Source organism: Corythoichthys intestinalis, chromosome 18, assembly GCF_030265065.1.
Source record: "Corythoichthys intestinalis isolate RoL2023-P3 chromosome 18, ASM3026506v1, whole genome shotgun sequence".
In the NCBI taxonomy this organism is placed as follows: domain Eukaryota; kingdom Metazoa; phylum Chordata; class Actinopteri; order Syngnathiformes; family Syngnathidae; genus Corythoichthys; species Corythoichthys intestinalis.
This window is the reverse complement of record NC_080412.1, coordinates 6,886,883-6,956,016: the sequence shown is the minus strand read 5'-3', so window position 1 is coordinate 6,956,016 and position 69,134 is coordinate 6,886,883. Positions and strand designations below refer to the sequence as shown.

General features: G+C 41.7%; 34 non-coding genes across 34 annotated transcripts; all 34 read left to right on the top strand.

Moving 5' to 3' along the window:
- Nucleotides 1-32,801: 32,801 nt before the first annotated feature.
- On the top strand, nucleotides 32,802-32,874 carry trnav-cac (transfer RNA valine (anticodon CAC)). The gene has a single exon. It is a non-coding gene; the product is annotated as a tRNA-Val (tRNA).
- Nucleotides 32,875-35,142: 2,268 nt separating this feature from the next.
- On the top strand, nucleotides 35,143-35,215 carry trnav-aac (transfer RNA valine (anticodon AAC)). The gene has a single exon. It is a non-coding gene; the product is annotated as a tRNA-Val (tRNA).
- A 508-nt stretch (nucleotides 35,216-35,723) lies between these two features.
- Nucleotides 35,724-35,796, top strand: trnav-aac (transfer RNA valine (anticodon AAC)). The gene has a single exon. It is a non-coding gene; the product is annotated as a tRNA-Val (tRNA).
- A 96-nt stretch (nucleotides 35,797-35,892) lies between these two features.
- Nucleotides 35,893-35,965, top strand: trnav-cac (transfer RNA valine (anticodon CAC)). The gene has a single exon. It is a non-coding gene; the product is annotated as a tRNA-Val (tRNA).
- Nucleotides 35,966-37,046: 1,081 nt separating this feature from the next.
- trnav-cac (transfer RNA valine (anticodon CAC)) lies at nucleotides 37,047-37,119 on the top strand. The gene has a single exon. It is a non-coding gene; the product is annotated as a tRNA-Val (tRNA).
- Nucleotides 37,120-37,627: 508 nt separating this feature from the next.
- Nucleotides 37,628-37,700, top strand: trnav-aac (transfer RNA valine (anticodon AAC)). The gene has a single exon. It is a non-coding gene; the product is annotated as a tRNA-Val (tRNA).
- A 96-nt stretch (nucleotides 37,701-37,796) lies between these two features.
- Nucleotides 37,797-37,869, top strand: trnav-cac (transfer RNA valine (anticodon CAC)). The gene has a single exon. It is a non-coding gene; the product is annotated as a tRNA-Val (tRNA).
- Nucleotides 37,870-38,950: 1,081 nt separating this feature from the next.
- trnav-cac (transfer RNA valine (anticodon CAC)) lies at nucleotides 38,951-39,023 on the top strand. Its single transcript has one exon. It is a non-coding gene; the product is annotated as a tRNA-Val (tRNA).
- Nucleotides 39,024-39,522: 499 nt separating this feature from the next.
- On the top strand, nucleotides 39,523-39,595 carry trnav-cac (transfer RNA valine (anticodon CAC)). Its single transcript has one exon. It is a non-coding gene; the product is annotated as a tRNA-Val (tRNA).
- A 96-nt stretch (nucleotides 39,596-39,691) lies between these two features.
- Nucleotides 39,692-39,764, top strand: trnav-cac (transfer RNA valine (anticodon CAC)). Its single transcript has one exon. It is a non-coding gene; the product is annotated as a tRNA-Val (tRNA).
- Nucleotides 39,765-40,272: 508 nt separating this feature from the next.
- trnav-aac (transfer RNA valine (anticodon AAC)) lies at nucleotides 40,273-40,345 on the top strand. The gene has a single exon. It is a non-coding gene; the product is annotated as a tRNA-Val (tRNA).
- A 96-nt stretch (nucleotides 40,346-40,441) lies between these two features.
- On the top strand, nucleotides 40,442-40,514 carry trnav-cac (transfer RNA valine (anticodon CAC)). Its single transcript has one exon. It is a non-coding gene; the product is annotated as a tRNA-Val (tRNA).
- Nucleotides 40,515-41,426: 912 nt separating this feature from the next.
- On the top strand, nucleotides 41,427-41,499 carry trnav-aac (transfer RNA valine (anticodon AAC)). Its single transcript has one exon. It is a non-coding gene; the product is annotated as a tRNA-Val (tRNA).
- Nucleotides 41,500-42,176: 677 nt separating this feature from the next.
- trnav-cac (transfer RNA valine (anticodon CAC)) lies at nucleotides 42,177-42,249 on the top strand. Its single transcript has one exon. It is a non-coding gene; the product is annotated as a tRNA-Val (tRNA).
- Nucleotides 42,250-48,438: 6,189 nt separating this feature from the next.
- trnav-aac (transfer RNA valine (anticodon AAC)) lies at nucleotides 48,439-48,511 on the top strand. The gene has a single exon. It is a non-coding gene; the product is annotated as a tRNA-Val (tRNA).
- A 96-nt stretch (nucleotides 48,512-48,607) lies between these two features.
- trnav-cac (transfer RNA valine (anticodon CAC)) lies at nucleotides 48,608-48,680 on the top strand. The gene has a single exon. It is a non-coding gene; the product is annotated as a tRNA-Val (tRNA).
- Nucleotides 48,681-49,188: 508 nt separating this feature from the next.
- On the top strand, nucleotides 49,189-49,261 carry trnav-aac (transfer RNA valine (anticodon AAC)). The gene has a single exon. It is a non-coding gene; the product is annotated as a tRNA-Val (tRNA).
- Nucleotides 49,262-49,769: 508 nt separating this feature from the next.
- trnav-cac (transfer RNA valine (anticodon CAC)) lies at nucleotides 49,770-49,842 on the top strand. The gene has a single exon. It is a non-coding gene; the product is annotated as a tRNA-Val (tRNA).
- A 912-nt stretch (nucleotides 49,843-50,754) lies between these two features.
- On the top strand, nucleotides 50,755-50,827 carry trnav-aac (transfer RNA valine (anticodon AAC)). The gene has a single exon. It is a non-coding gene; the product is annotated as a tRNA-Val (tRNA).
- A 96-nt stretch (nucleotides 50,828-50,923) lies between these two features.
- On the top strand, nucleotides 50,924-50,996 carry trnav-cac (transfer RNA valine (anticodon CAC)). Its single transcript has one exon. It is a non-coding gene; the product is annotated as a tRNA-Val (tRNA).
- A 912-nt stretch (nucleotides 50,997-51,908) lies between these two features.
- On the top strand, nucleotides 51,909-51,981 carry trnav-aac (transfer RNA valine (anticodon AAC)). Its single transcript has one exon. It is a non-coding gene; the product is annotated as a tRNA-Val (tRNA).
- Nucleotides 51,982-52,077: 96 nt separating this feature from the next.
- trnav-cac (transfer RNA valine (anticodon CAC)) lies at nucleotides 52,078-52,150 on the top strand. The gene has a single exon. It is a non-coding gene; the product is annotated as a tRNA-Val (tRNA).
- Nucleotides 52,151-52,658: 508 nt separating this feature from the next.
- On the top strand, nucleotides 52,659-52,731 carry trnav-aac (transfer RNA valine (anticodon AAC)). The gene has a single exon. It is a non-coding gene; the product is annotated as a tRNA-Val (tRNA).
- Nucleotides 52,732-53,239: 508 nt separating this feature from the next.
- On the top strand, nucleotides 53,240-53,312 carry trnav-aac (transfer RNA valine (anticodon AAC)). The gene has a single exon. It is a non-coding gene; the product is annotated as a tRNA-Val (tRNA).
- Nucleotides 53,313-53,408: 96 nt separating this feature from the next.
- trnag-ccc (transfer RNA glycine (anticodon CCC)) lies at nucleotides 53,409-53,481 on the top strand. Its single transcript has one exon. It is a non-coding gene; the product is annotated as a tRNA-Gly (tRNA).
- A 912-nt stretch (nucleotides 53,482-54,393) lies between these two features.
- Nucleotides 54,394-54,466, top strand: trnav-aac (transfer RNA valine (anticodon AAC)). Its single transcript has one exon. It is a non-coding gene; the product is annotated as a tRNA-Val (tRNA).
- A 96-nt stretch (nucleotides 54,467-54,562) lies between these two features.
- On the top strand, nucleotides 54,563-54,635 carry trnav-cac (transfer RNA valine (anticodon CAC)). The gene has a single exon. It is a non-coding gene; the product is annotated as a tRNA-Val (tRNA).
- Nucleotides 54,636-59,980: 5,345 nt separating this feature from the next.
- Nucleotides 59,981-60,053, top strand: trnav-aac (transfer RNA valine (anticodon AAC)). Its single transcript has one exon. It is a non-coding gene; the product is annotated as a tRNA-Val (tRNA).
- A 96-nt stretch (nucleotides 60,054-60,149) lies between these two features.
- trnav-cac (transfer RNA valine (anticodon CAC)) lies at nucleotides 60,150-60,222 on the top strand. Its single transcript has one exon. It is a non-coding gene; the product is annotated as a tRNA-Val (tRNA).
- A 912-nt stretch (nucleotides 60,223-61,134) lies between these two features.
- Nucleotides 61,135-61,207, top strand: trnav-aac (transfer RNA valine (anticodon AAC)). The gene has a single exon. It is a non-coding gene; the product is annotated as a tRNA-Val (tRNA).
- A 96-nt stretch (nucleotides 61,208-61,303) lies between these two features.
- On the top strand, nucleotides 61,304-61,376 carry trnav-cac (transfer RNA valine (anticodon CAC)). The gene has a single exon. It is a non-coding gene; the product is annotated as a tRNA-Val (tRNA).
- Nucleotides 61,377-61,799: 423 nt separating this feature from the next.
- Nucleotides 61,800-61,872, top strand: trnav-aac (transfer RNA valine (anticodon AAC)). The gene has a single exon. It is a non-coding gene; the product is annotated as a tRNA-Val (tRNA).
- Nucleotides 61,873-61,968: 96 nt separating this feature from the next.
- On the top strand, nucleotides 61,969-62,041 carry trnav-cac (transfer RNA valine (anticodon CAC)). Its single transcript has one exon. It is a non-coding gene; the product is annotated as a tRNA-Val (tRNA).
- Nucleotides 62,042-66,044: 4,003 nt separating this feature from the next.
- Nucleotides 66,045-66,117, top strand: trnav-gac (transfer RNA valine (anticodon GAC)). The gene has a single exon. It is a non-coding gene; the product is annotated as a tRNA-Val (tRNA).
- The last annotated feature ends 3,017 nt before the right edge of the window (nucleotides 66,118-69,134 follow it).

Below are 69,134 nucleotides of genomic sequence, written 5' to 3'. Positions count from 1 at the left end.
GTTACAGTTACAAATTACTTCTCCCAAAAAGTAACTGAGTTAGTAACTCAGTTACCTCTTTGTAAAAGTAATTAGCTACTCAGCAAAGTAACTGACGTTTGTGCGATGGAGGGGCTGCAGTAGCGTACTACCCGAATGCTATTTGTAGACCGTACGTCACCATCTTAACCTGGGGTGGGTCAACATAGACACTCGCGTACAACTCATGTAATTACTGCTTTTTTCTGCTGGTAATCTTTCAAAAAAGAACATGCAGAATAAACACTGCTGCTATGGAACTTGTAGAAACTACTCTAGACATTACGATATATGAAGGATGTTTTCTTCATACGTTTCCCGAAGCTAAAAACTCGGAGGAAAAATGTGAAGAATGGATCAACTTGTGCGGACGTCAAAACACCAGTTTAACCTTCATATGCAGTAAACATTTTGTGAGAGGCCATGGTCCTACAGAGGATGAAGAGGTATGCCATTTTGATATTTTTGCTTATCTTTCAGCGTGAAGTTTTGCCGTGCGGCTTCAGCCTGACAATGAATGACCTGAAGGAAATTAAAATGCTGTCCAGCTGACACTGTTGTTACCTTTTCTGTTGTTAAAAAAAAAAAAACTTTAGTAAGAGGGAAGTTTAAATAAATTATAGAATTCAGATTTGTTATTAATGAAAAAATTAAAAGTGTTCGTTGGCTGTCACTGAGTAGCATTTGCTACGCAAAAATAGCTACAGTATGTAAATGACCCCCAAGAACAATCAGAGACCAGAGGATATGATATATAATAAGGACAGGGCATATGGTGGTTAAGGATAAATTGTTGAAACAGTACATTGTCAGTGGCGTAAGGCAATGCACACAAGAAAAAGGTGTCGATAAAAAAGCTACCTCTGGAGAAGGTTGGCTCTTTTTCCCATCTTTTTCAGCCCTCCACACTCAAGCCATCTCTTTAATTGAACATTTGTAAGTTCTTCCATATCTTTAGCAGTGAATTTGGCACTAGGGATATTACTTTCGGGCAGAATTGGTAGGTTTAGCTCAGTAAACATCTCGTTAGTACACTACTTCCATGCATTTTAGTATTAGGGACAAATGGGAGGTTAACCCGCCTAGCAACAATTGCTAACGTCATGAATATTAATGAATATTGCTTGCGGTACGCCATTGACATCATCACTTGAAATTAATATCTCAGCATCTATAAAACAATAACAAATAACAAATTTTTACAGGACAAACGTAGCATAAACGGATGGCACCATATTGGGTTCATTGAAATTATTATATCAATATCTTCAAAATGATAGCAGAAACTAAACTTTACAGCATATAGCAGCACAATCAAGCATGAAGGATTGACAGCATTTTAACCATTTTTAATGAGATTGGGGGGCTGGTTGACTTCAGATTGACCTATAAAAGGATTGTAAATTTCTTAAAAACGATTCGTAGCACAAACAAACCTTTTTACAGCAGAAACAAGCACAAACCATTGACATTGTTTTTATATTAATTTACGTCTGATGGAGGGCCAACTTCACGGAAGTTTAGTTATTTACTGTACATTTTAGTTTGTGAACTGTTGTTGCACTGGACGCCTCCCTGGTGAAGTGTTGATGGTATGCCCCATTGGGGAAAGGCCCCGCGGATGAGCTGGTACATGCTGAGAAGACAATGTGTCACGGTTGGCCAGGTAGTGTTTCGAAATTCTCCTTAGACAGAGTTGTTGGGGAGATGGAAGTCTGGGCTTCCCTGCGGTAGTTGCCAATCCCGCAACTTTTGAACTCAGATAAAGTGATGGATGGATGCAACCAATGGATAGTACGGAATTGTTGAGATTGGGATTTTAATACTGTATTGAAAGAAGCATTTTAACCGCTTTGGTCACTGCCTACTTTGATATTGTAATTGTTAAAAAGTGATGTAAGCCCTCTTCCTGTCACTCTCGCTTCAGCCACTGTCCCCCTTTTCACTGTTATTGTGTACATTAAAGCTATCTGCTTCACTTCACTTCCAATTCCCCTTGACTTATTGCTATAGCAACAAGACGTGGAGCCATCATGTATAATAGAGAAAAAAAAAAGGGGCATTTGAGTGACTTTGAATTTCAATGCATATTTTCCCCCTTTTTCCTCCTCTCAATCTATTCAGTTATCCTTCACCTTTTCCCCGAAACCTGCCCCACCCATGTTTCTCATTAAGAAAGCTTCTCAGCTACAATACAATAACAACCCAGCATCACGAGGTGCTCAGCAGCTCAACCCCAACTCAGCAGTCAAGCTAGGCTCCTAATTACCATCAAAGGGTCTTGATGTATTTTCCAAGCTTGAGCCTACTCATCACGGTCTCCATGGTCTCGCTGTTTGAAAGAACAGCTTTTCGTTGACCATATCTATTTCAAACCCCTATCTGTCCAGAGAGAGCCCATTTGCATGTTAAAACACTGGTGCTCATCTGGATATTTTTTTTTTAACTGTCACTAAACAGTGTGATTATCAGTGTTGTTACAGTTACAAATTACTTCTCCCAAAAAGTAATTGACTTAGTAAATCAGTTACTTCATTGTAAGAGTAATTAGTTAACCAGCAAAGTAGCTGACGTTACTTTTTATGTTCTACACGTTACATTATCCATACTATTACATCTTTCACAAGAATTAAGTTTTATATTAACTGATTGAATTTAAAAAATTACGCTATATAACTGTAACGGTACATAAACTTTAATAACTCTCAAATGATGTGAGGAAAAAACAGCCTTTTTGTTTTTCCTGTTGTACTGAACCCGCACCGAACCGTGACCCCCGTACTGATGTAAATACTGAACCATGACTTATGTGTATTGTCACACCCTTAATATATATACAGACGTATGAAAAAGTATGAGTACACACCTGAATTAAAATATTTGGTAAAAAAATGGTTTCAATTGCTCTTTAAGTCTCCTTAGGCAGACTTAGCATTCTTTGCATGCTGTCCTCATTAAAATATGAAAACCTATAAATGTTTGGATGGTTTTGGTTAAAACAGACACTTTATTTTCATCTGTGTGATTTTGACAAAGATCAGATCACATTTGATGGTGATTTTATGCAGAAATGTGAGAAATTCCAAAAGTTTTAGGTACTTTTTCAAACCACTGTAGATACATTTTTCAATATACAGCTGAGCCTCTAAATCTCCTGCCTCTCCTATATTTCTTGTTGTTGTTTTGATTAAAGGTTCATGGATATGTCATACAAGAAAAGTTTAGGGAAATTGACTATTTTTGGTAATTAGAAAAAAATATAGTAGCATCTACAAGGACAACACCAACTTGGTGATGATAATGCACACTCAGCAAGAAAACATTATATTATTTTCAATGAAAAGTTGCCTGAGAATTTAAGATGACACTCGCCACGTTAAATTCTAAGGCTAATGAGAATGCGAATGCCATGGTAACGCTCCGAGCCACCTGGCCAATCATCATCGCATTTGCAACGGTGTCACCACTCCCTTCCCTCCTTATCCCTCCTGCTCTGCTCCATCCAGGCAGCTGTGATATAAACCAATTGTGGTAACACGCACCTTCAAAACCTCAGTAGCGATTACGGCGTTGCAAATATGGGAAAAATAGTTAAATTACATTACTCACTACTGAAAAAAATATTGCTGTTAGAAACCCCGTTATACTCTAATGCTGCTATAAACAACACTGGTGATGATACAGTGGACCCTCGTGATATGAGCACAATCAAACGAGATCAACAATTCCAAGACCGAGCTCGTAATTTTTCTCGTAATTTCCTCCATTGAAAATAATTTACATCCAGTTAATTCATGCAACACTTCCCGTTGCCCACCAATGTTGCCTCTAAATAAATGATTTCAAGGCATTATTTTTAAGGCTAGATAATCTGAAAAACAAATTGAAAGTATTGTTGGCTTGAGACCTCGTAGTCAAATGCCACGTGTTCATGTTTTGGTGCCCATTATCTGACTCCAAGAAAACTAATTTAGATAATCTGAAGAAAAGCTCTAACAACGAGTTTCCACAAAGGAGACAATTTAATAGTTAAATTAATTTAATTAAATTAATTTTAAATTAATTTAATTGTTTTGTTAGTTTTGTTACTTGTTATGTAAACCAGTTGAAAGCTGATGAACTGTACTTGCAAAAATGAATTAAAGTGCCTGAAATGAAATTAATTTTAAAAAAAAAATGTTTATTTATATCCAAGCACTTACTATGAAGGCTGAAGTCTTGCAATGTTAAGAAAGTGCAAGCCAGCCAAGCAAGAGGAGAGAGAAAGGGCAGCCAGATATACGCCATAACATTGACGGACACAATAGCATAGCATGAACAAAACTAAATTTAGGGTGTAAATAAACTAGGGGGATATGGGTAACGTTCACTTGTAAGCACAAATGATTCGGATGCACTTCGAGACAAAATTCTATCACCGTACCCAACGAGGATGAGAGGCAGTTGGGCTAGATCCTTGTATGTCCCCTAGCAAGACGCTGAGACACTTGGGGAATCAAAGCGAAAGACAGCAAGCACAATAGAGGCCTTTTTGGATTTCGTTCGTCACTGTTATGGTGAAAATTTGCTCACATGAGACTTATTTTCTCTCGTGACAACGCTCGTATCGTGAAAAACTCATAAGGTGAGGTTCTTGTACCATGAACGTCCACTTAACATTGATGTATTAAGTTTTGGAAACAATTATGTAATATGCATGCAGGAACGTGTGTACTGTACTTATCTCGCAAAAATCCCAGCATTTTAAAAGTATTCTGGAGGGGGAATGGCTGCTGGAATCTGAGTGTCAGGCAAGTGCGTCATCATGGAGTCTTGTCACTTTAGGATATATTTTAACGTGATTTTAGGCCAGCATTGCCTGCAAATGTATACTAATCATATGGTGTTAATATAAAATATATAAAGAAGAACTTTCTGATAGTTGTATATGCTCATCAAAATGAAATATTATCCCTTCTCTTAACCTTTATTTTCACTAAACAGTACATAAATGAGCCTTACATTACTTAATTGAATGAATTTCCACAAGTAATAATATAAATTAACTTAAAAAAAAAAAAAAAAAAAAAAAAAAAAAACAAGCAACAAAAATGTTTATTGTCTCTCACATCATAAACGATATATGACTGTTTGACTGGTTATTTAAAACAAAATACAGACAAATAGTGTAGTATTTCTTTTTCTTTTTTTTAATGCTTAAAGCTGAAACAATAGATCAGGTCAAATTTGAAAAAGTACGGTTGGAAATGTGTCTCACTTAACATCTAACACATACTAGTACATGCAGAATGATGTACATAGTGAGCAGGAAGGGAAATTAGGTTGCAAGGGCAAGGTTACTATATAAAACAGTGCTTACATCTACTGATAAGCTTAGAATAGGGACAGAAATTGGAGCCTTGTACAAAGAAGAGAAAAGCACACATCAGAAGAGATACGTAGTACTGCTATGAATTTTAATTTTTAATTTGACATACTGTACTGAAACCAATATCCATGCTATTGTCAAAGATGGATTATCATAATCCAGGTTTATCCTCAAGACAGCTGTATAAAATGCTAAAATTGATTAGATTGAATGTCTTTCTGACCGCCACCATTCGAGTCGGTTTTTACTCTACATGCAGTATGTATAAAGAAGAAAGCTGAATTGCTTGAAAGGCAAACCCAGGACTCATTGGTCAGTAAAACAACTGGAAATTCATTAAAATAATATTTAAAGTCAATGAAAAGCAATTATTAAAAAAAAATAAAAATAAAAAAAATCTTGTGTCAGTGTTTAAAAAATAAATAAATAAAGGGACCTACAAGTTGCTACCAAAATCTTCTACCATAAAAGTGTCTCAGGCGACTTTAAGGCTGCCATTGCCGGTGCTCGACGCCCAATCCATTTAGACTGGGAACGTTCGTTCATTCGAAATAGGGCTGCAGCTATCGATTATTTTAGTAGCCGATTAATCGCTGAACTATTTATTTCGAATAATAAAAATATATTAACATAACAAAAATAACAAAAATATTAAAATACCTGAGCTGAGCCTCAAACGTTATGTATAAAAAAAGAAGATCTATGTACAACAAAAGAACAATTGGCTAACTTACATAGCAAAAGTCCGCTAGCTTAAATGCTATAAAATGCTAATGCTTTTTACAATGCTCTTAACAAATGGCTCAGACACATATTCCCACAAAAAATGGCTAAATATACCTTTAAACCAAATAATGAATGCATTTTAAAAAATCATTAGCTCAAACAAAAACTTAGCTTATGTTGGTCTTAACAGGGAGCAGATGGATTCAGCCATGTGAAATGAGGTAGACTGGAGGGCCGTGTGTCCACCCAAATCAATGAAAATAAATGCAAACACTTTCAAAACAAACCATTACAACGCCCCTTTAATTAAACGAATACTCGAAGCAGCACAATTTAATTTGAAAGATTTTTTTCTAATCAAATACTCGAGTTTATCAATTAATCGTGCAGCACTAATTCGACACCAGAGCATTCGCAGTCATTCCGTCCTATTTTTCGGGGCATTTACAGGTCACTTGCTGTTCATTTACAAGTAATTTCCTGTTGAGTTTGAGTCACTACCTAATCTTTTGGGTGATTCCCAGGTCACTTGCTGTTCTGTAACTCAAAATAAACAGACAGTGACACAAAAAATACCCCAAAATCAACGGAAAGTAACTGAACATGAACAGGTAAATGACCTTAAATGGCCCAAAATTACCTCATTGCCTGGCATTGGCTGCCAATGACGGCCAAAGACGTTCAATCTGTTTGAATTGGGAGGGGTGGGAACGAATGTTCATTCGAAGCCACCCTCCCAGTTCAAATGGATTGGACGTCTACTAGTGATAAACTTATTCCAATTTACAGCAGAAGCTTGTTTTTTCTGTTCATTAGTTGTTTGTAGAAGATCCTAGAATGATTTCCTGACCAATGTCTCGATAATCGCTGTATCACCATATCGTCAGATCATCGTTATCGTGAGCTTTGTATCGCAAATCGTATCGTATCGTATCGTGAGGTAGCAAGAGGTTTCCACTCCTAACCTTATTGTACCTCACAGTATCTTTTTTTTTTTATTTAGTTTTTTTACATTCTTCAATTTTGACAATTTGTAAAGCTGTAACACACATATGTGCACTTATGTTCTAAACGACATGCATTTTAACAATAAAACACTTGACTCAAAATAGTTGGTGTTCAAACATCTATCGTGTCTGATCAATATGTAAATTAAGTACATTAAATTACCTTAATTTGCCTAACAAAAGTTCACTAGCTTAAACGGTATGAATGCTATCGTACTTACAATACTTGTAGCAAATCGCTTACACATAACTCCACAAACTGTAGCTCTAAACTTAATTACAAATGCATACACAAACTCATATTAGCTGAAACAACTTACAGCCAAACCAGAGCGCAGCTGTTCTTTATCCATGTTAGACGAGTCTGCTCCTCAGTCGTACAAGGTGACAGTCCAGCCAGACCCAATGCTGCCACCAGAGGGCAGTGTATCCTCCATCATTAAACAAAATACAATAATTTGGGATTTTTTGGATAGTTATTTTGAGATTTAGGGGTATTTAAAGGTTTAATTCCGATTGACATGGAAATTCGGGTTTGGTCACCAGCGTAGGAACGGAACTTGTTCGTAACCTGGGAATTACCTGTATATGAATTACATATTTTAATTCATGCTTTTTAATAACAGCATTCAAATCAGTTATGGGGTTCGTGTACTGTCATTTATATTACCATGAACCTTTTACTATAACCTAGAGCAGCATGTGGTACCTTTGGAAAATGAACTAAAGAAAAGACCTATTTGGAAAAAAAAAAAAAAAAAAAAATATTTATGAATTATCACTAAACCTAAACCAAGCAAAGTTGATAATTGTTGGCTGAAGATAGATGAAAAAGAACAAATCCCAATGAATTACATGCAACGAGCATATGAAAACAAATTCCTTGGAATCTTGATTAAAAAAAAAAAAAAAATTTAAAAAGTAGAAATCTCATAGAGACAATGGGAAACCCTAGATAGCTTGTTAACATGAATTAAGGATGCCTTAAATAGGGAGTTCTTATAAACTCTTTCGTGTTGAATGTTACGAACATGTATTGTATGAAAATACGGGACAGCACAAAAATAAACCGACAATTTTTCTATCTTTAAATTACCAAAATTTCAATCACAATTATTAATAATTTATTAATCAAGTTGGCTACATGAGCTAACAAATCCTCTCTTTATCATCTTTAACACGCATTTTTCAACAAGTTTCAATTCAAAATTGCAAATTTATTCACAATATACCCAACATTTTAATTAAAGTATTCAGAATCGGTTTGAAACTAGACAACACTGTTATAATTTAAGGGGAACAGGTGTAGAAAAATATTTAAACAACAAACAAATATAAAACAGACGTGTGTCGAATGATAAAGATGTTGCCCTAAAAACATGCGAGACTGTTGATAAATTCAAAAACATGTTTAAAACAAGAGTAATAAAAAAATATATAAGATTAAAAATAAAAATGGAACAAAGGAGTCGGTCTTGTTAGCTAGATTGTTAAAATTATTACACATTAATCTGTTTTTTTTTAGTTGTTCAATAAAGATTCTAAACAAAAAAGGCACAAAGTAGTTGATATCGTTAGCATTATTAGCTGGATTGTTAAGATTATTACAAATGAATCTGATTTTATTTCGTTTGCAGGGTCTATTTCTTTTTATTTTGTTGAATGTGTTATTTTATTGTTTATATTTGTTCAAAAAAGATTAAAAACAAAAAAGGAACAAAGGAGTTGGCATTGTTAGCTAGATAAATAAGATTGTTACACATGAATCTGATTTCATTCAGTTTGTACTTCCTTTTATTTAGTTACTTGTGTTGTTGTTTTGTTTATGTTTGTTCAATAAAGATTAAAAACATAAAAGGAAGAAAGGAGTCGGCATTGTTAGCTAAATAGATAAGATTACTACACATGAATCTGATTTCTGATTCTGATTTCTGATCGGATTTTAGTTTTTGCTTTTTTTTTTGTTACTTGTGTTGTTGTATGTTCATAGTTGTTCAATAATGATTTTTTTTTAAAGGCACATAGTAGTTGGCATTGTTAGCATTGTTAGCTAGATTGTTAAGATTTCGTTTGTAGGCCTACTTCCTTTTATTTTGTTTGTGTTATTATATTTTTTATATTGCTCAATAAAGATTAAAAACTAAAAAAGGAACCAAGGAGTTGGCATTGTTAGATATATTGTTATTATTACGACAAATGAATCTAATTTTAGTTTGTGCTTCCATTTATTTTGTTGAATGTGTTCAGTAAAGATTATAAACAAAAAGAAAAACAAGAGTTGGCATTGTTAGCTAAATTTTTAAGATTACTACACATGAATCCGATTTTATTTAGCTTGTACTTCCTTTAGTGTTTTATTGTTTTGTTTGTATTTGTTCAATAAAGATTAAAAATAAAAAAGGAACGAAGGAGTTGGCAGTGTTAGCATTAAGATTACTTCACATTAATCTGATTTTATTTAGATTTTGCTTATTTTATTTTGTTCCTTGTGTTATTGTTTTGTTTGCAGTTGTTCAATAAAGATTAAAAACAAAAAAGGCACGAAGTAGTTGGCATTGTTAGCATTGTTAGCTAGATTGTTAAGACTACTACACATGAATTTGATTTTATTTCGCTTGTAAGCCTACTTCTTTTTATTTTGTTGTTTGTGTTATTATATTTTTTATATTTATTGCGTAAAAATTAAAAACAAAAACGGAACAAATGAGTTGGCATTGTTAGCTAGAGTGTTAAAGATTACTACACATGAATCTGATTTCATTTAGCTTGTACTTCCTTTTACTGTTTTATTTTTTGTTTGTTTGTATTTGTTCAATAAATATTAAAATCAAAAAAATAACTAAGGAGTTGGCAGTGTTAGGATTAAGATTACTACACACAAATTTGATTTTATTTAGTTTATACTAATTCCTTTTATTTTGTTACTTGTGTTATTGTTTTGTTCATATTTGTTCAATAAAGATTAAAAACAAAAACAAAAGGAATGAAGGAGTTGGCATTGTTCGCATTGTTAGCTAGATTGCTGCACATGAATCTAATTTTATTTAGTTTGTATAAAGACTAAAAACAAAAAAACAAGAGGCCATTTTCCACAATAGAATTGCCATTTCTCTGTTCAGAGTTAAAAAAAAAAAAAAAAAAGTATAAAAATTTAAGGGGAACCATTGTAAAACAGTGGTGACTTGCTGCTTTCCTTTGTAAAATTCATGTTAGCGCTGCTAATGTCACACTAAATTCAAAATCAAATTTGATTTATTCAAACCTGACAAATTCAATTAGTAACTGTAGCTGTTGCATTGCCTTTTGGCATAAAATTGTTATTAGTTAAAGTTAGTGTCATTCAAGTAAAAATGAAACACATATTTGAAAAGAAATACATAATTATGAGATGCTTTTTTTTTCCTAGTGATTGATTCGTGTCGATGTGGATTATATCAAGTGAACTTTCAAAGTGCATAATTATTTCTACGAGCTATTCATATGGAAAACATTTCTAGCTAATTAATAAAATATATCTTTGATTTATAGTTTAATACTGGACACCAAAATCAATGAAACTCAATATACAGTAAATACTCTGTCTAGCATTTTTATAAAGATAAATAAAAATATGGCAAAAGTACCAGAACATATCCTCATTTTAAAGTTTTTATTCTGCCACATTTTAGAATATCTCTATAATATAATGTAAATACAGTATTCAGTGTTTCATATATGTGCTCTAAAAATCCATTTGCTGCAGCATTCCTACTAGAGACTTAATAAAATGATTAAATTCGGTGCATAAGAATGAGTAAATTGAATTAAACAACCCAATATTTGCTGAGAGTTCATCAACAGTGATTGATTTTCCCATCCATCAGTTTACTTGGAAACTGCTCTTCTTACCTTATTAAAAGAAGAGGAAGAAGAAAAGCTAGCTATTGTTATGGGACTTCATGCAAAAGTGGGTAATGGTGCATGGGGTCAATCAAAACGTGGGGTTAAGTGTACTGATGACTCTGGGGTCACAGCAGAGGTCGCAACCCTTCACCCATCTTCAAATCCCTTCTAACCCTCCTGACATCATTACTCATGTGACCCCCTGCTACTCACACCTGCCCCTTGCCACTTTACGCTAAATTCAGATGTGTGACTCATGGATTTACAGGTATTTAGTTGCCAAGCTCACATGCTATGAATTTAACATTCACATTGCTGAGCCCTATATATACAGTATATACAGCGGTATGAAAACGTACCGGAACCTTTTGGAATATCTCACATTTCTGCATAAAATCTCCATCAAATGTGATCTGATCTTTGTCAAAATCACACAGATGAAAAAACAGTGTCTGCTTTACCTAAAACCACCCAAACATTTATAGGTTTTCATATTTTAATGAGGATAGTATGCAAACAGTGACAGAAGGGGGAAATTAAGTAAGTGAACCATCAAATTTAATATTTTGTGCCCCCCCCCCCCACCCCCACCCCTTGGCAGAAATAGCAGTCAGGTTCCTGGGATGTCTGGCATGAATCACTGTCTTTAGGTCATGCCAGAGCATCTCAATGGGGTTCAAGTCTGGACTTTGACTTGGCCAATCCAGAACGTGTATTTTATTCTCCTGAAACCATTCTGAAGTTTATTTACTTCTGTGTTTTGGATCGTTGTCTTGTTGCAGCATCCACCCTTTTTTTAGCCTCAACTGTCTGACAAACGGCTTCGGGTTATCCTGCAAAACATTCTGCTAAACTTTGGTATTCATTCTTCCATTAATAATTGCTTTGTCCAGGGACAGAGGTAGCAAAACAGCCCCAAATCATGATTCTCCCTCCCCGATGCTTCACGGTGGGGATGAGGTGTTGATGTTAGTGAGCTGTTCCATTTTTCGGCCACACATGATGTTGTGTGTTACTCCCAGTTGATTCAACTTTGGTTTCATCGGTCCACAAAACATTTTGCCAAAACTTCTGTGGAGTGTCTTTTTAAGAACATTAAACGAGCAACAATGATTTTTTAGACAGCAGTGTCTTCCTCTGTGGAGTCCTCCCATGAACACCCTTCTTGGCCACAGTTTTATATGTAGTTGATGTGTTTACAGAGATATTGGACTGTGCCAGTGAGTTCTGTAAGTCTTAAAGCAGACAATCTAGTATTCTGCGCTGAACTCTTGGGGTCATCTTCGGTGGACGGCCACTCCTTGACAGAGAAGCAACAAACTCTCTCCATTTGTAGACAACTTCTCTGACTGTCGATTGATGAACATCCAGACTTTTAGAGATGGTTTTGTATCCTTTCCCAGCTTTATACAAATCAACAATCCTTGATCGCAGGTCTTCGATCAGCTCTTTTGAACGAGCCATAATGCACATCAGACAATGCTTCTTACCAAGCCATTTCTTACCAGGTGTGTGTTTTATAGTGAGCAGGGCAGCTTTAAACCACTCATCAGTGATTGGGCACACACCTGACTTAAAATGTTTGGTTAAAATTGGTTTCAATTGCTCTTTAAGTCTCCTTAGGCAGAGGGTTCACCTACTCATTTTTCCTTCTTGTGTCATTATTTACATGCTATCCTCATTAAAATATGAAAACCTATAAATGTTTGGGTGGTTTTAGTTAAAGCAGACACTGTATTTTCATCTGTGTGATTATGATAAAGATCCAATCACATTTGATGGTGATTTTATGCAGAAATGTGAGAAATTCCAAATGGCGGAAAACACAGACAAGACTGAAAAAGCAGTTTCTGCTCTTGCACTCTTCTTTAAAAGAAACTGCTGTATTTTAACTGTTGTGTTTGATAGAGCAATATGTCTATATGCAGCCATAGCAGTTTCACACTGAAAACCCCCGTTTACAGACGTCGCGTGACTGCTTTTGTTTCGACCTAGCCATAAAAAGAGGTTAAGTAATTATATTTATTCTTTAAAATGTCTGTCATTTTTAAGCTTAGAATCATTAATTGATGTCTAAATTTTAGTTAAAGAAACGACTTTAAAAAGTTATTCACTCGCATATTTTAAACTTTTAAACGAATTACATCACAATGAAAAATTTGGCCCCCGTAAAAAAGTCAAGGACCTCATAACTATCGCTTTATTGTATTTTTTTGTTACTGTCGCATATGTTAGATGATAAATAATTGATCCAAACAAAAAAAAAAAAGAAAAATAATTTTTAAAAGGGTAACTATATGAAAAAGAAAATCTCAATCAAGTTCTGCATCGCGCCCCTTGTTATATCACCATGTTTCACCCATAAAATAAAATTAAAAAATCCGCCTTTGGCCATTCACAGCTCTGTCTTGACACTCGTTGATACATGGTATGTGGAGTTTTTGGATCGAAACAAGGTAAGTATGCGATAATATCTTGTTAAAATCATGGCATCTTTAATTCTGCTCTCGCGCGCTCTCGCCTCCAATTAGGGTTTTGCTGTTTAAATTTTTTTTTTTCCCAATTGCGCTATATAAGTATAACACCATTTACCATTTACACCATATTATTTTTCCCATATTTATTTTTGATCTTTGAATCTCATTATTTATATTCATTTATATTCGGTTTTATTTTCACTGTTACTTATTTATTATACATTTGGGAGCGTTGGTGCTCCGTACATAAAGGCCACTCCTTTCAAAATTCTTTTCACATCCAAATCTTATTGTCAGAAATCCCTTGAATCTCTTGTTGGGAAAGAAACGAGTGATTTATAACCTTGGAGAGTAGGCACCATTGGTCACACATGCCCATCAGAACTAAGAAATTGTATAAAACCGTTTTCTAAATCCTAATCTTAAAGAGGCAACAGGGCACACTGACATTTTCAGGAATTCCAATACGTTTATTAAGATTGGCGACGGTACCCGGTGCTCACCGACTCGATTTCCATAAAGCTATTTATTAGGCTGATTTCCCAGGCTTAGAGCAACAGGGGCCAGGGGGAAGGAAGCGAGGGGGCTTACTCCATGAAGTCGGGTGGAAGGTTAAGGCCAAGTCGCTATGGAAACAGCAGTGGAATCGAAAACATCCAATTACAGGTGAAGAAACACAGAAAGAAGAAGCTATTGGTCAGAGGTAACTCTCAAAGCCCAATTCTGAGGTTTGCTCATAGCCATGCGGAGTTGCATTTAACGTTGAATATGACTCTCACAGGTGGGTAGCAAAGACCCCTGCACCCCTCCATTGCCCTGTATTTGCATCACATTTCACATGCAATTAGTCCCATCATAGCAGTGAAACACATGCGCCATCACAACTCTAATATGTGTACACCCCCTCTTACGCTTAGTGTGGTTGCACTAATTAGACCCTGCTGCTGCCCACAGCAGAGGCCACTCACTCATCTTCAAACAGCAGCCTTGATGAATGAAGGCTGAGGATGTTTCATCATTCTGAGAATTGATTCTTTTACTGACTTAATTAACAACTGAAAGAGATGATTTACTGATACAATCATTTCTTTACGAACTGTTAACTGATATCACATTGCATTTGTTTTCATTACAAAACCAATTTCTTTGTATTTTATTGTGACCAAATGTTTTTCTCAAATTATCTGTATTTTATTCTCGCTTTATTGCAACTAATTCAGGTGTCATATGAGTTCTGGCTATGCATTGTTGTCATAATGAATTAAGTACTGTAGATAATGTCCTTTATATTTTACTGTATGTGCCATGGTTGTTATGTGCAGTGTTGTTATTCTTATTCTAAAACAGAAATTACTTACAGTTACAAATTACTTCTCCCAAGAAGTAATTGAGTTAGCAACTCAGTTACTTCCATGTAAGAGTATGTAGTTACTCAATCAAATAACTGATGTTACGCTTTATGTTTTACGCATCATTATATTATACATTCTATAACATCTTTCACATCAAAGAAGTTTATGTTAACTGATTCAAGAATAAAAACACTACAGTATATACAGTATGTTAGAACATTTGGTATTTATCTGGTTCAAATATATCAGTCTGTTAAGAAAACACAAATGTAAACTGACCAATAACCAGTGCAAATCTCTGACACTTTATGTTATTCTGTAAAGTCACCATATTAAATGTTAAAAATACGTCGAGGTTGAAAACGCTACCTTTGAAATTCCCTGGCCTATCGCTATTACAGCTGTCTTGCTGTGTTTGCCAGAGCGTGCAGTAAGACAGCGTGAACGAGCAGGTCATGAGCCAATCATCATCGCATTTGCAACGGTGTCACGACCCTCTCCCGCTCTGCTCTCTCCCAGGCAGCTGACTCGCGCTTCATTCAACTAAATTGTAGTAACATGCCCCTTCACGTCCTCAGTAACAGTAACAGTGTTGCAAAGAGGGAAAAAGTAATTAATTAGATTACTCACTACTGAAAAAAATAATGCCGTTAGAAATTGTGTTATGCTCCAATGCCGTTATTAACAACACTGGTCAAATTCCACATTACGGATAATTATGTTTTCTCTTCAAGCCTTGCCATATTATACAGTATATGTACACTATCAATTGTCAGTTATCAAATTGGCAGATGAAATCTATATGTATAGCTATACTTGTATAAATGGAAGCTTGTATTTGTGTGTATGCGTGTGTGTATGTTCGTTCCCTATGGACTCCGAAACGACATTTAATGGCGGAAATTAATTCGAAGCTCCAAAGCTCTATTGGTTATTTGGTTGTCCCGATCACATATATTTTGCATGCGAGTCCGAGTCACCTGATCACGATCCGATAACTTGTAATGTATTTAGAAGGGGGAAAAGAAAAGCCCATTCAAATGTCTTTGTTTTTCCAATTTTGTATACTGCATATATACAGTGAAGAAAATAAGCATTTGAGCACCCTTCTATTTTGCAAGTTCTCCCAATTAAAAATCATGGAGGTGTTCGAAATTTTCATTGTAGGTGCATGTCCACCGTGAGAGAGATAATCTAAAAAGAAAAATCCAGAAATCACAATGCACCATTTTTTTAACGATTTATTTTGTGTGGTACAGCTGCAAATAAATATTTGAACGCCTGAGAAAATGAATGTTAATATTTTGTGCAATAGCTTTTGTTTGCAATTACAGAGTCCAAATGATTCCTGTAAATTTTCACCAGGTTTGCACACACTGCAGGAGGCAGCTTGGCCTACCCATCAGTCAGGTTTCTGGGCTGCCGCTGAGAAACATGGAGCTAGAGCTCCCTCCAAAGGTTTTCTATTGGGTTAAGGTCTGGAGACCGGGTGGCCATGCTAGAACCTTGTTATGCTTCTTACGGAGCCACTCCTTGGTTTTCGTTGCTGTGTGCTTGGGGTCATTGTCATGTTGGAAGACCCAGGCACGACCCATCTTCAATGCTCTGACTGAAGGAAGGAGGTTGCTCCCCAAAATCTCACAATACAGGGCCCCAGTTATTCTCTCTTTAATACAGTGCACTCGTCCTGTCCAATGCGCAGAAAAACACCCTCAAAGCACAATCTACCCCCCATGCTTCACAGTAGGGATGGTGTTCTTGAGATAGTACTCATCATTCTTCATCTTCCAAATACGGTGAGTGGAATTATAACCAAAAAGTTCTATTTCACTCTCATCTGTCCACAAAACTTGCTCCCATGACTCCTCTGTATCCCCCCAACTGTCATAGGTAAACTTAAGACGGACCTTGACATGTGCTGGGGAACCTTCCGTGCCATGCATGATTTCGAACTATGACGTCTGGTGTATTGCCAACAGTAACCTTGGAAACGGTGGTCCCAGCTCTTTTCAGGTTATTGACCAACTCCTGTCGTGCAGTTCTGGGCCGATTCCTCACTTTTCTTAGGATCATTGAGACCTCACGATAGCTTCTTCCATCTCATAATGATAGCTCCAACAGTGGACCTTTTTTCACCAAGCTGCTTGGCAATTGCTCCGTAGCCCTTTCCAGCTTTGTGGAGGTGAACAATTTTGTTTCTGGTGTCTATGGACAGCTCTTTGGTCTTGACCATGTTACATGTTTGTGTCTTACTGATTGTATGGGGTGGACAGGTGTCATTATGCTGCCATCGACCTCAAACAAGTGCATCTGATTCAGGATAATCCAAGGAGCTGAGGTGGACTTTTAATAGGCAGACCAACAGGTCTTTCAGGGTCAGAATTCTAGCTGATAGAGAGGTGTTCCAATAATTATTTTCAGCTGTATCACACAAAAACAATGTTAAAAAAAATCATGCATTGTGATTTCTGGACTTTTCTTTTTAGATCTCTCTCACACTGGTATCTCTCACAGTGGACATGCACCTACGATGAAAATTTCGGACTCCTCCATGATTTCCAAGTGGGAAAACTTAAAAATAGCAGGGTATTCAAATATTTATTTTCTTCACTGTATGTATGCATGTATACAAAGTGAAAAAAAGGTATATCCTTATCTTTATCCTTATATCCTTATCCTTATTTCTTTTGCAATTCAGTTGCGCAGCACAAAATAAGGTTGTAAACAGTTGTGTTTAAATATTTTGTTTTACACAAACTAAAACAAATAAAAGTAAAATAAAAATAATCCAATGTGATTAATTGAGTCACTTTTTTGATGTATATTCTATGTATACTGTATCTACAATATAAGTGCATTTCAACCCGTACATACAGCATGGCAGTTGCTGCAGTTAAAAAGCTTGTATTTGGATCTCAGGATCGAGCTGACAGACCCGAGCTACTGTCTGTCATAGCCCCTGCCTCTTGGCCACCCCCTGGGGTGCTCTAAGCTGAGTGTCCCGCCCAGGGCCTGAAGCATTTACTTTGAAAAAATTAGTGTTCAAAGCCGGTCGCCTGGATATACCGCAGCTAGGAATAATGGAATTGGATCCCCGGTTCTATTTTGTGGGCTTTCCCTCTTGAATAATTGAGACAGAGACATTCGCCTTGTGCCGCTAGAGTTGAAATTTTTGGACTGGCACAAGACGGACGACAAAAGCATTTTCCAAGAATGCTTTCATTAATTAAGAACGACAGTCGAAGGTTCGAAGACGATCAGATACCATCGTAGTTCCGACCATAAACGACACCGAGTGAGGATCCGGCGGCATTATTCACAAATCTTAGATCTATTTTACTCGAAAATGAAGTGATCGGGCCCAAAGTCCAATCAAGCGATAATCGAGGACATCCATAGCTATTATTATAGTTTTTGTTTTATATTAAAATGTTGAATTATTTATATCACAATATAAACTACTACTAAAGATAGATCAATAGAATATCAATTTAGGTATTTATTAAAATATAGGCTATTTCTAAATTTCAAAATATCAATTCATCATTTTTATAATGTAAATTCTCCTGTATACTTTCCTACAATATTTGTGTAGGGGAATACTGCATGGTGTTCCTCCTCTTTTAATCTGGCCTTAAACCTTTGCCTAAAATTTGATCATGTGTACTTGTTGTTTTTAATACAGTGTTCAGTTCTTTTTTAAATTTGAATGTATTGTATAGTTATTGTTTTTTTTAAATTGATATTTGATCCTTTTTTAAAATTTGTATTCATTTTATTGCTATTTGTGTGACTATTCCTTCTCTCATTTTAGACCTTTGTACATAGGTTCATTTGAAATCAATAACACATCTTCAAACTACTTGTTAGTAAAAAAAAAAAAACACAACAAATAAAGCTGGGAACATTTTTTAAAATCCTAATTTAAAGTAGAAACGGCAATTTCTGGAGAAAATTACAATGGGGCTTTGATGTGGTAGGTACAGATGTATCAGGTCACTGCCTGTGGATTTGGGGACATTTGGGGGACACGTCCTGTTGCATGGCTGTCAATGGCATCGACTAACTTGGGCGTCAGGTTTCAATTTCAATGGTCTGTCAATGCTTGATGGTAAAAAAAATCACAAGAACCTGTTTTCCCGCCGTTGAAAATGAATGGGAAAATTGGGCGTACACGGCCGTCAATGGCATGGATGTGCATGGCTGTCAATGGCATCGACTTACTCGGGCGCTAGTCAATGGGCTGTGATGGTAAATAGTGAAAAATCACAAGGACCTATGTTTTCCCGCGATTGAAAATCAATGGGAAAATTGGACGTACATGTGTGTCAATGGCATCCCATTAGAAAAGAACGGGACGGTTTTTGGCAAATTCAGTACACAACTTTTATGCTATGCTCCTTACCGTCCTGGAATTTTTTATGTGTAAATCATGCGAGTTTGTCACAAATTGTAGCACTACATACATTTTGAAAAAGTTAAAAAAAAAAAAAAAAAAAAATGCATTTACAGGTGAACAGAATATTTTGATGGGTCATTCAAAAAATTCCCTGCATCACGCAAAACTTCCGGTCATTTTGATATTCGAATGGTGCTGGTCAGTCAAACAGTTTGGGCTGTGCTGCGCGCCAAAGAAATGCCACTCAAAAAAAAAAAAGAATTTTATTATCTGGGCCTTTGAAAGGCAAAGCTCCATATAATAAATAGTCACTGACATGATACAGTAAGCATCAAATTGTGTGTTTGTAATATTTATTTTTGTCCATTATCCTTGCTATGAGGCTGGGTTGAAATATTAAAAAAAACACCCTAAGATTTACAATTGAGAGCTGCTAAATAAAATACAATGAAGTATTTAAGTAACCTTTATTTTACCAAGAAAACAAAGACCTGTCCAAGACAAAAGGTTAGTCAATTCAAAATCACAAATTATGATTGAATGGTTTAATATAATCTTCTGTTTACCTGCACAATTATATTTCAACAAAGTACTAAACATTCACATAAGTGAGAACGTATTGTTAGAAGGCCATTTTAGCAGCTGGCCCTCTAAGAATGACCTCATCATGTGGATGAAGTCAGTACTCGTCAGAGGTGACGTGATATATGACGTCACCTGACCTTGTAGCTCACCTGGACACAAAGGAGGGCAGCATCTGTGTGAAGACAGCATGCGTGGGAGGAACAATGGAGCATACGTAAGTGATTAGTCAATGCAGCATCATGTCATTGACAGAATAACTAATCCAACAAAGGCTTAGTCACCATGTGCAACTGACAATATGTGCAGCAAATGTGAGTTTAATGGGTAAACTATAAGAAAATATTAACTTCGCTTGCCCTCTTGTGGCATGTTTTGGAACTATCTTCACAGAAAGTGGTATACAGGCCTAAGTGTTGTTTTGCTTTGTTTCGTGTCGTGTTGGCAGACGTGGCAGAGTTCAAATCCACAGTGGTTGGTTTAGTTTAGGTCATTTTTTGACGATTTGAAAAATGGGGACTTTTTAAGGTAAAAACGGATGATGAAATATGATGGGTTTTTACATCTTATATTTCTTGTATATTATATAAATTATGAAATTGCTCTGGAAGACCATATAGTGCCACATCTTGCCATATTTGCTAGTACAAGTATTGTGTCTAAATTATGTCAGAAGTCAAGCTGTCAGGTCAAATGTCAAGTATATGAAGTTCTTGCCATAAAGATTTTGTCCTAAAAATTTGATTAAAAGAACAAAATGGACTAAAACGTGTCTTAAAACATTTAAATCCACTTAAATTGATCTTAATTTGAATCACAAAACTCAATGGGCTTTTTCCCTGTGTTAATGGGCCAAATAATATTTCACATTTACCCCTATAACTTTAGTTCTATTTGGATTTTTTGAATGAAGTAAAAAGGGCTATCAGTGGTTCTGCGAGCCTTGTAGAATGCAAACAAAATTGTGAATTCGTCTGTATCTGAATATACAGTGTAGTCAAATATTTATTTTTATTTGAAGGGATTATGCTATCTAGACAGATACAGGCAGGCAGTTATTAACCTATAAATGTAGTTCTGTAGTAAGTCGTTGAACTACATACTAGTATGTCTTCACAGATTAGATATTTCTATATACATGACTTTGCGAGGAAAGACACTGCAGGGGTACCCCATATCATCATCCTCCCACCCCCCCTACATTCCATTGACCAGGTTGAAAAAACAAAGAAAAGTTTAATGGGATGGGGCGTTTTCTTCTCTTCCCCCTTCATCATAAAATTGTCTTTTTATTGGTTAGATTAGTTGAATAACGTATTACATCAATTATAATTTCGTGTCAGTCAGTGAATGTTAATTTAAAAGCAGGGATAAGACCTAAGGCCGCCATGACGTAAAAGAACAATTGTGACATCTAGTGGTGAGTAATGATACTCATCAAAAAAGATGTAATTTTCCATTTAGTGATTTATTTATTCATTTATTCATTCATCTTCCTTGCCGCTTACCCTTACGATTGTCACGGGGGTGCTGGAGTCTATCCCAAATACATGCATGTAATTTTTTTCTTTAAAATGTTATAGGTTAAGCTTAGACTTCATAACCTATTGACATTACACGGGAAACAGGCCCGATCAAACAGGGGCATATTTTATAAAAACTTCAAATTTAAAATTATTTTCAAAACCAAAGCTGCTACCGACCTAAAACCAAAACAGGCACTCTACCATAGCCATATATGAGTCTCCATGAGCAGCGGCATATTTTTTTTTTTTAAGTCGTTCCCTTATAAAATGCAGATTAATTATTTTTTATATAAGTATAAGAAAACTTAAAATGGCTATAAAATTATCAGATTTTACACTAGATACGCAAAAATCACCAAATTCGGAGATAATCACCTATATTTTCAGGATCAATAGCAATATTTAACATATCATATAAGTTTTTGCCCAAAATAGCAACTTAAATTTTTTTCAACAGCTAATAAATCACTCAATTTTCTTATCAGAAACTTAATACTTGAGAAAAACATGCAGAATCCATTATAAATAATTTATAAATAGATTATTTATAAATTCTATATGCAATCACAACTTATTATAGAATAGAATAGCCCTTCATTGTCATTATACAGTTGTATAGTTAGTTATATAGCTGTAGTGAATGAGGCTAGCGGCCGCCTGACGTAAACAGAATTTTTCTGGCGAAAATTCTTGTGAATAAATGCTTAAGTCCCCGAATTCTTCATGTATATGGACGTAAAACAGTCTCAATTCTTGGTTGAAGGTAGAAAAAAAAAAAAAAAAAGCATGCATTTAGAGTTTATTTTATGTAAATATGTCTAAGTACAATGCTACTCTGTTAGTGAATGAGGCTAGCGGCTGCCTGATGCAAACACAGCTTTTCTGGTGAGAATTCTTGTGAATAAATGCTTAAATCCCCGAATTCTTCATAGATATGGACGTAAAACAGTCTTGATTCTTGGTTAAAAGCATAAAAACCTTGCATTTAGTATTTATTTTACAAAAATAGGTCTTTGTACAATGCTACTCTGTTAGCGAATGAGGCTAGCAGCCACCTGACGCAAACACAGCTTTTCTGGTGAGAATTCTTGTGAATAAATGCTTAAATCCCCAAATTCTTCATAGATATGGACGTAAAACAGTCTCGATTCTTGGCTAAAAACAAACAAACAAAAAAATGTGCGTTTAGTGTTTATTTGACATAAATATGTCTAAGTACAATGCTACTCTGTTAGCGAATGAGGCTAGCAGCCGCCTGACGCAAACACAGCTTTCCTGGTGAGAATTCTAGTGAATAAATGCCAAAAAACTGGGCAGGTCCGCAATCCATTTTACGTATACATGTCGAAGAATGATGCCAATGCCGTAGTGGTTCCCATTCTCCCATTGATTTTTTTCACAACATTTCAAAATACATGCATACAGTAGTACGAAAAATATAATATTTACCTCGAACAAATCACTCCTGAGACAATCCTTCCTGTTTGTATGTGGTACAGCTTTCGTAGTTCTTCAAAAATCCAAGCTTAAAACAGAAATGTGAAGTAATTTCATAACATGCCAAATAGGGTCACAATTAAAGTAATTAAACATTGTCCAACAAATAAAGCATGCAAAAATAATTTCATATGTTGTGTATTTGACAAAATAATCGCGTTTCCGAATTTCGAGCCTGAAAGGGGACAAACCCGGAAGTGATACGTCACACCGGGAACAGCGATGGCAGCTCCATGCATACGGCCGCCATACAAAGCCCTTCAAACAATGATTCAAACAGCGATAAAAGCGATAGATCGAGCGCAAGGGAGGAGATCCAAGTTTTTGAAGAGTTGGAGGAAGAAGAGGAGTTTGGAATTTTATGTTGGACCTAACATGTATTAGCCAGACGCTAATCAGGATGCAAACAATGTGCCTAGACTACCTGACATGGAATGGATACAAGACCCATCGAGATTACAAGATTGGTAATATATAGGCTGTTATTATTTTCATGATTTGAAGATGCAGGCATTTGCACATAATTTTATGTTTTTGTCTATCTGATGACATTGTTAAAAAAAATAATAATCAGACTTCATGTTCATTTTGGCAGATCCAGCAGCTCTCGTGCATGTAAAATAATCATATAAAAACGTTGGGGGGAAAGAAGGAGATGAGTCGTTGATGGCTTTCTCCACTTTATTGTGGCAACAATAAGAAAACAAAATAATAGCGGACTGCCGCCACATTCGTCCGCGAAGTTTTGCTTCTCACTGATCTCCTCCTCGCCTCCTACTACTCCAGCGTCTCTTAAACGGATCGTGCATAGTGTCTTGTTATGAGCTTTTTGTTTACAAATGTATCGAACACACGACGTGCTGACAACTTTGTTTCTTTATCAACACATGGAGCTAACAGTACGAACACAGCTTGGGGCTCTCGGCAGGAAGTGGCGTCTAATGGCGTGAGGAAATGTAGTTTTTTCACACAAGCCAACAGATTACAAAGCAACACTTCAGGGTTGTCCCGAGACTACAGTACATTTCCCATGATTCACTGCGTGACCTGCGCGCTCGCTTATTCGCTGCCAAACATTAAAACCAACATGCTTGTTGTTGTCACCTGTCAGCGGCTCTCGTACATAAAACACAAACTAGAAGGCTATCAAGCGATCACCGTGAAAGAAACGCCGAACCGTACAAATGCAATGCAATGCTTGAAGCTTGAAGGTGGGAATACATAATACAAATACAAATAAATGTGCAGAAACTCACCGGCGGTGTGCGTCTCTTACGGCAACGTGACCGGGAATTACCGCGACGCCGACCCGCTTATATGCACATCCACACCTCTTTCCCGATTGACAGTGGATTAAACCTTTCGGACACAATCGTACTGTAGATGATGCACAATTTAAACACGCTTAACCTAGCAAACGCAACAACAACTATGATCGGGGATTGCCACGAGTTAACTTTCGGCTAACGTCACTAGCTTATACTGTTCATTCCACAACAGTTGGCAGCTCTGCTTTGACAAAGTCAACAGTCATCTATCCAAAAATCACACGTACTTTTTGGCAAATCCTTGATCATAAGCACACTGGTTAAGGAAGCAGGCATCTTCGAAGTGTTTGCAGCAGAGAACACTACTCGATGATGGCGTGAAATTCATTCACTCCGTGCGAACGAAAGATGTCCATTTACGTGCCCTGCTATCCTTTGGCCACTCATAGAACTTTTCGTTTGACTGAGAACAAAACATCGCCACACACCGCCGTGGCTTCTTACCGAGAAGCAATGTCACAAACAATACTGTTCTATGGCGGACTTCCCTCGCACTTCCCGGTGTGACGTAATTTCCGAAGATTTCCGAAGATTGCCGAAGAAAAGCATTTTCGTTGTCAGGGGCGTTGCTATGGGTTAAACAAAGAATCTGGAAGGGGTGCGTTAAAAAAAAAAAAAAAAAAAAGAAAATATGCTTATAATTGTTTAGCCATTGATATTATTCAAAAACATGGTTGGCCAACCTTAGTTCACATTTTCGCTTTAAATTGGGCTTGGACATGAGCGTGTGCCGTCTTCGGCTGACTATCCCTTAATGAAGCTTTGCCCCCTATGGGAAGGTGCGACGCACATCATGACGAAATGTCAGATCAAATGTTATGAAGTCTATGGTTAAGGTTATTATTTTGTGTTCTAACAAGGAAATTAGGTCAACAGCAACAAAAAAATGGTGGGTTATCCGACTGCCATATACAGTGCAGTGTAATTTCTTTTGGGTAAATGCTGACGAGCTGATCCTAAATGGAAATGCCATGGAAATAATAAAGTGCTGTATATTAAACATGAGAATTGAAAGAGGCACGATTTGAATCGGTCATGGATTGTGAGAGGACAACTTATGTGAAAATTCATTGTAGTTTTATTTTGCAAATATTGAAATGTGATGAACATTTCAACTCATGTCCTGAATGAACGGAACAGGTTGAAGTCAAATTGGTAGTAATCTGTCAATAAATGTGAGCATAGGAGGTAAATGTGTAAAATATATAGTAATATAATTCAAGGGCATAGGTTTGCATAGGGACGGTAGGGACAAAACACTGCCAACTTTTCAGGGTGCTCAAATTGTCCCCACCAACTTTTAAGCAACCTTATTTGCATTATATAATGTGTTTAGTTTTATTGGTCATTTACGCATAGATTGTTTTCCCATATGTCGTAACGATAGAATTGACCCTACCATTATTAAATGAATTATTTTCATTATGTTCAGACTTACATTTACCCCTTTTTCACTTGCTGAGTGTGTTGCTCCATTTTTTCCCTCAAACACATGTTTAATTGGCTGATGACTTGACCCACCCCCAACACACACTTGCAAGCGCACGCTTTCACAGTTCAGAATTAAGTTGCATGTCGGCATTCCCTCCTTCGCTCGCTTCGAAGAGGAGGGATATTAGAAGTTTTTTTTTCAGGCCAGCAGCCACTGTAAGTAATGGAAGTAATAGAGTTGGCATTACCATTAAGATAAACTGTGTGAACTTGCTAACCTTAGTAGGAAGCTGTATGTGTTTTTCACTATGTTAACGATAATTAAACTGTGAGAAATATGGTAAACTCTGCTCAGCGGTAAGAAGTGTAGTGAACCAAGGTTTACACCCTTCACCCCAGTTTTCATTTTTATTTTACTTATGTGGTCTTAAAGCAGCCCAAAGGAGCTTTCATTTTTTGCTGAGTTTGGCTGTGCTTGTGGACAAAAATAGTAGTGTTAATCCTGGAGGAAGGCTCCTTTTTTATTGAGTTTATTTATTCCATGACTAAGAACTTTTTTTGTTATATTTAATTCATTTAGAAGGACAATTTTGTGGTAATAAAAATAGTAATAAAAAGTAATTTAAAAAAATGTTCTTTTTGGATATTTAAGAGAAGTTTGTATTTCTTGTGTATGTTAATATAATTTGTGTTCAAACAATGCCATTTAAATTTGCTAATATAATTCTGACATTTATTCTGATGTTTTCAAAATGTTTCTTTAGTAGTTTTTGAAAACAAATATTTGAATCGAATGGTGTATAACCTGAACCAAAAAAAAAAATAATAATAATAATAATAATAAATAAATAAATAAAATCTTAAATTCCCTTGTTTTCATTGTATATCTACTAGAAATAAGTGAAATTATCTGCCAGTGCTTGAAGTAAATTTTACTCAGATATCTTGAAATAAAAATTGCTAGCTGAAAATAACAGATTTATTTGAAACAAAAAGTTTGTATATTTAATCTAAAAAAAAACATCTTTGTCAGAAATATTCTTAATTCAAGAATAGATATTGTTCATGACATTATTTGAAAGCATTTTTTCTTGATTCAGGTGAAAAATGACTGACTTTTAGATGTATGGGCCTAATAAGAACAAATAGTAATATTTACAAAAATTAAGTGGAAGAATCTGACACATTAACTAGCCTTTAAAACTCAAAACAAGATGAAAAAAATTATTCAACTAGATTTAAGAAAAATTATCAGATTAAAACGTCATACTGTAAAATTTGCAGAGTGAAAGTGTGTCAATACAGATTTATTTTGCATGAATCATTTAGACTATCAATTAGTTAGGTTCTTATTGGTGAGAAACGTGGCCGTTCACCCAATCTGTTTGGTCTTATTAATGTCCTGACCGCAGCAAAAAGTGTACATGCAGTTTATGCTGGTATATCGTCCATACCAATATTGAGATTAAACCTAGGCCCTTTGATATGATTTTGTGAATGTTATTGTGATGTTTAAGGAATTTGTGGCATAATAATAACCTTCATTTTTTTTTTTTTTTTTTAAATAAGCTGAAGAGCTAGGTAACGGTTGGAATATTAAATTCCTTGAATAAGCGCTAAAATATTAGCAAGCAAATGCTTCAGTTTAACAAATAGTCAATTGCTGATTTGAAAGATAGTACTGTAATGTGATGAAGCACGCTGTGCATTGCGCTCAAATGATGACCATTGAACAATAAAACTACAGCACTGATAAAAACGAGAAGCTCGAGCGCCCTCTTGGGGACAAAAATGAAGGAACTGTGTGGACATGTTGCAAAATGTTCAGGCAGTGGCTTCAACGGAAAAGTCTGTCCCATTAATATAACACAGACAAGACTGAAAAAGCAGTTTCTGCTCTTGCACCCCTCTTTAGAATAAACTGCTGTATTTTAAGCCAAAAGAACTGTTGTGCTTGATAGAACAATATGTTTATATGCAGCCATAGCAGATTCATGGCGCACTAAGCCTCCAAACTATTTTATAATTTTCCCCTGAAAAACCCCGTTTACAGACGTCGCGCAACCGCTTTTGTTTCAACCTAACCATAAAAAGAAGGTAAGTAATTATATTTATTCTTCAAAATGTCTGTCATTTTTAGCTTTGAATCATTAATTGATGTCTAAATTTTTGTTAAAAAAAAAAAAAAAAAAAAAAAAACGACTTAAAAAATTTAAAAACTTTTAAACAAATTACGTCACAATGAAAAATTTGGCGATTGTAAAAAGGTCACGGATATCTACCTCATAACTATCACTTAATTTTATTTATTTATTTATTTATTTATTTATTTGTTTGTTACTGTCGCATTTTCCCCGATATGTTAGATGATAAATAATCGACCCCCCCCCCCAAAAAAAAAATTGAAAAATAAAATTTAAAAGGGTAACTATATGAAAAAGAAAATCTCAACCACTCCTTGTTGTCTGCGATTTCTGCATCGCGACCCTTGTTATATTACCATGTTTCATCCATAAAATTAAAAATCCGACTGTGGCCATCCACAGCCGTGTCTTGACACTCGGTGATCCATGCTCATGGAGTTTTTGGATCGAAACAAGGTAAGTACGCGATACTATCTCGTTAAAATTGTGGCGTCTTTAATTCTATCCCACATGCATTTCGGACAATTTTGAAAGTTGGCCAAATTGAGGGTCTCAGAGCAGAACTTCGAGTCACCAGAGGGTTTTCCGCCATAAATTAAAAAAAATGTATCAACATTTTAATGCAGGAAGTTCCATTCAAAAAGTGGAACTCACAAAGATGCTTTCAAAACAAAGGAAAATTCCTACTTATTTTTTGTTTGTTTGTTTTTAAAATTATTTCTGATGCAATATTTTAATTCTGTTGAAAGTGACCATGAGTTAAGAAATCAAGTTTTTTTTGTTTGTTTGTTTTTAAACCTGAATATGAGCATATTTGGGTTTTTGAATGTATTTACAAGGACTTGCATAACCGCGTTACAGCCAAAAACCTGCCTATGAAAGGGTTATCAGCTATATGTAAACAAAGCCACTGTGGACATTATGTTGCAAAAAAAAAAAAATAATAATAATATTTATTTTATTTTTATCAAATCAACCAAACAGGTTTGATGTAGAAAGCGCCTCAATGTATATATATATTCATTCATTCATTCATTCATTTTCCATGCCGCTTCTTCCTCACGAGGGTCGCGGAAGTGCTGGAGCCTATCCCAGCGAACTATGGGCAGTAGGCAGGGGACACCCTGAACTGGTTGCCAGCCAATCACAGGGCACAAGGAGACATACAACCATTCACGCACACTCTCATACCTACGGACAATTTTAAAGTTTTCAATCAGCCTACCATGCATGTTTTTGGGATATATATATATATATATATATATATATATATATATATATATATATATATATATATATATATATATATATATATATATATTTTTTTTTTTTTCCCAACCCTTGTGTTCTGCCCACATTTTTGCTATTGGAATAAATTTGATTTTTGGTATACCTAAGCTGGAAAATACTAAACCTTTGCAGTTAAATGTTAAAAAGTACCATTGATTTCTGCATCCCCAAATTTGAAAATTGGTCAATTTTGATCCCACACAGGGTTTAACTTATTTTTTTGACCAGTGGTACAATTCAATTATTTTGTATATATTATATTACTATATACATTCATTTATTCATTCGTTTTCTGAGCCACTTATCCTCACGAAGCGAACTATGGGCAGGAGGCAGGGTACGCCCTGAATTGGTTGCCAGCCAATCGCAGGGCACAAGGAGACCAACAACTATTCATGCACACACTCATACCTAGGGACCATTTAGAGTGTTCGATCAGCCTACCATGCATGTTTTTGGGATGTGAGGGAAACCAGAGTACCTGGAGAAAACCAACACAGGCACGGGGAGAACATGCAAACTCCACACAGGAAGGCCAGAGCCTAGAATTGAACCCTTGAATTCATTTATGACGAAATTCGCACAATCATAATTTTGGAGAGGAAAATGAGGTAGATAATTGTGCTACTAATGGATAACTTTTATTGGTGGAACAACAAGAGTAAACATCCGAAAGGAAAATTCCCATCTAATCAGCTAACAGAATATGTCAGTACTGCACCACACTAGCTCCTGTGGCCAACAGTTTATGACCATGTGATTCGACATTGTTTGCCTTTTCCTTATCACTGACATGACAACAAATATATAAATGAAATTGTTGTAATTTATAAAATTCCACGATATTCCCAATAATTAATTCTCAACTCGACGCAGGGCTTGGTTTTGTCCACTAGATGGGGGTATATATTTGGCGATGTAAGTACACACAAGGAAGGAGCAGTCACATTGGCAGAAGAACTGGCATTTCAGAAAAGAATTCTCTAATAATATGGTTTGTTGTTCCTCAAATTTCTCCAAGGTTAATTTCATATAAATAAGTAGATACTTGATCATGTTTTTTGGTTTCTTATTATTGTTTGCTGGATTGTAGCAGCTGAGAGGGTGTTACCCACTGCATGGAGACTCTTCTACATACTGTCATCCATCACTTTTTCTGGCACTCGGGAACGCCCACAGCCATTTCAAATTTATTTATTTATTTATTTTTTTTTTGGTGGGTTGGGGGAGTTGTATGCAAATGATTCTTTGCTTTTGTTCAATTCTTAATGTAAAATATCTTTTTGTAAGCAACATCTGTGTCATTCAAACGTGGAAAAAAAACATCTAAGATTCTGAAAAATGTAAAATAAATAAATAAATAATTAAAACTTTAATATATTCATATGTGGATTATGTTTTTGTGGCAAACTTACCGTTAGTATCTGAAAAGTCAAATAAAAAACACACAAACAGAACAGAGGGAAACTGTAAGAAGTGGCAATTATAAGAAATGGCGTGTGTAATTAAATTTCTTCGCTTGATGAATGCATTGAATGAAGCAGTTCCACATAAATGACTTAAATGTTGTGGCGCTGTTAAATTAATTATCTCGGGCAAGAATTCTGTTGTAGCAAATTAATTAGTACTTTGATTCTTGGTTGTTGTTTTCAGTGTGTTGTGACTATAAAATGGATTGTTGCATTAAAGTTGATATGGGCTGTTGTGTTTAGCTGAATTTACTCCTTTTTAGACATATATTACTTATTCCCAAGCCATAGCATTTGATATCAGCTGGATTTTAGATAATATTCTCCCTGGGATCAGTTAAAAGCTCATTTAAAGACTTTTATTTGCAGAAGGCATTTACGGGGAACTACAGCCATCGTCAGACACTCTAGATACGATAATTTTTCAACAGAATTACGCTGACAGAAAATATATTTATCATTGTGATCTCTAACAGGTTGTGGTTGGTAGCCAATTCCTCCCCAAATTCAATTTACGTTTCAGCATTAATTATGACAAATCATGCCGTTCCCTGGGGTGAACTGTTTCACTTCAGCCGGGTAAGCGTTTGGTTGGACCTGTTACCCAAAGAGCATGATGAGGTTGTTTCCAGACTGTGGCACTTATCACGTTTGCCTAACATGCAAAAGGTCTTTTCGAAACTGGGTGGAAACATAGGTAGCTCCTTTTTTTTTTTTATAACAGTTATGATTAGGGGTGTGACAAAATATCGAAATAAATAGATACAGTATATCGTGATAATTTGTATCCCGAAAGGTTATCGATATGTTCCTGCCAAGAATCGAGATATCGTTTGAAAAAGGTGTCAATGTCTAAAAAAATTAATAAATTAAAAGGAACCAACAAGTTGCTAACCAAAATTTTCTACCATAATAGTGTCCGTTAACTCTAAGGCTGCATTAACGGTGCTCGACGCCCAATCCATTTAGACTGGGAACGTTTGTTCATTTGAAACCAGAGTATTCACAGTCATTCTGTCCGATTTTATAGGGCATTAACAGGTCACTTGCTGTTCATTTTAGGGCATTTACAGGTCGTTTTCTGTTGAGTTTGAATCACTGCCTATTCATTTTGGTGATTCCCAGGTCACTTCCTGTTCTGTAACTAAAAATAAACAGGAAGTGACCCAAAAAATACCCCCAAATCAACAGGAAGTAACTGCAAATCAACAGGTAAATAAACTTAAATGGCTCCAAATTACTTTAATTAATCATTTCCTGGCATTGGCTGCCACTGACAGCCATAGACGTTCAATCCGTTTGAAGTGGGTGGGATGGCAGCGAATGAACATTTGCTCCCTCTCAGTTCAAATGGATTGTACGTCTACTATTGATAAACTCTTGCCAATTCACAGTAGAAGCCTTTTTTCTGTTTGTTAGTTGTTTGTAGAATACCCTAGAATGATTTCCTGACCAATGTATCGATCATCGTTGTATCGCCATACCGTCAGATCATCGTTACCGTGAGCTTTGTATCGCAAATCGTATCGCATCGTGAGGTACCAAGAGGTTCCCACTCCTAGTTATGAATCTGTTGCAGTTCAGCTGGTAAAGCAAATCGTTGAGCCTGTTACCCAAGAAACATTTGGATCTTATTTCCATACTGTAGTAGTTATCACATTTGACTCACAGGCTAAAGATCCACAGTTTGAACCTGGCTGGAGACACAGATAGTTCTTTTTTCGGAACAGTCATAAATGTTTTGCACTTGAGCTGGTGAGGCAAATGGTTGGGTGGTGCCTGTTACCCAAGAAACCCAAAAAGGTTTTTTCCATAGTGTAGCGGTTATCATGTTTGCCTCACATGCTAAAGGTCCCCTGTTTGAAACTGCGTGGAAACATAGCTAGTTCCTATTCTGTACCAGTTACTGGATGAATCAGTTACGGTTAAGCTGGTGAGCCATTTGCTTGGCCCTGTTACCTAAGAAACATGAAGAGGTTGTTAAAAAAGTGTAGCGGTTAAAATTTTGCCAAACAGACAAAACCTTACAAGATGGAAACATGGTTGGTGAGTTTCTGTAAAGGAGATCAAACTGTTGCCCCCTCCGCTGGGGCAAGGGTTTGGTCGGGACTTCTACCCAAGGTGTGTTGTGTGTAAGTTTCCATAGTCTAGTGGTTGTCACGTTTACCTCACACGCAAAAGGTCCCCAGCTCGAAACTGGGTGGAAACATCTTTGGTGTGTTTTTGGAACGGAGATCAACCTGTTGCCCCCTCAGCTGGGGCAAGAGTTTGGTCGGGCCTTCTACCCAATGGATCTAGTGTGTAGGTTTCCATAGTGTAGTGGTTATCACGTTTGCCTCACACGCAAAAGGTCCCCAGCTCGAAACTGGGTGGAAACATGGTTGGTGTTTTTTTGTAACGGAGCTCAACCTGTTGCCCCCTCCGCTGGGGCAAGAGTTTGGTCGGGCCTTCTACCCAATGGATCTAGTGCAGGGGTCCCCAACCTATTCCACAAAGGTCCACTGTGGGTGCAGGATTTCATTCCTACCAAACAAGATGACGACACTTTTTCCCCAATCTGGTGTTTTACAAGTGCAATCAATTTATTGCAGTCAGATGTGGCTTGTTTTAGCAGAAGCCTCATTGGCTCAACTGTCTCTGCTGGAACAAAAACCAGGACCCACAGTGGGCCTTGAGGACTGGTTTGGAGACCCCTGATCTAGTGTGTAGGTTTCCATCGTGTAGCGGTTATCACATTTTTTCTCACACACTAAAGCCCCCCAGCTTGAAACTGATTGGAAACATGGTTGGTGTGTTTTTGTAACGGAGCTCAACCTGTTGTCCCCTCAGCTGGGGCAAGAGTTTGGTCGGGCCTTCTACCCAATGGATCGAGTGCAGGGGTGCCCAACCTATTCCACAAAGGGCCACTGTGGGTGCAGGATTTCATTCCTACCAAACAAGATGACGACACTTTTTCCCCAATCTGGTGTTTTACAAGTGCAATCAGTTGATTGCAGTCAGGTGTGGATTGTTTTAGCAGAAGCCTCATTGGTTCAACTGTCTCTGCTGGATCGGCCGGAACAAAAACCAGGACCCACAGTGGCCTTTAGGACTGGTTTGGAGACCCCTGATCTAGTGTGTAGGTTTCCATCGTGTAGCGGTTATCACATTTTTCTCACACACTAAAGCCCCCCAGCTTGAAACTGATTGGAAACATGATTGTTACATACTTTTAAAGAAAATCAACCTGTTGCCCCCTCAGCTGGGGCAAGAGTTTGGTCGGGCCTTCTACCCAATGGATCTAGTGCAGGGGTCCCCAACCTATACCACAAAGGTCCACTGTGGGTGCAGGATTTCATTCCTACCAAACAAGATGACGACACTTTTTCCCCAATCTGGTGTTTTAAAAGTGCAATCAGTTTATTGCAATCAGATGTGGCTTGTTTTAGCAGAAGCCTCATTGGTTCAACTGTCTCTGCTGGAACAAAAACCAGGACCCACAGTGGGCCTTGAGGACTGGTTTGGAGACCCCTGATCTAGTGTGTAGGTTTCCATCGTGTAGCGGTTATCACATTTTTCTCACACACTAAAGCCCCCCAGCTTGAAACTGATTGGAAACATGATTGTTACATACTTTTAAAGAAAATCAACCTGTTGCCCCCTCAGCTGGGGCAAGAGTTTGGTCGGGCCTTCTACCCAATGGATCGAGTGCAGGGGTGCCCAACCTATTCCACAAAGGGCTACTGTGGGTGCAGGATTTCATTCCTACCAAACAAGATGACGACACTTTTTCCCCAATCTGGTGTTTTACAAGTGCAATCAGTTGATTGCAGTCAGGTGTGGATTGTTTTAGCAGAAGCCTCATTGGTTCAACTGTCTCTGCTGGATCGGCCGGAACAAAAACCAGGACGCACAGTGGCCTTTAGGACTGGTTTGGAGACCCCTGATCTAGTGTGTAGGTTTCCATCGTGTAACGGTTATCACATTTTTCTCACACACTAAAGCCCCCCAGCTTGAAGCTTGAAATCCTGTTGCCCCCTCAGCTGGGGCAAGAGTTTGGTCGGGCCTTCTACCCAATGGATTCAGTATGTAGGTTTCCATAGTGTAGTGGTTATCACGTTTGCCTAACACGCAGAAGGTCCCCGAATCGAAACTGGGTGGAAACATGGTTGTTACATTCTTTTATAGAAAATCAACCTTTTGCCCCCACAGCTGGGGCAAGAGTTTGGTCGGGCCTTCTACCCAATGGATCGAGTGCAGGGGTGCCCAACCTATTCCACAAAGGTCCACTGTGGGTGCAGGATTTCATTCCTACCAAACAAGATGACGACACTTTTTCCCCAATCTGGTGTTTTACAAGTGCAATCAATTTATTGCAGTCAGATGTGGCTTGTTTTAGCAGAAGCCTCATTGGCTCAACTGTCTCTGCTGGAACAAAAACCAGGACCCACAGTGGGCCTTGAGGACTGGTTTGGAGACCCCTGATCTAGTGTGTAGGTTTCCATCGTGTAGCGGTTATCACATTTTTTCTCACACACTAAAGCCCCCCAGCTTGAAACTGATTGGAAACATGATTGTTACATACTTTTAAAGAAAATCAACCTGTTGCCCCCTCAGCTGGGGCAAGAGTTTGGTCGGGCCTTCTACCCAATGGATTCAGTGTGTAGGTTTCCATAGTGTAGTGGTTATCACGTTTGCCTAACACGCAGAAGGTCCCCAGATCGAAACTGGGTGGAAACATGGTTGGTGTGTTTTTGTAACGGAGCTCAACCTGTTGTCCCCTCAGCTGGGGCAAGAGTTTGGTCGGGCCTTCTACCCAATGTATCGAGTGCAGGGGTGCCCAACCTATTCCACAAAGGGCCACTGTGGGTGCAGGATTTCATTCCTACCAAACAAGATGACGACACTTTTTCCCCAATCTGGTGTTTTACAAGTGCAATCAGTTGATTGCAGTCAGGTGTGGATTGTTTTAGCAGAAGCCTCATTGGTTCAACTGTCTCTGCTGGATCGGCCGGAACAAAAACCAGGACCCACAGTGGCCTTTAGGACTGGTTTGGAGACCCCTGATCTAGTGTGTAGGTTTCCATCGTGTAACGGTTATCACATTTTTCTAACACACTAAAGCCCCCCAGCTTGAAACTGATTGGAAACATGATTGTTACATACTTTTAAAGAAAATCAACCTGTTGCCCCCTCAGCTGGGGAAAGAGTTTGGTCGGGCCTTCTACCCAATGGATTCAGTGTGTAGGTTTCCATAGTGTAGTGGTTATCACGTTTGCCTAACACGCAGAAGGTCCCCAGATCGAAACTGGGTGGAAACATGGTTGTTACATTCTTTTATAGAAAATCAACCTTTTGCCCCCTCAGCTGGGGCAAGAGTTTGGTCGGGCCTTCTACCCAATGGATCTAGTGTGTAGGTTTCCATAGTGTAGTGGTTATCACGTTTGCCTCACACGCAAAAGGTCCCCAGCTCGAAACTGGGTGGAAACATGGTTGGTGTTTTTTTGTAACGGAGCTCAACCTGTTGCCCCCTCCGCTGGGGCAAGAGTTTGGTCGGGCCTTCTACCCAATGGATCTAGTGCAGGGGTCCCCAACCTATACCACAAAGGTCCACTGTGGGTGCAGGATTTCATTCCTACCAAACAAGATGACGACACTTTTTCCCCAATCTGGTGTTTTACAAGTGCAATCAGTTTATTGCAGTCAGATGTGGCTTGTTTTAGCAGAAGCCTCATTGGTTCAACTGTCTCTGCTGGAACAAAAACCAGGACCCACAGTGGGCCTTGAGGACTGGTTTGGAGACCCCTGATCTAGTGTGTAGGTTTCCATCGTGTAGCGGTTATCACATTTTTCTCACACACTAAAGCCCCCCAGCTTGAAACTGATTGGAAACATGATTGTTACATACTTTTAAAGAAAATCAACCTGTTGCCCCCTCAGCTGGGGCAAGAGTTTGGTCGGGCCTTCTACCCAATGGATCGAGTGCAGGGGTGCCCAACCTATTCCACAAAGGGCTACTGTGGGTGCAGGATTTCATTCCTACCAAACAAGATGACGACACTTTTTCCCCAATCTGGTGTTTTACAAGTGCAATCAGTTGATTGCAGTCAGGTGTGGATTGTTTTAGCAGAAGCCTCATTGGTTCAACTGTCTCTGCTGGATCGGCCGGAACAAAAACCAGGACCCACAGTGGCCTTTAGGACTGGTTTGGAGACCCCTGATCTAGTGTGTAGGTTTCCATCGTGTAACGGTTATCACATTTTTCTCACACACTAAAGCCCCCCAGCTTGAAACTGATTGGAAACATGATTGTTACATACTTTTAAAGAAAATCAACCTGTTGCCCCCTCAGCTGGGGCAAGAGTTTGGTCGGGCCTTCTACTCAATGGATTCAGTGTGTAGGTTTCCATAGTGTAGTGGTTATCACGTTTGCCTAACACGCAGAAGGTCCCCGAATCGAAACTGGGTGGAAACATGGTTGTTACATTCTTTTATAGAAAATCAACCTTTTGCCCCCACAGCTGGGGCAAGAGTTTGGTCGGGCCTTCTACCCAATGGATCTAGTGTGTAGGTTTCCATAGTGTAGTGGTTATTACGTTTGCCTCACACGCAAAAGGTCCCCAGCTCGAAACTGGGTGGAAACATGGTTGGTGTTTTTTTGTAACGGAGCTCAACCTGTTGCCCCCTCCGCTGGGGCAAGAGTTTGGTCGGGCCTTCTACCCAATGGATCTAGTGCAGGGGTCCCCAACCTATACCACAAAGGTCCACTGTGGGTGCAGGATTTCATTCCTACCAAACAAGATGACGACACTTTTTCCCCAATCTGGTGTTTTACAAGTGCAATCAGTTTATTGCAGTCAGATGTGGCTTGTTTTAGCAGAAGCCTCATTGGTTCAACTGTCTCTGCTGGATCGGCCGGAACAAAAACCAGGACCCACAGTGGCCTTTAGGACTGGTTTGGAGACCCCTGATCTAGTGTGTAGGTTTCCATCGTGTAACGGTTATCACATTTTTCTCACACACTAAAGCCCCCCAGCTTGAAACTGATTGGAAACATGATTGTTACATACTTTTAAAGATAATCAACCTGTTGCCCCCTCAGCTGGGGCAAGAGTTTGGTCGGGCCTTCTACCCAATGGATTCAGTGTGTAGGTTTCCATAGTGTAGTGGTTATCACGTTTGCCTAACATGCAGAAGGTCCCCAGATCGAAACTGGGTGGAAACATGGTTGTTACATTCTTTTATAGAAAATCAACCTTTTGCCCCCTCAGCTGGGGCAAGAGTTTGGTCGGGCCTTCTACCCAATGGATGTAGTGTGTCGGTTTCCATAGTGTAGTGGTTATCACGTTTGCCTCACACGCAAAAGGTCCCCAGCTCGAAACTGGGTGGAAACATGGTTGGTGTTTTTTTGTAACGGAGCTCAACCTGTTGCCCCCTCCGCTGGGGCAAGAGTTTGGTCGGGCCTTCTACCCAATGGATCTAGTGCAGGGGTCCCCAACCTATACCACAAAGGTCCACTGTGGGTGCAGGATTTCATTCCTACCAAACAAGATGACGACACTTTTTCCCCAATCTGGTGTTTTACAAGTGCAATCAGTTTATTGCAGTCAGATGTGGCTTGTTTTAGCAGAAGCCTCATTGGTTCAACTGTCTCTGCTGGAACAAAAACCAGGACCCACAGTGGGCCTTGAGGACTGGTTTGGAGACCCCTGATCTAGTGTGTAGGTTTCCATCGTGTAGCGGTTATCACATTTTTCTCACACACTAAAGCCCCCCAGCTTGAAACTGATTGGAAACATGATTGTTACATACTTTTAAAGAAAATCAACCTGTTGCCCCCTCAGCTGGGGCAACAGTTTGGTCGGGCCTTCTACCCAATGGATCGAGTGCAGGGGTGCCCAACCTATTCCACAAAGGGCTACTGTGGGTGCAGGATTTTATTCCTACCAAACAAGATGACGACACTTTTTCCCCAATCTGGTGTTTTACAAGTGCAATCAGTTGATTGCAGGCAGGTGTGGATTGTTTTAGCAGAAGCCTCATTGGTTCAACTGTCTCTGCTGGATCGGCCGGAACAAAAACCAGGACCCACAGTGGCCTTTAGGACTGGTTTGGAGACCCCTGATCTAGTGTGTAGGTTTCCATCGTGTAACGGTTATCACATTTTTCTCACACACTAAAGCCCCGCAGCTTGAAACTGATTGGAAACATGATTGTTACATACTTTTAAAGAAAATCAACCTGTTGCCCCCTCAGCTGGGGCAAGAGTTTGGTCGGGCCTTCTACCCAATGGATTCAGTGTGTAGGTTTCCATAGTGTAGTGGTTATCACGTTTGCCTAACACGCTGAAGGTCCCCTGATCGAAACTGGGTGGAAACATGGTTGTTACATTCTTTTATAGAAAATCAACCTTTTGCCCCCTCAGCTGGGGCAAGAGTTTGGTCGGGCCTTCTACCCAATGGAGCTAGTGTGTAGGTTTCCATAGTGTAGTGGTTATCACGTTTGCCTCACACGCAAAAGGTCCCCAGCTCGAAACTGGGTGGAAACATGGTTGGTGTTTTTTGTAACGGAGCTCAACCTGTTGCCCCCTCCGCTGGGGCAAGAGTTTGGTCGGGCCTTCTACCCAATGGATCTAGTGCAGGGGTCCCCAACCTATACCACAAAGGTCCACTGTGGGTGCAGGATTTCATTCCTACCAAACAAGATGACGACACTTTTTCCCCAATCTGGTGTTTTACAAGTGCAATCAGTTTATTGCAGTCAGATGTGGCTTGTTTTAGCAGAATCCTCATTGGTTCAACTGTCTCTGCTGGAACAAAAACCAGGACCCACAGTGGGCCTTGAGGACTGGTTTGGAGACCCCTGATCTAGTGTGTAGGTTTCCATCGTGTAGCGGTTATCACATTTTTCTCACACACTAAAGCCCCCCAGCTTGAAACTGATTGGAAACATGATTGTTACATACTTTTAAAGAAAATCAACCTGTTGCCCCCTCAGCTGCGGCAAGAGTTTGGTCGGGCCTTCTACCCAATGCATTCAGTGTGTAGGTTTCCATAGTGTAGTGGTTATCACGTTTGCCTCACACGCAAAAGCTCCCCAGCTCGAAACTGGGTGGAAACATGGTTGGTGTTTTTTTGTAACGGAGCTCAACCTGTTGCCCCCTCCGCTGGGGCAAGAGTTTGGTCGGGCCTTCTACCCAATGGATCTAGTGTGTAGGTTTCCATAGTGTAGTGGTTATCACGTTTGCCTCACACGCAAAAGGTCCCCAGCTCGAAACTGGGTGGAAACATGGTTGGTGTTTTTTTGTAACGGAGCTCAACCTGTTGCCCCCTCCGCTGGGGCAAGAGTTTGGTCGGGCCTTCTACCCAATGGATCTAGTGCAGGGGTCCCCAACCTATACCACAAAGGTCCACTGTGGGTGCAGGATTTCATTCCTACCAAACAAGATGACGACACTTTTTCCCCAATCTGGTGTTTTACAAGTGCAATCAGTTTATTGCAGTCAGATGTGGCTTGTTTTAGCAGAAGCCTCATTGGTTCAACTGTCTCTGCTGGATCGGCCGGAACAAAAACCAGGACCCACAGTGGCCTTTAGGACTGGTTTGGAGACCCCTGATCTAGTGTGTAGGTTTCCATCGTGTAACGGTTATCACATTTTTCTCACACACTAAAGCCCCCCAGCTTGAAACTGATTGGAAACATGATTGTTACATACTTTTAAAGAAAATCAACCTGTTGCCCCCTCAGCTGGGGCAAGAGTTTGGTCGGGCCTTCTACCCAATGGATTCAGTGTGTAGGTTTCCATAGTGTAGTGGTTATCACGTTTGCCTAACACGCAGAAGGTCCCCAGATCGAAACTGGGTGGAAACATGGTTGTTACATTCTTTTATAGAAAATCAACCTTTTGCCCCCTCAGCTGGGGCAAGAGTTTGGTCGGGCCTTCTACCCAATGGATCTACTGTGTCGGTTTCCATAGTGTAGTGGTTATCACGTTTGCCTCACACGCAAAAGGTCCCCAGCTCGAAACTGGGTGGAAACATGGTTGGTGTTTTTTTGTAACGGAGCTCAACCTGTTGCCCCCTCCGCTGGGGCAAGAGTTTGGTCGGGCCTTCTACCCAATGGATCTAGTGCAGGGGTCCCCAACCTATACCACAAAGGTCCACTGTGGGTGCAGGATTTCATTCCTACCAAACAAGATGACGACACTTTTTCCCCAATCTGGTGTTTTACAAGTGCAATCAGTTTATTGCAGTCAGATGTGGCTTGTTTTAGCAGAAGCCTCATTGGTTCAACTGTCTCTGCTGGAACAAAAACCAGGACCCACAGTGGGCCTTGAGGACTGGTTTGGAGACCCCTGATCTAGTGTGTAGGTTTCCATCGTGTAGCGGTTATCACATTTTTCTCACACACTAAAGCCCCCCAGCTTGAAACTGATTGGAAACATGATTGTTACATACTTTTAAAGAAAATCAACCTGTTGCCCCCTCAGCTGGGGCAACAGTTTGGTCGGGCCTTCTACCCAATGGATCGAGTGCAGGGGTGCCCAACCTATTCCACAAAGGGCTACTGTGGGTGCAGGATTTTATTCCTACCAAACAAGATGACGACACTTTTTCCCCAATCTGGTGTTTTACAAGTGCAATCAGTTGATTGCAGGCAGGTGTGGATTGTTTTAGCAGAAGCCTCATTGGTTCAACTGTCTCTGCTGGATCGGCCGGAACAAAAACCAGGACCCACAGTGGCCTTTAGGACAGGTTTGGAGACCCCTGATCTAGTGTGTAGGTTTCCATCGTGTAACGGTTATCACATTTTTCTCACACACTAAAGCCCCCCAGCTTGAAGCTGATTGGAAACATGATTGTTACATACTTTTAAAGAAAATCAACCTGTTGCCCCTTCAGCTGGGGCAAGAGTTTGGTCGGGTCTTCTACCCAATGGATTCAGTGTGTAGGTTTCCATAGTGTAGTGGTTATCACGTTTGCCTAACACGCAGAAGGTCCCCAGCTCGAAACTGGGTGGAAACATGGTTGGTGTGTTTTTGTAACGGAGCTCAACCTGTTGTCCCCTCAGCTGGGGCAAGAGTTTGGTCGGGCCTTCTACCCAATGGATCGAGTGCAGGGGTGCCCAACCTATTCCACAAAGGGCCACTGTGGGTGCAGGATTTCATTCCTACCAAACAAGATGACGACACTTTTTCCCCAATCTGGTGTTTTACAAGTGCAATCAGTTGATTGCAATCAGGTGTGGATTGTTTTAGCAGAAGCTTCATTGGTTCAACTGTCTCTGCTGGATCGGCCGGAACAAAAACCAGGACCCACAGTGGCCTTTAGGACTGGTTTGGAGACCCCTGATCTAGTGTGTAGGTTTCCATCGTGTAACGGTTATCACATTTTTCTCACACACTAAAGCCCCGCAGCTTGAAACTGATTGGAAACATGATTGTTACATACTTTTAAAGAAAATCAACCTGTTGCCCCCTCAGCTGGGGCAAGAGTTTGGTCGGGCCTTCTACCCAATGGATTCAGTGTGTAGGTTTCCATAGTGTAGTGGTTATCACGTTTGCCTAACACGCTGAAGGTCCCCTGATCGAAACTGGGTGGAAACATGGTTGTTACATTCTTTTATAGAAAATCAACCTTTTGCCCCCTCAGCTGGGGCAAGAGTTTGGTCGGGCCTTCTACCCAATGGAGCTAGTGTGTAGGTTTCCATAGTGTAGTGGTTATCACGTTTGCCTCACACGCAAAAGGTCCCCAGCTCGAAACTGGGTGGAAACATGGTTGGTGTTTTTTTGTAACGGAGCTCAACCTGTTGCCCCCTCCGCTGGGGCAAGAGTTTGGTCGGGCCTTCTACCCAATGGATCTAGTGCAGGGGTCCCCAACCTATACCACAAAGGTCCACTGTGGGTGCAGGATTTCATTCCTACCAAACAAGATGACGACACTTTTTCCCCAATCTGGTGTTTTACAAGTGCAATCAGTTTATTGCAGTCAGATGTGGCTTGTTTTAGCAGAAGCCTCATTGGTTCAACTGTCTCTGCTGGAACAAAAACCAGGACCCACAGTGGGCCTTGAGGACTGGTTTGGAGACCCCTGATCTAGTGTGTAGGTTTCCATCGTGTAGCGGTTATCACATTTTTCTCACACACTAAAGCCCCCCAGCTTGAAACTGATTGGAATCTTCTTCTTCTTCTTCTTCTTTTTGTTTATTGGCAGTTTACCCCTCGGTGCCGTGGGGCATTACCGCCACCTACTGGACCGACGGTTTAGCACGAGATCTGGCAGTTACAGACTGAAAGTAATCCCTCCTGACAACCAGTGAAACACACCCAGAGTGTAGATAAAACCCGAGCCAAAAAATTGGATAAATGACATAGTAACAACCGAATTAAATACTAATGAATTACCCTCTTCCTATATCCTGTCCAACAACCCTGTGTCCCTGAGAAACTTTATTAGCCCTTTTTGAATATTGGCCCTTTTCATCTGCAGAACATTTCCCATCCCAAATGTCTCTTCTGCCTGGTGCAGCACCATTCTGAACCGATCCCTCTGCTCTCCATACTTCCCGCATACCATTAGAATGTGTTCAACCGTTTCACGCTCCCCACAGTGTTTACATTTCCCATCTTTGTGTTTTCCTATCCTATGCAACGAATCATTTAGCCCCGTGTGTCCTATCCTCATTCGACTCAACACCACCTCCTCCCTTCTGCTTCTCCCCAATCTCCTTCCCACACCCACCTGTGACTGTATTGAGAAAAAATGTCTCCCCGTTTCTTGTGCTTCCCAATACTCTTGCCACCTCTTTTGTATGTAGCCCCCAATAATGGATTTCCCTTCCGCTCTACTCAGGACGCCCTGCCTTTCTATCCCCAGTGCTCTCAGCGATTGCTTGGCCAGGATGTCCACTACCTCATTTCCCTCAATCCCCACGTGCGCCGGGACCCACACAAACTCCACCCTGAGCCCACCTTTCTGTGCTTCATACATTAGCCTGTGCAATTCAAATACTAAGTCAAGTCTACTGGACTTCATGGTTAAAATACTCGTGAGCGCCGACCAACTGTCCGAAGCAATCACTGCCAATTTTATCCCATTTGTTTGAACCCAACCAAGTGCCATTATAATTGCTGTTACTTCCACTGCATAAACAGACAAGTGATCTGTACACCTTGTTTTAATGTCCACATTGTAACTCGGCACATGTACCGCCGCCCCAGTACGTCCAGTTTCCGGATCCTTCGACCCGTCCGTAAATACCAGAACGCTTTGCCCATACCTCTGTCCCAGATACTCCTCAGCCACCATACCCTGGTTTCCCCTCTCCCGGATCACTTCCTTAATCCCAAAATTTACCACCGGCATTGTGAATAGCCAGGGCGCAACACTGGATACTGGTACTGTTTTGCCGAACTCCAACTGGCTAAGCCCTGCCAGTTCTGCCACTGCATTCCCCACCCCGCTGAAGGTCATCTTCTGTTGATTTGTGTCCTCCCACCTGTCCATCAACACTTTCTTTACTGGATGTGTGTCTCCATGGCCCCTTACACTCACCCAATACGCAAGCATAATTTTCAATCTTCTAAGTCTCAACGGGAGCTCCCCCAATTCCACCTGTACTGCTGCGACTGGTGACGTTCTGAAAGCTCCACTGCATATTCTCAGACCGTGCGCTTGTTGCACCTCCAGCTTTCTGAGGTGGGAGTTCGCTGCCGAGGCATAAGCCATACACCCATAATCAATTGAAGACCTCATGATCGCCCGATATATATTGAGTAAGGCAGCTCTCGCTGCTCCCCAATCCCTCCCTGACAGGCACCTCAATATGTTATTGACCTTTTTACATTTTTCCACCAATCCATCTATATGCTGTGCCCATGTAAGCTTTTCATCAAACCACATCCCTAAAAACCTCACGCTTTTTACCTGTTCAATTACTCGTCCATACAATTTTAACTCCACCTCCCTATGTCTCCCATAGAAGCATATTGCCTGCGTCTTCACAATCGAGAACCTAAAGCCCCACCTGTCCGCCCACTCCTCAACCCTATTAATAGCCATTTGCATCTTCTTTTGAAGAAAGTCGCCATTTCGCCCTCTCACCCACAACACCCCATCATCGGCATACAATGCCCTCCCTACTCCTGGTCCAACATCATCAAATATATCATTAATCATAATATTAAATAAGGTTGGACTACAGACACTCCCTTGGGGAGTCCCATTGTCCACCTGGTACACCCCAGACAAGTCTGCACCTACCCGCACTTCTATTTTTCTATTCAACATAAAACTCAATATCCAATTATACAATCTCCCCTTCACCCCCAATCTAGTCAATTTAATAAGAAGCCCCTCTATCCACAACATATCATATGCTTTTTCAATATCGAATAATACAGCTATCACCATTTCCTTATTTACTCGGGCCCTACTAATCTCGGATTCCAGACATATTATATTATCCATCGTTCCTCTCCCTTTTCGGAACCCACTTTGACACTGAGTTAAACAGTTGTCCCACTCCAGAGCGTGATTCAACCTATGCACCACCATTCTCTCCATAGTTTTCCCCAATTGGGAGGTCAGCGCTATAGGCCTGTAATTTTCCGGCCTCGTCGAATCCTTCCCTGGTTTTAGAATTGGAATCACCACTGCCTCCTTCCACTGCACTGGCACCTCACCCGTTTCCCAGATTCTGTTAAAAAGTTTTAGGACCACTCCCAACCCTTGTTCACTCATATGTGCCAACATACTATAACACACCGCATCCTTCCCCGGTGCTGTGTATTTGCGCTTCACGTTCGCTAATGTTTTCTTCAATTCATATAAGCCGAATGGCACATCGAAGTCCCCGCCTGTCACCGGCCTCCTATTTTTAGTTCCCGGATACCGACTGAGAGTCTCCTCCCTACTCGCTTTGGCTCCATGTGTCAAATTCCCCATGCTGTGAATCCCAACAAACGTCTTAGCCAGCAATTCTGCCCTTTCAGCTCCCACCACTGCTTTGTCCCCCTCATGTAGAACTGTTGAAACGGTGCCCCCTTTAAGTCCATTCATACGCCGTATCATGCCCCACACATCCGACAACTGAGTTTCCCTACCAATTTTATCACAATAACCTCCCCAAAATGCACGTTTTGCCGACCTTATGCGCCTTCGTACCACTGCTTGTTTCTGCTTATACTGACATAATGTCCCCATTGTGTGGTGCCGTTTGAGGAGCCTGAACGCTCTGTTCCTTTCCCTAATTGCTTGCCTACACTCATCATTCCACCACGGAACCCTCTTATTGTAAGTACTCCCACGTGACCTAGGGATGGTATCCTGCGCCGCCTGCACTATGGCCCCCACCACTGCTTCATTAAATACCCCCGTGTTTTCCATCCTTTCTTCTGAAATTTCTCCACACCTGTCATCACTCTTAAGCCTGAACCCATCCCAGTCCGCCTTGGCGAAGTTCCATTTCATTGTTCGTACCTCACCAATCCCACACGGGTCAGTTCCCATCTTGCAAATAACTGGGTAGTGATCACTCCCCACAGTTGTCCCTTTGAGTACTCCCCATTCACAAAATCCAGCCAATTCGGCTGATACAAGTGTCAAATCCAGTGTACTTTCAGTGTTCGATGCACTATTATATCTAGTCCCACCACCATCATTTACGCACACCAGATTATTTTCCTCCAAATAGTCTTCTAATGCTGCCCCATTCGTGTCCGTATGTTTGCCACCCCACAACGTGCTATGTGCATTAAAGTCACCACACCATACCACTCTTCCCCCCTTCTGTCCCCTCACCATATCAAGATCCCCCTTATCTATTCTATTGCCCGGATTGTAATAATTTATTATATCCACGACACCCAGCCCAGTCCACAGCTTTATTCTAATCGACTCAAACCCCGCACCCTTTTCCTCTACCTTATAGTTTAAACCCCTTTTAATAAAGGTCGCCACCCCGCCCCCTCTTCTATCCCCCCTATCGTTCCTCACTGTTTCATATCCACCTATTCTGAAATCCCACTGCGGCTTTAACCACGTTTCCTGGATGCAAATAACATGTGGTTCCACCCTCAATTCCGCCACAAACCTCTTCATCTCCTGGCCATTGGCTATAAGGCTTCGAGCATTCCATTGCATCAAAACTAAGCACATGACGGCCCACCATTCCACACTTGTGAGCTCAGAGTCTCCCCCGCCAGTTTTTCCGTTACAACTTCCCAACGTAGATCCTTAATATTCAGATATTTCTCAGCCGCTTTAACAATAATCTTGATTTTCTCAGTTTTGCTACTTGTCTGCGCAGTACAATTTATCGCCTCAACCATAAACAAAACGAAGTCCCTCTTACTCACTATTAAAGAGTCTTCATTCATTTTGACACCGCCCACGCACGCTCCATTATCCCCTAACGCCGCTATGTCAGTACCGTCCAGTCGCCTTGTCCCCACTTTCTTTGCCGCATCAGCGTACGAGATCCCCTGCGTAACCCGCATCCTTTGTATCTCCGCTGCTCTCTGACTAACCTCACAGCCCCTATACGCTGAGGCATGCTCCCCACCACAATTACAGCACTTCAGTCGAGCCTTATCCCCACACTTCCCATACTCATGCTCCCCCGCACACCTTCCGCACCTGAGCTTCCCCTTACACACTGCCGCAATATGACCAAACCTTTGACACTTATAGCACCGCAGTGGAGGAGGAACAAATGGTCGCACTTCATAACTAAAATACCCCAAGAACACTTTAGTAGGCAGCGATCCCCCCTCAAACTTAAGCATAACCGATAAACTGTCAACTTTATTCCCATTCCTATTAGCCTTCAATCGGACGACCTCTGCCACCTCAGCCCCCTTCACATTTTCTTTAATCTGGTCCACAGTCACACTCGTAGGGATTCCAGTAATCACTCCCCTGTTCAGGCGTCTCTCATCCGGCAATGAACAAATCACCTCTTTCCCGTCAATTCTAGTCAGCCGCAGTGTCTTCCCCTGTTGCACTCCGTTCTGGCACAATATTAACAGCGATCCATTCCGCAGTTGTTTTACCGACTTCGATTCCCCTATAGCCCTATGGATTGCTTTAGACAGTTTAATCGGGTTCCACTCACCAAACGACGCTCCTTCCTGCGCCAGCTTCACAAATACCTTGTATTCGTCGCTTTGTCTTTCTCGATCACCGCGTTCACCGTCACTACTCGACTCCAAACACTCCAATTCCCTTCTCCTCGTCTCCTTTTCCGATTTCTTGCGCTTTTTCCGGTTTAACTGCCGTTCACCCACCTTACTCCACCCGGCATTTTCCCGGTTCGCCGTTTGACATCCCATCCCCTCCATCTCACTTCCGACTTCGTCACTTCCCTCTGCCATCACTCCCGCCAAACCGTGAGCCAATCCGACCACCGAACTGTCTGGAGTCCGGGCGGAGCTCAACCCTCCTGATTGGAATCATGATTGTTACATACTTTTAAAGAAAATCAACCTGTTGCCCCCTCAGCTGGGGCAAGAGTTTGGTCGGGCCTTCTACCCAATGGATCGAGTGCAGGGGTGCCCAACCTATTCCACAAAGGGCTACTGTGGGTGCAGGATTTCATTCCTACCAAACAAGATGACGACACTTTTTCCCCAATCTGGTGTTTTACAAGTGCAATCAGTTGATTGCAGTCAGGTGTGGATTGTTTTAGCAGAAGCCTCATTGGTTCAACTGTCTCTGCTGGATCGGCCGGAACAAAAACCAGGACCCACAGTGGCCTTTAGGACTGGTTTGGAGACCCCTGATCTAGTGTGTAGGTTTCCATCGTGTAACGGTTATCACATTTTTCTCACACACTAAAGCCCCCCAGCTTGAAACTGATTGGAAACATGATTGTTACATACTTTTAAAGAAAATCAACCTGTTGCCCCCTCAGCTGGGGCAAGAGTTTGGTCGGGCCTTCTACTCAATGGATTCAGTGTGTAGGTTTCCATAGTGTAGTGGTTATCACGTTTGCCTAACACGCAGAAGGTCCCCGGATCGAAACTGGGTGGAAACATGGTTGTTACATTCTTTTATAGAAAATCAACCTTTTGCCCCCTCAGCTGGGGCAAGAGTTTGGTCGGGCCTTCTACCCAATGGATCTAGTGTGTAGGTTTCCATAGTGTAGTGGTTATCACGTTTGCCTCACACGCAAAAGGTCCCCAGCTCGAAACTGGGTGGAAACATGGTTGGTGTTTTTTTGTAACGGAGCTCAACCTGTTGCCCCCTCCGCTGGGGCAAGAGTTTGGTCGGGCCTTCTACCCAATGGATCTAGTGCAGGGGTCCCCAACCTATACCACAAAGGTCCACTGTGGGTGCAGGATTTCATTCCTACCAAACAAGATGACGACACTTTTTCCCCAATCTGGTGTTTTACAAGTGCAATCAGTTGATTGCAGTCAGGTGTGGATTGTTTTAGCAGAAGCCTCATTGGTTCAACTGTCTCTGCTGGATCGGCCGGAACAAAAACCAGGACCCACAGTGGCCTTTAGGACTGGTTTGGAGACCCCTGATCTAGTGTGTAGGTTTCCATCGTGTAACGGTTATCACATTTTTCTCACACACTAAAGCCCCCCAGCTTGAAACTGATTGGAAACATGATTGTTACATACTTTTAAAGAAAATCAACCTGTTGCCCCTTCAGCTGGGGCAAGAGTTTGGTCGGGTCTTCTACCCAATGGATTCAGTTTGTAGGTTTCCATAGTGTAGTGGTTATCACGTTTGCCTAACACGCAGAAGGTCCCCAGCTCGAAACTGGGTGGAAACATGGTTGGTGTGTTTTTGTAACGGAGCTCAACCTGTTGTCCCCTCAGCTGGGGCAAGAGTTTGGTCGGGCCTTCTACCCAATGGATCGAGTGCAGGGGTGCCCAACCTATTCCACAAAGGGCCACTGTGGGTGCAGGATTTCATTCCTACCAAACAAGATGACGACACTTTTTCCCCAATCTGGTGTTTTACAAGTGCAATCAGTTGATTGCAATCAGGTGTGGATTGTTTTAGCAGAAGCTTCATTGGTTCAACTGTCTCTGCTGGATCGGCCGGAACAAAAACCAGGACCCACATTGGCCTTTAGGACTGGTTTGGAGACCCCTGATCTAGTGTGTAGGTTTCCATCGTGTAACGGTTATCACATTTTTCTCACACACTAAAGCCCCCCAGCTTGAAACTGATTGGAAACATGATTGTTACATACTTTTAAAGAAAATCAACCTGTTGCCCCCTCAGCTGGGGCAAGAGTTTGGTCGGGCCTTCTACCCAATGGATCTAGTGTGTAGGTTTCCATAGTGTAGTGGTTATCACGTTTGCCTCACACGCAAAAGGTCCCCAGCTCGAAACTGGGTGGAAACATGGTTGGTGTTTTTTTGTAACGGAGCTCAACCTGTTGCCCCCTCCGCTGGGGCAAGAGTTTGGTCGGGCCTTCTACCCAATGGATCTAGTGCAGGGGTCCCCAACCTATACCACAAAGGTCCACTGTGGGTGCAGGATTTCATTCCTACCAAACAAGATGACGACACTTTTTCCCCAATCTGGTGTTTTACAAGTGCAATCAGTTTATTGCAGTCAGATGTGGCTTGTTTTAGCAGAAGCCTCATTGGTTCAACTGTCTCTGCTGGAACAAAAACCAGGACCCACAGTGGGCCTTGAGGACTGGTTTGGAGACCCCTGATCTAGTGTGTAGGTTTCCATCGTGTAGCGGTTATCACATTTTTCTCACACACTAAAGCCCCCCAGCTTGAAACTGATTGGAATCATGATTGTTACATACTTTTAAAGAAAATCAACCTGTTGCCCCCTCAGCTGGGGCAAGAGTTTGGTCGGGCCTTCTACCCAATGGATCGAGTGCAGGGGTGCCCAACCTATTCCACAAAGGGCTACTGTGGGTGCAGGATTTCATTCCTACCAAACAAGATGACGACACTTTTTCCCCAATCTGGTGTTTTACAAGTGCAATCAGTTGATTGCAGTCAGGTGTGGATTGTTTTAGCAGAAGCCTCATTGGTTCAACTGTCTCTGCTGGATCGGCCGGAACAAAAACCAGGACCCACAGTGGCCTTTAGGACTGGTTTGGAGACCCCTGATCTAGTGTGTAGGTTTCCATCGTGTAACGGTTATCACATTTTTCTCACACACTAAAGCCCCCCAGCTTGAAACTGATTGGAAACATGATTGTTACATACTTTTAAAGAAAATCAACCTGTTGCCCCCTCAGCTGGGGCAAGAGTTTGGTCGGGCCTTCTACTCAATGGATTCAGTGTGTAGGTTTCCATAGTGTAGTGGTTATCACGTTTGCCTAACACGCAGAAGGTCCCCGGATCGAAACTGGGTGGAAACATGGTTGTTACATTCTTTTATAGAAAATCAACCTTTTGCCCCCTCAGCTGGGGCAAGAGTTTGGTCGGGCCTTCTACCCAATGGATCTAGTGTGTAGGTTTCCATAGTGTAGTGGTTATCACGTTTGCCTCACACGCAAAAGGTCCCCAGCTCGAAACTGGGTGGAAACATGGTTGGTGTTTTTTTGTAACGGAGCTCAACCTGTTGCCCCCTCCGCTGGGGCAAGAGTTTGGTCGGGCCTTCTACCCAATGGATCTAGTGCAGGGGTCCCCAACCTATACCACAAAGGTCCACTGTGGGTGCAGGATTTCATTCCTACCGAACAAGATGACGACACTTTTTCCCCAATCTGGTGTTTTACAAGTGCAATCAGTTGATTGCAGTCAGGTGTGGATTGTTTTAGCAGAAGCCTCATTGGTTCAACTGTCTCTGCTGGAACAAAAACCAGGACCCACAGTGGGCCTTGAGGACTGGTTTGGAGACCCCTGATCTAGTGTGTAGGTTTCCATCGTGTAGCGGTTATCACATTTTTCTCACACACTAAAGCCCCCCAGCTTGAAACTGATTGGAATCATGATTGTTACATACTTTTAAAGAAAATCAACCTGTTGCCCCCTCAGCTGGGGCAAGAGTTTGGTCGGGCCTTCTACCCAATGGATCGAGTGCAGGGGTGCCCAACCTATTCCACAAAGGGCTACTGTGGGTGCAGGATTTCATTCCTACCAAACAAGATGACGACACTTTTTCCCCAATCTGGTGTTTTACAAGTGCAATCAGTTGATTGCAGTCAGGTGTGGATTGTTTTAGCAGAAGCCTCATTGGTTCAACTGTCTCTGCTGGATCGGCCGGAACAAAAACCAGGACCCACAGTGGCCTTTAGGACTGGTTTGGAGACCCCTGATCTAGTGTGTAGGTTTCCATCGTGTAACGGTTATCACATTTTTCTCACACACTAAAGCCCCCCAGCTTGAAACTGATTGGAAACATGATTGTTACATACTTTTAAAGAAAATCAACCTGTTGCCCCCTCAGCTGGGGCAAGAGTTTGGTCGGGCCTTCTACTCAATGGATTCAGTGTGTAGGTTTCCATAGTGTAGTGGTTATCACGTTTGCCCAACACGCAGAAGGTCCCCGGATCGAAACTGGGTGGAAACATGGTTGTTACATTCTTTTATAGAAAATCAACCTTTTGCCCCCTCAGCTGGGGCAAGAGTTTGGTCGGGCCTTCTACCCAATGGATCTAGTGTGTAGGTTTCCATAGTGTAGTGGTTATCACGTTTGCCTCACACGCAAAAGGTCCCCAGCTCGAAACTGGGTGGAAACATGGTTGGTGTTTTTTTGTAACGGAGCTCAACCTGTTGCCCCCTCCGCTGGGGCAAGAGTTTGGTCGGGCCTTCTACCCAATGGATCTAGTGCAGGGGTCCCCAACCTATACCACAAAGGTCCACTGTGGGTGCAGGATTTCATTCCTACCAAACAAGATGACGACACTTTTTCCCCAATCTGGTGTTTTACAAGTGCAATCAGTTGATTGCAGTCAGGTGTGGATTGTTTTAGCAGAAGCCTCATTGGTTCAACTGTCTCTGCTGGATCGGCCGGAACAAAAACCAGGACCCACAGTGGCCTTTAGGACTGGTTTGGAGACCCCTGATCTAGTGTGTAGGTTTCCATCGTGTAACGGTTATCACATTTTTCTCACACACTAAAGCCCCCCAGCTTGAAACTGATTGGAAACATGATTGTTACATACTTTTAAAGAAAATCAACCTGTTGCCCCCTCAGCTGGGGCAAGAGTTTGGTCGGGTCTTCTACCCAATGGATTCAGTTTGTAGGTTTCCATAGTGTAGTGGTTATCACGTTTGCCTAACACGCAGAAGGTCCCCAGCTCGAAACTGGGTGGAAACATGGTTGGTGTGTTTTTGTAACGGAGCTCAACCTGTTGTCCCCTCAGCTGGGGCAAGAGTTTGGTCGGGCCTTCTACCCAATGGATCGAGTGCAGGGGTGCCCAACCTATTCCACAAAGGGCCACTGTGGGTGCAGGATTTCATTCCTACCAAACAAGATGACGACACTTTTTCCCCAATCTGGTGTTTTACAAGTGCAATCAGTTGATTGCAATCAGGTGTGGATTGTTTTAGCAGAAGCTTCATTGGTTCAACTGTCTCTGCTGGATCGGCCGGAACAAAAACCAGGACCCACAGTGGCCTTTAGGACTGGTTTGGAGACCCCTGATCTAGTGTGTAGGTTTCCATCGTGTAACGGTTATCACATTTTTCTCACACACTAAAGCCCCCCAGCTTGAAACTGATTGGAAACATGATTGTTACATACTTTTAAAGAAAATCAACCTGTTGCCCCCTCAGCTGGGGCAAGAGTTTGGTCGGGCCTTCTACCCAATGGATTCAGTGTGTAGGTTTCCATAGTGTAGTGGTTATCACGTTTGCCTAACACGCAGAAGGTCCCCAGATCGAAACTGGGTGGAAACATGGTTGTTACATTCTTTTATAGAAAATCAACCTTTTGCCCCCTCAGCTGGGGCAAGAGTTTGGTCGGGCCTTCTACCCAATGGATCTAGTGTGTAGGTTTCCATAGTGTAGTGGTTATCACGTTTGCCTCCCACGCAGAAGGTCCCCAGCTCGAAACTGGGTGGAAACATGGTTGGTGTTTTTTTGTAACGGAGCTCAACCTGTTGCCCCCTCCGCTGGGGCAAGAGTTTGGTCGGGCCTTCTACCCAATGGATCTAGTGCAGGGGTCCCCAACCTATACCACAAAGGTCCACTGTGGGTGCAGGATTTCATTCCTACCAAACAAGATGACGACACTTTTTCCCCAATCTGGTGTTTTACAAGTGCAATCAGTTTATTGCAGTCAGATGTGGCTTGTTTTAGCAGAAGCCTCATTGGTTCAACTGTCTCTGCTGGAACAAAAACCAGGACCCACAGTGGGCCTTGAGGACTGGTTTGGAGACCCCTGATCTAGTGTGTAGGTTTCCATCGTGTAGCGGTTATCACATTTTTCTCACACACTAAAGCCCCCCAGCTTGAAACTGATTGGAATCATGATTGTTACATACTTTTAAAGAAAATCAACCTGTTGCCCCCTCAGCTGGGGCAAGAGTTTGGTCGGGCCTTCTACCCAATGGATCGAGTGCAGGGGTGCCCAACCTATTCCACAAAGGGCTACTGTGGGTGCAGGATTTCATTCCTACCAAACAAGATGACGACACTTTTTCCCCAATCTGGTGTTTTACAAGTGCAATCAGTTGATTGCAGTCAGGTGTGGATTGTTTTAGCAGAAGCCTCATTGGTTCAACTGTCTCTGCTGGATCGGCCGGAACAAAAACCAGGACCCACAGTGGCCTTTAGGACTGGTTTGGAGACCCCTGATCTAGTGTGTAGGTTTCCATCGTGTAACGGTTATCACATTTTTCTCACACACTAAAGCCCCCCAGCTTGAAACTGATTGGAAACATGATTGTTACATACTTTTAAAGAAAATCAACCTGTTGCCCCCTCAGCTGGGGCAAGAGTTTGGTCGGGCCTTCTACTCAATGGATTCAGTGTGTAGGTTTCCATAGTGTAGTGGTTATCACGTTTGCCTAACACGCAGAAGGTCCCTGGATCGAAACTGGGTGGAAACATGGTTGTTACATTCTTTTATAGAAAATCAACCTTTTGCCCCCTCAGCTGGGGCAAGAGTTTGGTCGGGCCTTCTACCCAATGGATCTAGTGTGTAGGTTTCCATAGTGTAGTGGTTATCACGTTTGCCTCACACGCAAAAGGTCCCCAGCTCGAAACTGGGTGGAAACATGGTTGGTGTTTTTTTGTAACGGAGCTCAACCTGTTGCCCCCTCCGCTGGGGCAAGAGTTTGGTCGGGCCTTCTACCCAATGGATCTAGTGCAGGGGTCCCCAACCTATACCACAAAGGTCCACTGTGGGTGCAGGATTTCATTCCTACCAAACAAGATGACGACACTTTTTCCCCAATCTGGTGTTTTACAAGTGCAATCAGTTTATTGCAGTCAGATGTGGCTTGTTTTAGCAGAAGCCTCATTGGTTCAACTGTCTCTGCTGGAACAAAAACCAGGACCCACAGTGGGCCTTGAGGACTGGTTTGGAGACCCCTGATCTAGTGTGTAGGTTTCCATCGTGTAGCGGTTATCACATTTTTCTCACACACTAAAGCCCCCCAGCTTGAAACTGATTGGAAACATGATTGTTACATACTTTTAAAGAAAATCAACCTGTTGCCCCCTCAGCTGGGGCAAGAGTTTGGTCGGGCCTTCTACCCAATGGATCGAGTGCAGGGGTGCCCAACCTATTCCACAAAGGGCTACTGTGGGTGCAGGATTTCATTCCTACCAAACAAGATGACGACACTTTTTCCCCAATCTGGTGTTTTACAAGTGCAATCAGTTGATTGCAGTCAGGTGTGGATTGTTTTAGCAGAAGCCTCATTGGTTCAACTGTCTCTGCTGGATCGGCCGGAACAAAAACCAGGACCCACAGTGGCCTTTAGGACTGGTTTGGAGACCCCTGATCTAGTGTGTAGGTTTCCATCGTGTAACGGTTATCACATTTTTCTCACACACTAAAGCCCCCCAGCTTGAAACTGATTGGAAACATGATTGTTACATACTTTTAAAGAAAATCAACCTGTTGCCCCCTCAGCTGGGGCAAGAGTTTGGTCGGGCCTTCTACCCAATGGATTCAGTGTGTAGGTTTCCATAGTGTAGTGGTTATCACGTTTTCCTAACACGCAGAAGGTCCCCAGCTCGAAACTGGGTGGAAACATGGTTGGTGTGTTTTTGTAACGGAGCTCAACCTGTTGTCCCCTCGGCCAAGAAAGGGGCATAGTGGACTGCCTGCGAGGGGGAAGGTGGGGGAAAAGAGGGGGAAGAGGGAAAAAGAAAAGGAGAAAAAAAAGGAGGAAATTCTGCACTATTTGCATTTTTTCTTACTTTATCATCTCAACAATGTTTATAGTCAATTCATCACTAGGTGTTTTGGCACTTTAACAGTCATGTTTCTTTTGGGATTTGAACTCACAACCAACTGATCCAATGCGGCACATTAGACCTACCAGTGCTTGTATGACCAAAACAATGTGTGTGTACATATACGTAAATGTAGATGGCCCTTACATAATATATCCTCTCATCTTTTCAAAAAGTTTAATTATCTGCAAGATTATTTTATGTTTGAATGATTATTAGGTATGTCTTCTCAATGAAAATAAATTCAGAATAAAACAAATTACCAAGGAGAAAACAGTTAATAATAACATGACCACATAGTAAGGACAGCAATTCTTTTAATTTTTTTGCATGAATATTCATAATATATATTATATTATAGTATTAAAAAAGAAAAAGAAAATATAAAAGATACCGAAGTGCAAATGAATGTGTGCAAACAGGATGTGACAAATAAAGTTACGAATATTGGTGACACCTACTACTGCAAATTCCTCCTCCAGTCATCCATATAAATAAAAGACAGCAAAGTACAAATGAATGTGTGCAAAAAGGATGTGACGAACAAAGTCACAAATATTGGTGAAGAGCTTGCTGTACTGGAGGAGCATTGTTAAATAGAGGAGGATGCTGCGCTGGAGGAGCATGTGTAAATGGAGGATAATGGGCAAACTGAGAGTGCAGAAATAGATGATAAAATGGAGGATACTGGGACGGAGGAGGTGGCCCGTACTGTGTAGGATACAACACACAGGTTCCTTCTAGGCTGCCAGAGTGCGCTGGCGGAGGAAAGCTTCTCCTTCATGGTTTTCAGGCTCTTCAAAAGTCATGACTAAATGTGCGTGTTGCACAGGGGCAGCCGGGAGTGTGTTCACTGGAGGAGAGGCTCTTTGGCCAGGTGCAGCTGTTTGGGAAGTATATTGCCTTGCAGCAGCATGTCCCTCTCCTTCCTCTTATCCCTCCTAAGCAGCCTACAGGACAAACATACATGCATAATATCATACAAAGTTGTTTATATTAAGTTATTCTACATTTTCCTTGCATGTGTTTTTTTAGGTTAAATCATTATAAATTGTCATGACTGCTTGCAAATGAAATAACATACCATTAAGAGACAGCCTGTTGTGTGCTTGCTCAAACTCTTCGACAAGTATGAGGCAAACACACTCACTGACTCTGTTGACTTCAGGGTCTTAGGCTGCTTGGCCGTGAGTCATGTAGAGTCTGTAAGAGACAAAGATAACATAATTTGAATTGAACACTTTTCACGGAGACATACACTCCCTCTTATTCAATGATTTGTATTGAATAAAGATGATAGCAAATTGTGGTCAAGCACCTTTCTGCCACCTGCAATCCAGGAGCAGAGCCACTCAGCCTTTGTTCTAGCCTTCTGGGGGTATCTAATGAGTGAAAGAGACATCGAAATGTTTTATTTGGTTTTCCGGACCAGGACCCTGGCCTGTACTATAAAAGAAGTAAAAGGAATCAGTATTCAATATATCTTTATGCAACCAATGAGCAGGAGGTGATGAATACTGCATTGAAGCGTAAAAGTAAGCTGTCCACCGACTGTCATGGTATTTACATGTTTCCTGTCAAAAAAGTTAGACATAGCATAGCAACGCCCTTCACCTATATTTGTAATTTATCGTTTCGATCGGGTTGTTCCCAAACCAAATGAAAATTGCTAAAGTAATTCCAATACACAAAAATGACAGTAAACACAAATGACAGACCGATATCACTATTACCACAATTTTCTAAAATCTTGAAAAAACTATTTACCTAATAAACGCACTAATAAACGAAGTGATGTCATATCTTGATGATAGTGCACTCCACACTTTGTACTGTTCCTTAGTGCTCCCATATTTCACCTATTGTATTGAAGTGTGGGGAAACCGTTATAAATCCACCATCAACTCATTAGTCATACTGCAGAAACAAGCAGCACGGATTATAAATAATGTCGGATTTCGTGATCACACTCATCATTTGTTTGCTCATTCTAAAACTATAAAAAAAAAAAATCAAAGATCTTGACAACTATCATACAGCTATAATGTTATTTAAAGCATATAATAAATTACTGCCATATAATATACAAAACCTTTTTCAGGTTCGTGAGAGTGTGTATAGTTTGCGAGGCTCTGGAGATTTTATGTCACCGAGATTTCGAACTACTCACAAACGTTTTTGTGTGTCTGTATGTGGAGTGAAACTTTGGAACAATTTAGACAATCAATTCAAGCATTGTCAAAATTGTTGTATAAAAATATGGTCTGGCAGTAGTATCCCACAAAGTAAAGATGTTGGACAATGTGATCAGGGGTGGGATAAAATAAGTTGTTTCTTCTTCCCACTCCCTTTCGAGTACAAATAATTTGTTAAATTATAAAGTATTTCTGTTTCCTGTGCATGCTCAAAATAAAAAAGCATCATCATCATCATTTGTCCCATGGAATGTACATATAATCATGGCAGGGTGGCAACCCTGGTCCTCGAGAGCCGCAATCCAGCTTGTTTTCCATGTCTCCCTCCTCCAACACACCTGAATCAAATTATCAGGATTGTTATCAGGCAACTGCAGAGCTTGCGGATGAGCTGATCATTTAATTCAGGTGTGTTAAAGGAGGGAGACATGGGAAACAAGCTGGATTGCGGCTCTCGAGGACCAGGGTTGGCCACCCCTGAATTATGGTGTACAAACTAGTGACTATTTTGTACCTTGAAGCAAATGTACCTGGAACAAAAGTGCGCTGGTGTCGGTGAAAGCCGTTTTCCATTTCTTGGACCCTGGCTGTTTACCAATTGAAAAATGGAATTGGCCCCGGGCATATTTGAAGCAGATGTCCTTCCAGTAGCTACCCGGCTTCCATGTTTTTGTCATCTGTAAAAATTAAATAAAGAGCAGGACAGGTTCATGTAAAATTTTGCATTCCAATGTTAAAAGTAATTTTGTTTTAAGAAGTGCCTTTTTTTAACCACATGCTTAGACTTTATGGACACCCAAAGTTGACTTTTTAATTATAGTACTATGTATACAATGAACTCTAAAGTGTTTATGTATCATTTATTTAAAAATTGTGATATAGAAGATGAATGAATTAATATACAAGACCCCTTAAAGAACTTGGAGAAAAACACATACGAGTCTAGAGATTATATTCTTTAAGACATGTCTCTTTTTACCGTATGCTTAGACGATACTATATAATGTGTTAATGCATTATTTTTTTAAATTGTGAGATTCAATATTAATGAATGAATATACGAGACCTCTTTGAAAACTTGGAGAAAACATACGAGACTAGAGATTGTTTTTAGCGATCTGATTGTTTCGATAGTCCATACAAGACAACAGGGCGGAAAACTAAATAGTCATTGTTTTATCTCGCGGTTTTCCATTCGTCTTGCATGTTTTGTTGCCTTTATTTTCACTTACCTTTCTCCGATTGTTTCTTCATTGCGGCGGAAAACATGGCTGACACGCGAAGCCTCCTCCTCCACGTCACTGTGCGCCGGCTTGCTACATTCGGGTCTTTTTCTTCATCCGGGTCTTTTTCGTTCGGAAGTGTTCGGACCTTCGTTCGGAAGTGTTCGGACCTACGTTCGGACCTTTTGTTATGTCGCCGTTCGGACCTTTTGTTATTTGTTCGGACCTGTTCGGAAATGTTAGGACCTTAAAGCAGCCCAACTGCTAGCGGGTGCGGCCGGGGCAAGAGTTTGGTCGGGCCTTCTACCCAATGGATCGAGTGCAGGGGTGCCCAACCTATTCCACAAAGGGCCACTGTGGGTGCAGGATTTCATTCCTACCAAACAAGATGACGACACTTTTTCCCCAATCTGGTGTTTTACAAGTGCAATCAGTTGATTGCAATCAGGTGTGGATTGTTTTAGCAGAAGCCTCATTGGTTCAACTGTCTCTGCTGGATCGGCCGGAACAAAAACCAGGACCCACAGTGGCCTTTAGGACTGGTTTGGAGACCCCTGATCTAGTGTGTAGGTTTCCATCGTGTAACGGTTATCACATTTTTCTCACACACTAAAGCCCCCCAGCTTGAAACTGATTGGAAACATGATTGTTACATACTTTTAAAGAAAATCAACCTGTTGCCCCCTCAGCTGGGGCAAGAGTTTGGTCGGGCCTTCTACCCAATGGATTTAGTGTGTAGGTTTCCATAGTGTAGTGGTTATCACGTTTGCCTAACACGCAGAAGGTCCCCAGATCGAAACTGGGTGGAAACATGGTTGTTACATTCTTTTATAGAAAATCAACCTTTTGCCCCCTCAGCTGGGGCAAGAGTTTGGTCGGGCCTTCTACCCAATGGATCTAGTGTGTAGGTTTCCATAGTGTAGTGGTTATCACGTTTGCCTCACACGCAAAAGGTCCCCAGCTCGAAACTGGGTGGAAACATGGTTGGTGTTTTTTTGTAACGGAGCTCAACCTGTTGCCCCCTCCGCTGGGGCAAGAGTTTGGTCGGGCCTTCTACCCAATGGATCTAGTGCAGGGGTCCCCAACCTATACCACAAAGGTCCACTGTGGGTGCAGGATTTCATTCCTACCAAACAAGATGACGACACTTTTTCCCCAATCTGGTGTTTTACAAGTGCAATCAGTTTATTGCAGTCAGATGTGGCTTGTTTTAGCAGAAGCCTCATTGGTTCAACTGTCTCTGCTGGAACAAAAACCAGGACCCACAGTGGGCCTTGAGGACTGGTTTGGAGACCCCTGATCTAGTGTGTAGGTTTCCATCGTGTAGCGGTTATCACATTTTTCTCACACACTAAAGCCCCCCAGCTTGAAACTGATTGGAAACATGATTGTTACATACTTTTAAAGAAAATCAACCTGTTGCCCCCTCAGCTGGGGCAAGAGTTTGGTCGGGCCTTCTACCCAATGGATCGAGTGCAGGGGTGCCCAACCTATTCCACAAAGGGCTACTGTGGGTGCAGGATTTCATTCCTACCAAACAAGATGACGACACTTTTTCCCCAATCTGGTGTTTTACAAGTGCAATCAGTTGATTGCAGTCAGGTGTGGATTGTTTTAGCAGAAGCCTCATTGGTTCAACTGTCTCTGCTGGATCGGCCGGAACAAAAACCAGGACCCACAGTGGCCTTTAGGACTGGTTTGGAGACCCCTGATCTAGTGTGTAGGTTTCCATCGTGTAACGGTTATCACATTTTTCTCACACACTAAAGCCCCCCAGCTTGAAACTGATTGGAAACATGATTGTTACATACTTTTAAAGAAAATCAACCTGTTGCCCCCTCAGCTGGGGCAAGAGTTTGGTCGGGCCTTCTACCCAATGGATTCAGTATGTAGGTTTCCATAGTGTAGTGGTTATCACGTTTGCCTAACACGCAGAAGGTCCCCAGCTCGAAACTGGGTGGAAACATGGTTGTTGCATTCTTTTATAGAAAATCAACCTTTTGCCCCCTCAGCTGGGGCAAGAGTTTGGTCGGGCCTTCTACCCAATGGATCTAGTGTGTAGGTTTCCATAGTGTAGTGGTTATCACGTTTGCCTCACACGCAAAAGGTCCCCAGCTCGAAACTGGGTGGAAACATGGTTGGTGTTTTTTTGTAACGGAGCTCAACCTGTTGCCCCCTCCGCTGGGGCAAGAGTTTGGTCGGGCCTTCTACCCAATGGATCTAGTGCAGGGGTCCCCAACCTATTCCACAAAGGTCCACTGTGGGTGCAGGATTTCATTCCTACCAAACAAGATGACGACACTTTTTCCCCAATCTGGTGTTTTACAAGTGCAATCAATTTATTGCAGTCAGATGTGGCTTGTTTTAGCAGAAGCCTCATTGGCTCAACTGTCTCTGCTGGAACAAAAACCAGGACCCACAGTGGGCCTTGAGGACTGGTTTGGAGACCCCTGATCTAGTGTGTAGGTTTCCATCGTGTAGCGGTTATCACATTTTTCTCAAACACTAAAGCCCCCCAGCTTGGGTCGGGCCTTCTACCCAATGGATTCAGTGTGTAGGTTTCCATAGTGTAGTGGTTATCACGTTTGCCTAACACGCAGAAGGCCCCCAGCTCGAAACTGGGTGGAAACATGGTTGTTACAATCTTTTATAGAAAATCAACCTTTTGCCCCCTCAGCTGGGGCAAGAGTTTGGTCGGGCCTTCTACCCAATGGGTCTAGTGTGTAGGTTTCCATAGTGTAGTGGTTATCACGTTTGCCTCACACGCAAAAGGTCCCCAGCTCGAAACTGGGTGGAAACATGGTTGGTGTTTTTTTGTAACGGAGCACAACCTGTTGCCCCCTCCGCTTTTTCCCCAATCTGGTGTTTTACAAGTGCAATCAGTTGATTGCAGTCAGGTGTGGTTTGTTTTAGCAGAAGCCTCATTGGTTCAACTGTCTCTGCTGGATCGGCCGGAACAAAAACCAGGACCCACAGTGGGCCTTGAGGACTGGTTTGGAGACCCCTGATCTAGTGTGTAGGTTTCCATCGTGTAGCGGTTATCACCTTTTCCTCACACGCTAAAGCCCCCCAGCTTGAAACTGGTTGGAAACATGGTTGTTACATACTTTTAAAGAAAATCAACCCTTTTGCCCCCTCAGCTGGAGCAAGAGTGTGGTCGGGCCTTCTACCCGATGGATTCCGTGTGTAGGTTTCTATAGTGTAGTGGTTTTCACGTTTGCCTCACATGCAAAGGTCCCCAGCTCGAAACTGGGTGGAAACATGGTTGGTGTGTTTTTGTAACGGAGCTCAACCTGTTGCCCCCTCCACTGGGGCAAGAGTTCGGTCGGGCCTTCTACCCAATGGATCTAGTGCAGGGGTCTTCAACCTATTCTACAAAGGCCCACAGTGAGTGCAGGATTTCATTCCTACCAAACAAGATGACGACACTTTTTCCCCAATCTGGTGTTTTACAAGTGCAATCAGTTGATTGCAGTCAGGTGTGGCTTGTTTTAGCAGAAGCCTCATTGGTTCTACTGTCTCTGCTGGATCGGCCGGAACAAAAACCAGGACCCACAGTGGGCCTTGAGGACTGGTTTGTAGACCCCTGATATAGTGTGTACGTTTCCATCGTGTAGCGGTTATCACATTTTTCTCACACGCTAAAGCCCCCCAGCTTGAAACTGATTGGAAACATGATTGTTACATACTTTTAAAGAAAATCAACCTGTTGCACCCTCAGCTGGGGCAAGAGTTTGGTCGGGCCTTCTACCGAATGGATTCAGTGCGTAGGTTTCCATAGTGTAGTGGTTATCACGTTTGCCTAACACGCAGAAGGTCCCTCACTCGAAACTGGGTGGAAACATGGTTGTTACATTCTTTTATAAAAATATCAACCTTTTGCCCCCTCATCCGGGGCAAGAGTTTGGTTGGGCCTTCTACCCAATGGATCTGGTGTGTAGGTTTCCATAGTGTAGTGGTTATCACAATTGCCTCACACGCGAAAGGTCCCTACCTCGAAACTGGGTGGAAACGTGGTTGGTGTGTTTTTGTAACGGAGCTCAACCTGTTGCTCCCTCCGCTGGGGCAAGAGTTTGGTCGGGCCTTCAACCCAATGGGCTCATTGTGTAGGTTTCCATAGTGTAGTGTAAATCACGTTTGCCTCACATGCTAAAGGTCGCCAGCTCGAAACTGGGTGGAGACAAGATTGGTGTGTTTTTGTAACCGAGATCAACCAGTTGACCCCTCCCTGGGGCAAGGGTTTGGTCGGGCCTTCTACCCAAGGGGTTTGGTGTTTAAGTTTCCATAGTGTAGTGGTTATAACGTTTGCCTAATATGTTTCAGGTCCCCAGCTCTAAACTGGGTGGAAACATGTTTGTAAAGAAAAAAGAGCTTTTTCCCCCTCCGCTGGGGCAAGAGTTTGTTCTGGCCTTCTACCCAATGGATCTAGTGTGTAGGTTTCCATAGTGTAGGTGTTATCATGTTTGCCAAACACGCAAAAGGTGCCCAGCTCGAAACTGGGTGGAAACATGGTTGGAATTTTTTTGTAACGGAGCTCAACCTGTTGCGTCCTCCGCTGGGGCAAGAGTTTGGTCAGGCCTTCAACCCAATGGGTTCAGTGTGTAGGTTTCCATAGTGTAGTGTTAATCACGTTTGCCTCACATGCTAAAGGTCCCCTGCTCGAAACTGGGTGGAGACAAGATTGGTGTGTTTTTGTAACGGAGATCAACCTGTTGACCCCTCTGCTGGGGCAAGGGTTTGGTCCGGCCGTCTACCCAAGGCGTGTTGTGTGTAAGTTTCCATAGTGTAGTGGTTACCACGTTTGCCTCACATCAAAAGGTCCCCTGCTTGAAACTGGGTGGAAACATGTTTGGTGTGTTTTTGTAACGGAGATCAACCTGTTGCCTCCTCAGCGGGGCAAGGGTTTGGTCGGGCCTTCTCCCCAAGGTGTGTGGTGTGTAAGTTTCCTTTGTCTAGCGGTTATCACGTTTGCTTCACACCAAACGGTCCCCAGCTGGAAACTGGGTGGATACATGTTTGGTGTGTTTTTATAATGGAGATCAACCTCGAAACTGGGTGGAAACATGGTTGTTACATTCTTTTAAAGAAAATCAACTTGTGTGTAGGTTTCCATAGTGGAGCGGTTATCACATTTGCCTCACACGCTAAAGCCCCCCCAACCCAAAAGGTCCCCAGCTCGAAAATGGTAGTCACGTTCTTGTCAAGAAAATTAACCTGTTGCCCCCTCAGCTGGGGCAAGAATTTGGTTGGGTCTTCTACCCAATGGATCAAGTGTGTAGGTTTCCATAATATAGCGGTTCTCACTTTTGCCAAACACGCAAAAGGCCCCCAACGCGAAACTGGGTGGAAACATTGTTGTTACATTTTTGTAAAGAAAATCAACCTGTTGCCCCCTCCGCTCGGGCAAGGGTTTGGTCGGGCCTTCTACCCAAGGAATATGGCGTATAGGTTTCCATAGTGTAGTGGTTATCACAGTTGCCGAGCATGCAAAAGGTCTCTACGTGGAAACATGGTTGGTGTGTTTTTGTAAATGAGCTCAACCTGTTGCCCCTTAGCGGGACAAGGGATAAAGTATGTAGGTTTCCATAGTGTAGTGGATATCACGTTTGCCTCACACGCAAAAAGTCCCTGGGTCGAAACATGGTTGTTACATTTTTGTAAAGAAAATCAAACTTTTGCCACCTCAGCTGGGGCAAGAGTTTGTTTGGGCCTTCTACCCAAGGGTTCTAGTGAATAGGTTTCCATAGTGTAGCAGTTATCATGTTTGCTTCACGCGCAAAAGGTCCCCAGCTCGAAACTGGTTGGAAACATGGTTGTCACATTCTTGTAAAGAAAATCAACTTGTTGCCCCTTCAGCTGGGGCAAGAGTTTGGTCGGGCCTTCTACCCAATGGATCTAGTGTGTAGGTTTCCATAGTGTAGTTGTTATCACGTTTGCCTCACACGCAAAAAGTCCCTGGGTAGAAACATGGTTGTTACATTTTTGTAAAGAAAATCAAACTTGTTGCCCCCTCAGCTGGGGCAAGAGTTTGTTTGGGCCTTCTACCCAATTGATCTCGTGTGTAGGTTTCCATCGTGTAGCGGTTATCACATTTGCCTCACACGCTAAAGCCCCCAGCTTGTAACTGGTTGGAAACATGGTTGTTACATACTTTTAAAGAAAATCAACCTGTTGCCCCCTCAGCTGGGGCAAGAGTTTGGTCGGGCCTTCTACCCAATGGGTTCAGTGTGTAGGTTTCCATAGTGTAGTGTATATCACGTTTGCCTCACATGCTAAAGGTCCCTGGGTAGAAACATGGTTGGTGTGTTTTTGTAACGGAGCTCAACCTGTTGCCCCCTCCGCTGGGGCAAGAGTTTGGTCGGGCCTTCTACCCAATGGATCTAGTGCAGGGGTCCCCAACCTATTCCACAAAGGCCCACTGTGGGTGCAGGATTTCATTCCTACCAAACAAGATGATGACACTTTTTCCCCAGTCTGGTGTTTTACAAGTGCAATCAGTTGATTGCAGTCAGGTGTGGCTTGTTTTAGCAGAAGCCTCATTGGTTCAACTGTCTCTGCTGGATCGGCTGGAACAAAAACCAGGACCCACAGTGGGCCTTGAGGACTGGTTTGGAGACCCCTGATCTAGTGTGTAGGTTTCCATCGTGTAGCGGTTATCACATTTGCCTCACACGCTAAAGCCCCCAGTTTGTAACTGGTTGGAAACATGGTTGTTACATACTTTTAAAGAAAATCAACCTGTTGCCCCCTCAGCTGGGGCAAGAGTTTGGTCGGGCCTTCTACCCAATGGATTCAGTGCGTAAGTTTCCATAGTGTAGTGGTTATCACGTCTGCCTGACACGCGAAAGGTCCCTAGCTCGAAACTGGGTGGAAACATGGTTGTTACATTCTTTCATAGAAAATCAACCTTTTGCCCCCTCAGCTGGGGCAAGAGTTTGGTCGGGCCTTATACCCAATGGATCTACTGTGTAGGTCAGGGGTTTTCAACCCAGTCCTCAAGGCACACTGTGGGTCCTGGTTTTTGTTCCAGCCGATCCAGCAGAGACAGTTGAACCAATGAGGCTTCTGCTAAAACAAGCCACACCTGACTGCAATCAACTGATTGCACTTGTAAAACACCAGATTGGGGAAAAAGTGTTGTCATCTTGTTTGGTAAGAATGAAATCCTGCACCCACAGTGTGCCTTAGTGGAATAGGTTGGGAACCCCTGGTGTAGGTTTCCATAGTGTAGTGGTTATCGCATTTTCCTCACACGCAAAAGATCCCCAGCTTGAAACTGGGTGGAAACATGGTTGGTGTGTTTTTGTAACGGAGCTCAACCTGTTCCCCCTCCGCTGGGGCAAGAGTTTGGTCTGGCCTTCTACCCAATGGATCTAGTGCAGGGGTCCCCAACCTATTCCACAAAGGCCCACTGTGGGTGCAGGATTTCATTCCTACCAAACAAGATGACGACACTTTTTCCCCAATCTGGTGTTTTACAAGTGCAATCATTTGATTGCAGTCAGGTGTGGCTTGTTTTAGCAGAAGCCTCATTGGTTCAACTGTCTCTGCTGGATCGGCTGGAACAAAAACCAGGACCCACAGTGGGCCTTGAGGACTGGTTTGGAGACCCCTGATCTAGTGTGTAGGTTTCCATCGTGTAGCGTTTATCACATTTTCCTCACACGCTAAAGCCCCCCAGCTTGAAACTGGTTGGAAACATGGTTGTTACATACTTTTAAAGAAACTCAACCTGTTGCCCCCTCAGCTGGGGCAAGAGTTTGGTCGTGCCTTCTACCCAAGGTGTGTGGTGTGTAAGTTACCATAGTGTAGTGGTTATCACGTTTGCCTAACATGCAAAAGGTCCCCAGCTTGAAACTGGGTGGAAGCATGTTTGGTGTGTTTTTGTAATGGAGATCAACCTCGGAACTGGGTGGAAACATGGTTGTTACATTCTTTTAAAGAAAATAAACCTATGTGTAGGTTTCCATAGTGTAGCGGTTATCACATTTGCCTCACACGCTAAAGCCCCCCCAACCCAAAACGTCCCCAGCACGATACTGGGTGGACACATGGTTGGTGTGTTTTTGTAATGGAGATCAACCTGTTGCCCCTCAGCAGTGCAAGGGTTTGGTCGGGCCTTCTACCCAAGGAACCTGGTGTATACATTGTTGCATTCTTTTAAAGAAAATCAACCTGTTGCCCCCTCAGTTGGGGCAAGAGTTTAGTCGGGCCTTCTACCCAAGGGGTGTCCTGTGTAGATTTCCATAGTGTAGTGGTTATCAGGTTTGCCTCACATGAAAAGGTCCCCAGCTCAAAACGTGGTTGGTGTGTTTTTGTACCGGAGATCAACCTGTTGCCCCTCAGCGGGGCAAGGGTTTGGTCAGGCCTTCCACCCAAGGGATCTGTTGTATAGGTTTCCATAGTCTAGCGGTTATCACGTTTGCCTAACACGCACAAGGTCACCAGCTCAAAATGTGGTTGGTGTGTTTTTGTAATGGAGATCAACCTGTTGCCCCTCAGCGGGGAAAGGGTTTGGTCGGGCCTTCTACCCAAGTACTCTGGGGTTTATGATTCCATAGTGTAGTGGTTATCACGTTTGCCTAACACGCAAAAGGTCTCCAGCTCCAAACTGGGTGGAAACATGGTTGGTGTGTTATCACATTTTCCTAAAATGCAAAAAGTCCCCAGCTCGAAACTGGGTGGAAACATGGTTAGTGTGTTTTTGGAATGGAGATCAACCAGTTGCCCCTCAGCGGGGCAAGGGTTTGGTCGGGCCTTCTACCCAAGGAATCTGGTGTGTAGGTTTCCATAGTCTAGAGGTTATCACACTTGCCTCACGCGCAGAAGGTCGACAGCTCGATACCGGGTGGAAACATGGTTGTTGTACATTCTTGCAAACAAAATTAACCCATTGGTCACTCAGCGGGGCATGAGTTTGGTTGGGCCATCTATCCAAGGGATCTGGTGTGTGGGTTTCTGTTGTGTAGAGGTTATCATGTTTACCTCACACGCGAAAGGTCCCAGGGTGGAAACATGGTTGTTAAATTTTCGTTAAGAAAATCAACCTTTTGCCCCCTCAGCTGGGGCAAGAGTTTGTTTGGGCCTTCTACCCAAGGGTTCTAGTGAATAGGTTTCCATAGTGTAGCAGTTATCATGTTTGATCACGCGCAAAAAGTCCCCAGCTCAAAACTGGATGGAAACATCTTTGGTGTGTTTTTGTAACGGAGATCAACCTGTTGCCCCTCAGCGGGGCAAGGGTTTGGTCAGGCCTTCTACCCAAGGGATCTGGTGTTTAGGTTTCCATAGTCTAGCGGTTATCACGTTTGCCTAACATGCAAAAGGTCACCAGCTGAAAAAGTGGTTGGTGTGTTTTTGTCATGGAGATCAACCTGTTGCCCCTCAGCGGGGCAAGGGTTTGGTCGGGCTTTCTACCCAATGGATCTAGTGTGTAGGTTTCCATAATGTAGCGGTTATCACTTTTGCCAAACACGCAAAAGGCCCGCGCGAAACTGGGTGGAAATATGGTTGTTACATTTTTAAGAAGAAAATCAACCTGTTGCCCCCTCCGCTGGGGCAAGAGTTTGGTCGGGCCTTCTACCCAAAGAACATGGTGTATAGGTTTCCATAGTGTAGTGGTTATCACATTTGCCTAACATGCAAAAGGTCGCCAGCTCGAAACTGGGTAGAAACATAGTTGTTACATTCTTTTAAAGAAAATCAACCTGTTACTCCCTCAGCTGGGTCAAGAGTTTGGTCGGGCCTTCTACCCAAGGAACCTAGTGTGTAGGTGTCCATAGTCTAGCGGTTATCAGGTTTGCTTCATACGCAAAGGTCCCCAGCTCGAAACTGGGTGGAAACATGGTTGGTGTGTTTTTGGAAAGAAAATCAACTTGTTGCCCCCTCCGCTGGGG